We start from the raw sequence: 72,089 nt of genomic DNA, 5'->3' as shown, positions 1-72,089 counted from the left end.
CTTACTTTTTAAAGTATCTCGCTCAAAAAGTTACTCAAGCGAGAGAGCTCTCCTTTCCAACATCAGGACCTGGACTCGAACCCACGACCTGCATCATGAGAGGCCCCGGCCAAGCCAGGATCGCCACAGTCCTACTTCCTGTAAACATTGCTTGTGGCGTATTTGACTCTTACTTTTTAAAATAACTCACTAAAAAAGTCTATCTTGCGCAAGAGCATTCTTTTCCAACGGCAGGAGCGGTACTCGACCCAGCGGCTGCCGCATCAGAGAACCTTGCCAAATGCTCCTCCCCATAGTGCCACTTATTATATGCATTGCTTGTGGCGTATTTGACTTTTACTTTTTAAAGTATCTCGCTCAAAAAGTTACTCAAGCGAGAGAGCTCACCTTTCAAACGGCAGGACCTGGACTCGAACCCAGGACCTGCATCATGAGAGGCCCCGGCCAAGCGCGGATCGCCACAGCCTTACTTACTTTAAAATTTGTCGTGGCATATTACTTTTTGAAGAAACTCACTCGAAAAGTCTCTCTTGCACTCTGTTCCAAAGGCAGGACCGGTACTCATACCCAGGCACTACTGCAACACATGACGTAGCCAAACGCAACTCACCACAGTCCCTCTGTCTATACATATTGCTCGTGGTTATTTGACTCTTTTTTTTTTTAAAAGTAACTTACTCAAAAATGTACTCTTGCGCAAGAGCTCTCCTTTCCAACAGCAGGACCCGTACTCAAACCCTGGCACTGCCGCATCAGGTCAAACGCGCCTCGCCACAGTCCTACTTAGTATAAACATTGCTCGTGGGGTATTTGACTCTTAATTTTTAAAGTAACTCACTCAAAAATTTCTATTGAACGAGAGCTGTCATTTCCAACGGCAGGACCTGACCCCAGGACCTGCATCATGACAGGCCCCAGCCAAACGCACCTCGCCACAGTCATACTTATGACAAATATTGCTCATGGCGTATTTGACTCTTACTTTTTAATGTTACGCACTCAAAATGTCAATCTCACGCAAAAGTGCACCACTCCAACGGCAGGACCGGTACTCGACCCCAAGCAATACCACACCAGGGGACCAGGTCAATCCCATCTCGCCACAGTCCTACTTACTACAAGCATTGCTTGTGGCATATTTGACTCTTAATTTTTAAAGTAACTCACTCAAAATGATACTCAAGCACAAGAGCTCTCCTTTCCAACAGCAGGACCTGGACTCGACCCCAGGACCTGCATCATGACAGGCCCCAGCCAAACGCACCTCGCCACAGTCATACTTACTACAAACATTGCTCATGGCGTATTTGACTCTTACTTTTAAATGTTACTCACTCAAAATGTCAATCTTACGCAACAGTGCTCCACTCCAACGGCAGGACCGGTACTCTACCCCAAGCAATACCACACCAGGGGACCAGGTGAAACCCACCTCGCCACAGTCCTACTTACTACAAAAATTGCTTGTGGCGTATTTGACTCTTACTTTTTAAAGTATCTCGCTCAAAAAGTTACTCAAGCGAGAGAGCTCACCTTTCAAACGGCAGGACCTGGACTCGAACCCAGGACCTGCATCATGAGAGGCCCCGGCCAAGCGCGGATCGCCACAGTCTTACTGACTTTAAAATTTGTCGTGGCATATTTGACTTTTACTTTTTGAAGAAACTCACTCAAAAAGTCTCTCTTGCGCTCTGTTCCAAAGGCAGGACTGGTACTCATACCCAGGCACTACTACAACACATGACGTAGCAAAACGCAACTCACCACAGTACCTCTGTCTATACATATTGCTCGTGGTTATTTGACTCTTTTTTTTTTAAAAGTAACTTACTCAAAAATGTACTCTTGCGGAAGAGCTCTCCTTTCCAACAGCAGGACCCGTACTCAAACCCTGGCACTGCCGCATCAGGTCAAACGCGCCTCGCCACAGTCCTACTTAGTATAAACATTGCTAGTGGGGTATTTGACTCTTAATTTTTAAAGTAACTCACTCAAAAATTTCTATTGAACGAGAGCTGTCATTTCCAACGGCAGGACCTGGACTTGAACCCAGGACCTGCATCATGACAGGCCCCAGCCAAACACACCTCGCCACAGTCATACTTACTACAAACATTGCTCATGGCGTATTTGACTCTTACTTTTTAAAGTAACTCACTCAAAATGATACTCAAGCACAAGAGCTCTCCTTTCCAACAGCAGGACCTGGACTCGACCCCAGGACCTGCATCATGACAGGCCCCAGCCAAACACATCTCGCCACAGTCATACTTACTACAAACATTGCTCATGGCGTATTTGACTCTTACTTTTTAATGTTACTCACTCAAAATGTCAATCTCACGCAGAAGTGGTCCACTCCAACGGCAGGACCGGTACTCAACCCCAAGCAATACCACACCAGGGGACCAGGACAAACCCATCTCGCCACAGTCCTACTTACTACAAACATTGCTTGTGGCATATTTGACTCTTAATTTTTAAAGTAACTCACTCAAAATGATACTCAAGCACAAGAGCTCTACTTTCCAACAGCAGGACCTGGACTCGACCCCAGGACCTGCATCATGACAGGCCCCAGCCAAACGCACCTTGCCACAGTCATACTTATTACAAACATTGCTCATGGCGTATTTGACTCTTACTTTTTAAAGTAACTCACTCAAAACGTCAATCTCGCACAAACCTCCAACAGCAGGACCGGGGCGTATTTGACTCTTACTTTTTAATGTTACTCACTCAAAATGTCAATCTCACGCAAAAGTGCTCCACTCCAACGGCAGGACCGGTACTCAACCCCAAGCAATACCACACCAGGGGACCAGGACAAACCCATCTCGCCACAGTCCAACTTACTACAAACATTGCTTGTGGCATATTTGACTCTTAATTTTTAAAGTAACTCACTCAAAATGATACTCAAGCACAAGAGCTCTACTTTCCAACAGCAGGACCTGGACTCGACCCCAGGACCTGCATCATGACAGGCCCCAGCCAAACGCACCTTGCCACAGTCATACTTATTACAAACATTGCTCATGGCGTATTTGACTCTTACTTTTTAAAGTAACTCACTCAAAACGTCAATCTCGCACAAACCTCCAACAGCAGGACCGGTACTCCACCACAGGAACTGCCACATCAGACAACCAGGTCAAACGCGCTTCGCCACAGTCCTACTTACTACAAAAATTGCTTGTGGCGTATTTGACTCTTACTTTTTAAAGTATCTCGCTCAAAAAGTTACTCAAGCGAGAGAGCTCACCTTTCCAACGGCAGGACCTGGACTCGAACCCAGGACCTGTATCATGAGATGCAACGGCCAAGCGTGGATCGCCACAGTCTTACTTACTTTAAAATTTGTCGTGGCATATTTGACTTTGACTTTTTGAAGAAACTCACTCAAAAAGTCTCTCTTGCACTCTGTTCCAAAGGCAGGACTGGTACTCATACCCAGGCACTACTGCAACACATGACGTAGCCAAACGCAACTCACCACAGTCCCTCTGTCTATACATATTGCTCGTGGTTATTTGACTCTTTTTTTTTTAAAAGTAACTTACTCAAAAATGTACTCTTGCGCAAGAGCTCTCCTTTCCAACAGCAGGACCCGTACTCAAACCCTGGCACTGCCGCATCAGGTCAAACGCGCCTCGCCACAGTCCTACTTAGTAGAAACATTGCTCGTGGGGTATTTGACTCTTAATTTTTATAGTAACTCACTCAAAAATTTCTATTGAACGAGAGCTGTCATTTCCAACGGCAGGACCTGGACTTGACCCCAGGACCTGCATCATGACAGGCCCCAAGCAAACGCACCTCGCCACAGTCATACTTACTACAAAAATTGCTCATGGCGTATTTGACTCTTACTTTTTAATGTTACTCACTCAAAATGTCAATCTCACGCAAAAGTGCTCCACTCCAACGGCAGGACCGGTACTAAATCCCAAGCAATACCACACCAGGGGACCAGGACAAACCCATCTCGCCACAGTCCTACTTACTACAAACATTGCTTGTGGCATATTTGACTCTTAATTTTTAAAGTAACTCACTCAAAATGATACTCAAGCACAAGAGCTCTACTTTCCAACAGCAGGACCTGGACTCGACCCCAGGACCTGAATCATGACAGGCCCCAGCCAAACGCACCTCGCCACAGTCATACTTACTACAAACATTGCTCATGGCGTATTTGACTCTTACTTTTTAAAGTAACTCACTCAAAAAGTCTATCTTGCGCAAAAGTGCTCCACTCCAACGGCAGGACCGGTACTCAACCCCAAGCAATACCACACCAGGGGACCAGGACAAACCCATCTCGCCACAGCCCTACTTACTACAAACATTGCTTGTGGCATATTTGACTCTTAATTTTTAAAGTAACTCACTCAAAATGATACTCAAGCACAAGAGCTCTACTTTCCAACAGCAGGACCTGGACTTGACCCCAGGACCTGCATCATGACAGGCCCCAGCCAAACGCACCTCGCCACAGTCATACTGACTACATACATTGCTCATGGCGTATTTGACTCTTACTTTTTAAGTAACTCACTCAACACGTCAATCTCGCACAAACCTCCAACAGCAGGACCGGTACTCCACCACGGGAACTGCCACATCAGACGACCAGGTCAAACCCACCTCGCCACAGTCCTACTTACTACAAATATTGCTCGTGGTGTATTTGACTCTTAATTTTTAAAGTAACTCACTCAAAAAGATACTCAAACGTGAGAGCTCTCCTTTCCAACAGCAGGACCTGGACTCGAACCCAGGACCTGCATCATGAGAGGCCCCGGCCAAGCACGAATCGCCACAGTCATACTTACTACAAACATTGCTCATGGCGTATTTGACTCTTACTTTTTAAAGTAACTCACTCAAAAAGATACTCAAGGACGAGAGCTCTCCTTTCCAACAGCAGGACCTGGACTCGACCCCAGGACTTGCATCATGACAGGCCCCAGCCAAACGCACCTTGCCACAGTCATACTTACTAGAATTATTGCTCATGGCGTATTTGACTCTTACTTTTTAATGTTACGCACTCAAAATGTCAATCTCACGCGAAAGTGCTCCACTCCAACGGCAGGACCGGTACTCGACACCAAGCAATACCACACCAGGGGACCAAGTCAAACCCATCTCGCCACAGTCCTACTTACTACAAGCATTGCTTGTGGCATATTTGACTCTTAATTTTTAAAGTAACTCACTCAAAATGATACTCAAGCACAAGAGCTCTCCTTTCCAACAGCAGGACCCGTACTCAAGCCCGGGCACTGCCGCATCAGAGGACCAGGTCAAATGCGCTTCGCCACAGTCCTACTTAGTATAAACATTGCTCGTGGCGTATTTGACTCTTAATTTTTAAAGTAACTCACTCAAAAATTTCTATTGAACGAGAGTTGTCATTTCCAACGGCAGGACCTGGACTCCACCCCAGGACCTGCATCATGACTGGCCCCAGCCAAACGCACCTCGCCACAGTCATAGTTACTACAAACATTGCTCATGGCGTATTTGACTCTTACTTTTTAAAGTAATTCACTCGAAATGTCAATCTCGCGCAAAAGTGCACCACTCCAACAGCAGGACTGGTACTCGACCCCGGGCACTGCTGCATCAGAGGACCAGGTCAAACGTGCCTCGCCACAGTCCTACTTACTATAAACATTGCTCGTGGCGTATTTGACTTTTAGTTTTTAAAGTAACTCACTCAAAAAGTGACTCTTGCGCAAGAGCCCTCCTTTACAATAACAGGACCTGTACTCGACACCGGGCACTGCTGCATGAGAGGCCCCAGGTAAACGCGCCTTGCCACAGTCCTACTTCCTATAAACATTGCTTGTGGCATATTTGACTCTTACTTTTTAAAGTAACTCACTCAAAAAGTCACTCTTCCGCAAGAGCACTCTTTTCCAACGGCAGGACCGGTACGCCACCAAGGCCCTGCCGCATTAGAGAACCTTGCCAAACGCGCCTCGCCATAGTGCCACTTGTTATAAACATTGCTTGTGGCATATTTGACTCTTACTTTTTAAAGTATCTCGCTCAAAAAGTTACTCAAGCAAGGGAGCTCTCTTTTCCAACGGCACGACCTGGACTCAAGCCCAGGACCTGCATCAGGAGAGGACCCAGCCAAGCACAGATCGCCAGAGTCTTACTTACTTTAAAATTTTTCGTGGCATATTTGACTTTTACTTTTTGAAGAAACTCACTCGAAAAGTCTCTCTTGCGCTCTGTTCCAAAGGTAGGACCAGTACTCATACCCAAGCACTACTGCAACACTTGACGCAGCCAAAGACAACTCACCACAGTCCCTTTGACTGTACCTATTGCTCGTTGTGTATTTGACTCTTTTTTTTTTTTAAAGTAACTTACTCAAAAATGAACTCTTGTGCAAGAGCTCTCCTTTCCAACCAGGGCACTGCCGCATCAGAGGACCAGGTCAAACGCACCTCGCCACAGTCCAACTTACTACAAATATTGCTCATGGCATATTTGACTCTTACTTTTTAATGTTACTCACTCAAAATGTCAATCTCACGCAACAGTGCGCTACTCCAACAGCAGGACCGGTACTCTACCCCAAGCAACACCTATCCAGAGGACCAGGTCAAACCCACCTCGCCACAGTCCTACTTACTACAAACATTGCTCGTGGTGTATTTGACTCTTAATTTTTAAAGTAACTCACTCAAAAAGTTACTCAAGGATGAGAGCTCTCCTTTCCAACAGCAGGACCTGGACTCAACCCCAGGACCTGCATCATGACAGACCCCAGCCAAACGCACCTCGCCACAGTCATACTTACTATAAACATTGCTCATGGCGTATTTGACTCTTACTTTTTAAAGTAACGCACTCAAAACGTCAATCTCGCGCAAACCTCCAACAGCAGGACCGGTACTCCACCACGGGAACTGCCACATCAGACGTCCAGGTCAAACGCGCTTCGCCACAGTCCTACTTACTATAAACATTGCTTTTGGCATATTTGACTCTTACTTTTTAAAGTAGCTCACTCAAAAAGTTACTCAAGCGAGAGAGCTCTCCTTTCCAACGGCAGGACCTGGACTCGAACCCAGGACCTGCATCATGAGAGGCCCCGGCCAAGCGTGGATCGCCACAGTCCTACTTCCTATAAACATTGCTTGTGGCGTATTTGACTCTTACTTTTTAAAGTAACTCACTCAAAAAGTCTCTTGCGCAAGAGGAATCTTTTCCAACAGCAGGACCAGTACTCGACCCAGGCGCTGCCGCATCAGAGAACCTTGCCAAATGCTCCTCGCCATAGTGCCACTTATTCTATACATTGCTTGTGGCGTATTTGACTCTTACTTTTTAAAGTATCTCGCTCAAAAAGTTACTCAAGCGAGAGAGCTCTCCTTTCCAACGGCAGGACCTGGACTCGACCCCAGGACCTGCATCATGACAGGACCCAGCCAAGCGCAGATCGCCACAGTCTTACTTAGTTTAAAATTTGTCGTGGCATATTTGACTTTTACTTTTTGAAGAAACTCACTCGAAAAGTCTCTCTTGCGCTCTGTTCCAAAGGCAGGACCGGTAGTCATACCCAGGAACTACTGCAACACATGACGCAGCCAAACGCAACTCACCACAGTCCCTCTGACTATACATATTGCTCGTGGTTATTTGACTCTTTTTTTTTAAAAGTAACTTACTCAAAAATTTACTCTTGCACAAGAGCTCTCCTTTCCAACAGCAGGACCCGTACTCAAACCCGGGCACTGCCACATCAGACGAACAGGTCAAACGCGCTTCGCCACAGTCCTACTTACTATAAACATTGCTTGTGGTATATTTGACTCTTATTTTTTAAAGTATCTCGCTCAAAAAGTTAGTCAGGCGAGAGAGCTCTCCTTTCCAACGGCAGGACCTGGACTTGACCCCAGGACCTGCATCATGACAGGCCCCAGCCAAACGCACCTCGCCACAGTCATACTTACTACAAACATTGCTCATGGCGTATTTGACTCTTACTTTTTAATGTTAATCACTCAAAATGTCAATCTCACGCAACAGTGCTCCACTCCAACGGCAGGACCAGTACTCGACCCAGGCACTACCGCATCAGAAAACCTTGCCAAATGCTCCTCGCCATAGTGCCACTTATTCTATACATTGCTTGTGGCGTATTTGACTCTTACTTTTTAAAGTATCTCGCTCAAAAAGTTACTCAAGCGAGAGAGCTCTCCTTTCCAACGGCAGGACCTGGACTCGACCCCAGGACCTGCTTTATGACAGGGCCCAGCCAAACGCACCTCGCCACAGTCCTACTTACTACAAATATTGCTCATGGCGTATTTGACTCTTACTTTTTAATGTTACTCACTCAAAATGTCAATCTCACGCAACAGTGCTCCACTCCAACGGCAGGACCGGTACTCGACCCCAAGCAATACCGCACCAGAGGACCAGGACAAACCCACCTCGCCACAGTCCTACTTACTATCAACATTGCTTGTGGCATATTTGACTCTTACTTTTTATAGTATCTCGCTCAAAAAGTTACTCAAGCGAGAGAGCTCTCCTTTCCAACAGCAGGACCCGGACTCAACCCCAGGACCCGCATTATGACAGGCCCCAGCCAAACACACCTCGCCACAGTCATACTTACTACAAACATTGCTCATGGCGTATTTGACTCTTACTTTTTAAAGTAACTCACTCAAAACATCAATCTCGCGCAAACGTGCAAATTTCCAACAGCAGGACCGGTACTCCACCACATCAGACGACCAGGTCAAACGTGCTTCGCCACAGTCCTACTTACTATAAACATTGCTTGTGGCATATTTGACTCTCACTTTTTAAAGTGTCTCGCTCAAAAAGTTACTCAAGCGAGAGAGCTCTCCTTTCCAACGGCAGAACCCGTACTCAAACCCGGGCACTGCCACATCAGACGACCAGGTCAAACGCGCTTCGCCACAGTTCTACTTTCTTTAAACATTGCTTGTGGCATATTTGACTCTTACTTTTTAAAGTATCTCGCTCAAAAAGCTACTCAAGCGAGAGAGCTCTCCTTTCCAACGGCAGGACCTGGACTCGAACCCAGGACCTGTATCATGAGACGCCCCGGCAAAGCACAGATCGCCACAGTCGTACTGCATATAAATATTGCTTGTGGCGTATTTGACTCTTACTTTTTAAAGTGTCTCGCTCAAAAAGTTACTCAAGCGAGAGACCTCTCCTTTCCAACAGCAGGACCCGTCCTCAAACCCGGGCACTGCCACATCAGAGGACCAGGTCGAACGCGCCTCGCCACAGTCATACTTAGTATAAACATTGCTCGTGGCGTATGTGACTCTTAATTTTTAAAGTAACTCACTCAAAAATTTCTATTGAAAGAGAGCTGTCCTTTCCAACGGCAGGACCTGGACTCGACCCCAGGACCTGCTTCATGACAGGCCCCAGCCAAACGCACCTTGCCACAGTCATACTTGCTACAAACATTGCTCATGGCGTATTTGACTCTTACTTTTAAATGTTACTCACTCGAAATGTCAATCTCACGCAACAGTGCTCCACTCCAACGGCAGGACCGGTACTCTACCCCAAGCAATACCACACCAGGGGACCAGGTCAAACCCACCTTGCCACAGTCCTACTTACTACAAAAATTGCTTGTGGCGTATTTGACTCTTACTTTTTAAAGTATCTCGCTCAAAAAGTTACTCAAGCTAGAGAGCTCACCTTTCAAACGGCAGGACCTGGACTCGAACCCAGGACCTGCATCATGAGAGGCCCCGGCCAAGCACGGATCACCACAGTCTTACTGACTTTAAAATTTGTCGTGGCATATTTGACTTTTACTTTTTGAAGAAACTCACTTGAAAAGTCTCTCTTGCGCTCTGTTCCAAAGGGAGGACTGGTACTCATACCCAGGCACTACTGCAACACATGACGTAGCCAAACGCAACTCACCACAGTCCCTCTGTCTATACATATTGCTCGTGGTTATTTGACTCTTTTTTTTTTTAAAAGTAACTTACTCAAAAATGTACTCTTGCGCAAGAGCTCTCCTTTCCAACAGCAGGACCCGTACTCAAACCCTGGCACTGCCGCATCAGGTCAAACGCGCCTCGCCACAGTCCTACTTAGTATAAACATTGCTTGTGGCATATTTGACTCTGACTTTTTAAACTATCTCGCTCAAAAAGTTACTCAAGCGAGAGAGCTCTCCTTTCCAACAGCAGGACCCGTACTCAAACCCGGGCACTGCCACATCAGACGACCAGGTCAAACACGCTTCGCCACAGTCCTACTTACTATAAACATTGCTTGTGGCATATTTGACTCTTACTTTTTAAACTATCTCGCTCAAAAAGTTACTCAAGCGAGAGAGCTCTCCTTTCCAACAGCAGGACCTGGACTCAAACCCAGCACCTGCATCATGAGAGGACCCGGCCAAGCGCGGATCGCCACAGTCCTACTTGCTATAAACAATGCTTGTGGCGTATTTGACTCTTACTTTTTAAAGTAACTCACTCAAAAAGTCTCTCTTGCGCAAGAGCATTCTTTTCCAACAGCAGGACCGGTACTCGACCCAGGGGCTGCCGCATCAGAGAACCTTGCCAAATTCCCCTCGCCATAGTGCCACTTATTATATACATTGCTTGTGGCGTATTTGACTCTTACTTTTTAAAGTATCTCGCTCAAAAAATTACTCAAGCAAGAAAGCTCTCCTTTCCAACGGCATGACCTGGCCTCGAACCCAGGACCTGCATCATGAGAGGCACCGGCCAAGCGCAGATCGCCACAGTCTTACTTAGTTTAAAATTTGTCGTGGCATATTTGACTTTTACTTTTTGAAGAAACTCACTCGAAAAGTCTCTCTTGCGCTCTGTTCCAAAGGCAGGACCGGTAGTCATACCCAGGAACTACTGCAACACATGACGCAGCCAAACGCAACTCACCACAGTCCCTCTGACTATACATATTGCTCGTGGTTATTTGACTTTTTTTTTAAAAGTAACTTACTCAAAAATGTACTCTTGCGCAAGAGCTCTCCTTTCCAACAGCAGGACCCGTACTCAAACCCGGGCACTGCCACATCAGACGACCAGGTCAAACGTGCTTCGCCACAGTCCTACTTACTATAAACATTGCTTGTGGCATATTTGACTCTTATTTTTTAAAGTATCTCGCTCAAAAAGTTACTCAGGCGAGAGAGCTCTCCTTTCCAACGGCAGGACCTGGACTCGAACCCAGGACCTGCATCATGAGAGGCCCCAGCCAAACGCACCTCTCCACAGTCATACTTACTACAAATATTGCTCGTGGCGTATTTGACTTTTAGTTTTTAAAGTAACTCACTCAAAAAGTGACACTTGCGCAAGAGCCGTCCTTTACAATAACAGGACCTGTACTCGACACCCGGCACTGCTGCATGAGAGGCCCCAGGCAAACGCGCCTTGCCACAGTCCTACTTCCTATAAACATTGCTTGTGGCATATTTGACTCTTAATTTTTAAAGTAACTCACTCAAAAAGATACTCAAGCACAAGAGATCTTTAAAAACAGCAGGACCTGGACTCGACCCCAGGACCTGCATCATGACAGGCCCCAGCCAAACGCACCTCGCCACAGTCATACTTGCTACAAAAATTGCTCATGGCGTATTTGACGCTTACTTTTTAAAGTAACTCACTCAAAACGTCAATCGCGCACAAACGTGCAAATCTCCAAAAGCAGGACCGGTACCCCACCACGGGAACTGCCACATCAGACGACCAGGTCAAACGCGCTTCGCCACAGTCCTACTTACTATAAACATTGCTTTTGGCATATTTGACTCTTACTTTTTAAAGTAGCTCGCTCAAAAAGTTACTCAAGCGAGAGAGCTCTCCTTTCCAACGGCAGGACCTGCACTCGAACCCAGGACCTGCATCATGAGAGGCCCCGGCCAAGCGCGGATCCCCACAGTCCTACTTCCTATAAACATTGCTTGTGGCGTATTTGACTCTTACTTTTTAAAGTAACTCACTCAAAAAGTCTCTTGCGCAAGAGGAATCTTTTCCAACAGCAGGACCAGTACTCGACCCAGGCGCTGCCGCATGAGAGAACCTTGCCAAATGCTCCTCGCCATAGTGCCACTTATTCTATACATTGCTTGTGGCGTATTTGACTCTTACTTTTTAAAGTATCTCGCTCAAAATGTTACTCAAGCGAGAGAGCTCTCCTTTCCAACGGCAGGACCTGGACTCGACCCCAGGACCTGCATCATGACAGGCCCCAGCCAAACACACCTTGCCACAGTCATACTTACTACAAACATTGCTCATGGCGTATTTGACTCTTACTTTTTAATGTTAATCACTCAAAATGTCAATCTCATGCAACAGTGACCCACTCCAACGGCAGGACCAGTACTCGACCCAGGCACTACCGCATCAGAAAACCTTGCCAAATGCTCCTCGCCATAGTGCCACTTATTTTATACATTGCTTGTGGCGTATTTGACTCTTACTTTTTAAAGTATCTCGCTCAAAAAGTTACTCAAGCGAGAGAGCTCTCCTTTCCAACAGGCAGGACCTGGACTCGAACCCAGGACCTGCATCATGAGAGGTCCCGGCCAAGAGCTGATCACCACAGTCCTACTTCCTATAAACATTGCTTGTGGCGTATTTGACTCTTACTTTTTAAAGTAACTCACTCAAAAAGTCTCTCTGGCGCAAGAGCATTCTTTTCCATCGGCAGGACCAGTACTCGACCCAGGGGCTGCCGCATCAGAGAACCTTGCCAAATGCTCCTCGCCATAGTGCCACTTACTATCTACATTGCTTGTGGCGTATTTGACTCTTACTTTTTAAAGAATCTCCCTCAAAAAGTTACTCAATCGAGAGAGCTCTTCTTTCCAACAGCAGGACCCGTACTCAAACCCAGGCACTGCCACATCAGACGACCAGGTCAAACGCGCTTCGCCACAGTCCTACTTACTGTAAACATTGCTTGTGGCATATTTGACTCTTACTTTTTAAAGTATCTCGCTCAAAAAGTTACTCAAGCGAGAGAGCTCTTCTTTCCAACGGCAGGACCTGGACTCGACACCAGGACCTGCATCATGACAGGCCCCAGCCAAAGGCACCTCGCCACAGTCATACTTACTACAAACATTGCTCATGGCGTATTTGACTCTTACTTTTTAATGTTACTCACTCAAAATGTCCATCTCACGCAACAGTGCTCACCTCCAACAGCAGGACCGGTACTCGACCCCAAGCAATACCGCACCAGAGGACCAGGTCAAACCCACCTCGCCACAGTACTACTTACTACAAACATTGCTCGTGGTGGATTTGACTCTTAATTTTTTAAAGTAACTCACTCAAAAAGATACTCAAACACAAGAGCTCTCCTTTCCAACAGCAGGACATGGACTCGACCCCAGGACCTGCATCATGACAGGCCCCAGCCAAACACACCTCGCCACAGTCATACTTACTACAAACATTGCTCATGGCGTATTTGACTCTTACTTTTTAAAGTAACTCACTCAAAACATCAATCTCGCGCAAACGTGCAAATCTCCAACAGCAGGACCGGTACTCCACCACATCAGACGACCAGGTCAAACGTGCTTCGCCACAGTCCTACTTACTATAAACATTGCTTGTGGCATATTTGACTCTCACTTTTTAAAGTATCTCGCTCAAAAAGTTACTCAAGCGAGAGAGCTCTCCTTTCCAACGGCAGAACCGGTACTCAAACCCGGGCACTGCCACATCAGACGACCAGGTCAAACGCGCTTCGCCACAGTTCTACTTTCTTTAAACATTGCTTGTGGCATATTTGACTCTTACTTTTTAAAGTAACTCACTCAAAAAGTCTCTCTTGCGCAAAAGTGCTCCACTCCAACGGCAGGACCGGTACTCAACCCCAAGCAATACCACACCAGGGGACCAGGACAAACCCATCTCGCCACAATCCTACTTACTACAAACATTGCTTGTGGTATATTTGACTCTTAATTTTTAAAGTAACTCACTCAAAATGATACTCAAGCACAAGGGCTCTACTTTCCAACAGCAGGACCTGGACTCAACCCCAGGACCTGCATCATGACAGGCCCCAGCCAAACGCACCTCGCCACAGTCATACTTACTACAAACATTGCTCATGGCGTATTTGACTCTTACTTTTTAAAGTAACTCACTCAAAACATCAAACTCGCACAAACCTCCAACAGCAGGACCGGTACTCCACCACGGGAACTGCCACATCAGACGACCAGATCAAACGCGCTTCGCCACAGTCCTACTTACTATAAACATTGCTTGTGGCATATTTGACTCTTAATTTTTATAGTATCTCGCTCAAGAAGTTACTCAAGCGAGAGAGCTCTCCTTTCCAACGGCAGGACCTGGACTCGAACCCAGGACCTGCATCATGAGAGGCCCTGGCCAAACGCGAATCCCCACAGTCCTAATTCCTATAAGCATTGCTTGTGGCGTATTTGACTCTTACTTTTTAAAGTAACTCACTCAAAAAGTCTCTCTTGCGCAAGAGCATTCTTTTCCAACTGCAGGACCGGTACTCGACCCAGGCGCTGCCGCATCAGAGAACCTTGCCAAATGCTCCTCGCCATAGTGCCACTTATTAGATACATTGCTTGTGGCGTATTTGACTCTTACTTTTTAAAGTATCTCGCTCAAAAAGTTACTCAAGTGAGAGAGCTCTCCTTTCCAACGTCAGGACCTGGACTCGAACACAGGACCCTCATCATGAGAGGCCCCGGCCAAGCCCGGATCGCCACAGTCCTACTTCCTGTAAACATTGCTTGTGGCGTATTTGACTCTTACTTTTTAAAATAACGCACTCAAAAAGTCTCTCTTGCGCAAGAGCATTCTTTTCCAACGGCAGGACCGGTACTCGACCCAGACGCTGCCGCATCAGAGAACCTTGCCAAATGCGCCTCGCCATAGTGCCACTTATAATATACATTGCTTGTGGCGTATTTGACTCTTACTTTTTAAAGTATCTCACTCAAAAATTTCTATTGAACGAGAGCTGTCATTTCCAACGGCAGGACCTGGACTCGACCCCAGGACCTGCATCATCACAGGCCCCAGGTAAACGCACCTCGCCACAGTCATACTTACTACAAATATTTCTCATGGCGTATTTGACTCTAACTTTTTAATGTTACTCACTCAAAATGTCAATCTCGCACAAAAGTGCTCCACTCCAACGGCAGGACTGGTACTCTACCCAAAGCAATACCACACCAGGGGACCAGGTCAAACCCACCTCGCCACAGTCCTACTTACTACAAAAATTGCTTGTGGCGTATTTGACTCTTACTTTTTAAAGTATCTCGCTCAAAAAGTTACTCAAGCGAGAGAGCTCTCCTTTCCAACGGCAGGACCTGGACTCGACCCCAGGACCTGCATCATGACAGGCCCCAGCCAAACGCACCTCGCCACAGTCATACTCACTACAAACATTGCTCATGGCGTATTTGACTCTTACTTTTTAATGTTAATCACTCAAAATGTCAATCTCACGCAACAGTGCTCCACTCCAACGGCAGGACCAGTACTCGACCCAGGCACTACCGTATCAGAAAACCTTGCCAAATGCTCCTCGCCATAGTGCCACTTATTCTATACATTGCTTGTGGCGTATTTGACTCTTACTTTTTAAAGTATCTCGCTCAAAAAGTTACTCAAGCGAGAGAGCTCTCCTTTCCAACGGCAGGACCTGGACTCGACCCCAGGACCTGCATCATGACAGGGCCCAGCCAAACGCACCTCGCCACAGTCCTACTTACTACAAACATTGCTCATGGCGTATTTGACTCTTACTTTTTAATGTTACTCACTCAAAATGTCAATCTCACGCAACAGTGCTCCACTCCAACGGCAGGACCGGTACTCGACCCCAAGCAATACCGCAGCAGAGGACCAGGTCAAACCCAACTCGCCACAGTCCTACTTACTTCAAACATTGCTCGTGGTGTATTTGACTCTTAATTTTTAAAGTAACTCACTCAAAAAGATACTCAAACGTGAGAGCTCTCCTTTCCAACAGCAGGATCTGGACTCGACCCCAGGACCTGCATCATGACAGGCCCCAGCCAAACGCACCTCGCCACAGTCATACTAACTACAAACATTGCTCATGGCGTATTTGACTCTTACTTTTTAAAGTAACTCACTCAAAACATCAATCTCACACAAACCTCCAACAGCAGGACCGGTACTCCACCACGGGAACTGCCACATCAGACGACCAGGTCAAACGCGCTTCGCCACAGTCCTACTTACTATAAACATTGCTTGTGGCATATTTGACTCTTACTTTTTATAGTATCTCGCTCAAAAAGTTACTCAAGCGAGAGAGCTCTCCTTTCCAACAGCAGGACCTGGACTCAACCCCAGGACCTGCATTATGACAGGCCCCAGCCAAACACACCTCGCCACAGTCATACTTACTCCAAACATTGCTCATGGCGTATTTGACTCTTACTTTTTAAAGTAACTCACTCAAAACATCAATCTCACGCAAACGTGCAAATTTCCAACAGCAGAACCGGTACTCCACCACATCAGACGACCAGGTCAATCGTGCTTCGCCACAGTCCTACTTACTATAAACATTGCTTGTGGCATATTTGACTCTCACTTTTTAAAGTATCTCGCTCAAAAAGTTACTCAAGCGAGAGAGCTCTCCTTTCCAACGGCAGAACCCATACTCAAACCCGGGCACTGCCACATCAGACGACCAGGTCAAACGCGCTTCGCCACAGTCCTACTTACTATAAACATTGCTTGTGGCATATTTGACTCTTACTTTTTATAGTATCTCGCTCAAAAAGTTACTCAAGCGAGAGAGCTCTCCTTTCCAACGGCACGACCTGGACTCGAACCCAGGACCTGCATCAGGAGAGGACCCAGCCAAATATTACAAAGAGGGATTTGGTCCAGAGGGGCCGCTTCTAAATTGAGCCATGTAGATTTGGAGTCATTTCTAACCCATTCCCAAAGATACCTGCCCAGGCAAGCCAGTTGTAGTATTTAATATTGGGCAAAGCCAGACCGCCATCTTCAACTCGGAGCTGTAGCTTCTGTAGTTTCAATCAAGCTCGTTTATTAAAGTTGGCTTCTGTATTATGAATCAAGTACATGTGTTGTACATTGCAATAAGGGTCCTATACCATTTATTTACATTTTTCCAAAAAATATTGATTTTTTTCAAATATTATATTACCTTTTAACTCCTGTGAGAATACAAAATAAATACTCATCAATAAATAACCCACAATTATGCAAAAATGTAAATCACAAATACAGTAAAATACAATTAAAAAGTAAATGTAAGTTGTAACATGGATTATTGAAAATGCTCCTTTTCGATTCTTTACATATCATATAAATATGTATAATAACAGCATTAATGTCAACCAATCGCAAAATCCCTTGAAGGAACAATCTGATCAGGTTTATTGATTAACTTTTAATCTTCTTAATTTAAATTATGTTTAATGTTTCACACTACAATATAGTCCACAACAACTTTATCCACATATCTTCTGATTAAATGTTTAAACGCTCTGAGCAGATGAAGCTACACAGAAACAAGTGTCGTGCACTTCACAATAAAAATCAATAATCAAAGTCCAGAGTTTCATTTTTTTTACACTACCAATAAAAATTACTCGTCAATCCATATCTACAATTTTATGACCACTAAACACAAATACATTGTCTGAGATAAAAAAACAAACAAACATGATGGACTTCAACAAAAAAGTCAAAGTACACATTTGGGTTCATTATGCTGACTTCCTCTGCTAAATGCAGTTTGAGGAACTGATTAAAATATATTTTAGAATAATTACAAATTATTGTTACTGAAAAAACTGCAACTTTGCTCAAGTACTTCCTCCTTAATATGATAATCAATATCCCCACCTGTAAAGCACGGTTAAATTCCCCAATGGTAAATTGTCCAATTGTGTCCCTGATTTACAAAATCATTACTGATATAAGTATAGTTTCACCAACTCCTCAAACAGGCATTATGTACAAACAGTCAGCATAAACACAAAAAAGAAGTTGACATCAATTTTCTATTTTTTTTTAAGTGCATTATTTCTTTTTTCTTTCTTCACTGACCCTAAAACATCTCGACATTTATTTTCTACTTTTTTTCTCTCATGTTTTTTTCTTCCGTGGCTCTAATACTCTTCCGAACGACGCTGCTCTACACAAGACACAGCCAAGTTAAACGGCCACTGGTCAAATCTGTATTTAGGACTCAGTGATGATTTACATCGTTTTTTGCCAATTCAGACGGTGTTTAATTTGCAAGGATAGGAGGGGGCGAACGGTGTACCTAATAAGAGATCCCCAAAAATATTTCCCTATACAAACACATTTCATTGCCTCACAGAGTTTAATGGCAATTTTGTCCATTTCCACATTCAACAGGAGTAGAAGATATGCTCACGCCAAGTATCCACTTTTTTTTATATAACCAATTGTGCTTTTTCACTAAAATGTCACTGTTTGTTGAAGGAACCAATATATTATTTACTGGAATATTGCACTATAATGGTGTCACTGGTAAGAAACACCTTATTTTTTATTTACAGAACTGTTGCACTAAAATACTGTCACTGTTCATACGACACTTTTTCAATCTATTGTCTTTTAAGAGATATAAAATAATTGTATTTTTTCCACTTAATTTTTTTTTAATCTTATCTCATTGATTCTAATAGATTTATTTCTGACCAATATATCCATTATTGTTCCCACCCCTATTCAATAGTACATTCCCTTTTCATTAGTCAATTCCATTAATGGACATTTTACAACACCCTCAAAAATAATGTACGGTTGTCACAAAATCACATTGTTTGAGAACCACTAACTTACACAGTCAGCGAAGGTGGAGTTATATTGTTAGAGACTTTTAAATGCTTTTAATCTATATGAATCCTTTGATTCTCATCTACCTGTTTTTTAACTTAGTCATTTACAACTGCGAGAGTCTATCCCTCTAATACAGTGTATTTCCCATCATACATAGCAAAATACTTGTGAATCAAGGTTGAAATATGGTTTGTCACAAATGTTGAAGCTTGACATTGAAAATGTACAAAAAGTGGTCTGTGCCTTCTATGTAAAATCAACATCTGAATAGTAATCTACACAGACACTTGGGTTACTTTTATAATTCATCAAAGTTAAAAAATCACTGTACATTTTAAATATTCCACTTTTCTAAAGCTATTTACTACGTGAAACCTATTAGAAAAGTTTGTTTTTTTACAAATAACTTTCTACTGATAGGTCTACATCATAACAGATCATTACATGTTGGCAGACGATGGGTATTACATCATTCTAAATTATCTTACATTACCTTATTGCCAAAAATGTGTCAACACAAACTTAAAAATGACAACATAACATAATCAATATCAACTTTATTGGTTGTTAAACACACGAGGATTTTCACTTCAGTGGACTTGACTCTCTCTGCTGGAGGGGAGGAGTTTGAAGAAGGTGTGAAGGGTCTGCAGTGATGTTTCCTGACCCTGTATAGGTCTCAGATGGGGGACGGTTCTCGTCACTTTGGTTCCACCCTCCCACTCTGGCACATAATGAAACCACCAGCTGAAAGACACAAAAAAAAGAGTTAGGAAAACAGAGTGTATTCCCCCCTCTTTTTTGACCAACTCTTTCCCACACAAATATTACATTCCCACTGACAATGAATGTTGAGTGCAGAATGAGACGATGTACAATGATGAGAGGGCCCCTCCCCTTCACACGGGTATGACTTTTCCATCTGCAGTCAGTATCCAGTTAGACTGAGAGGAGCAGATGTCTAACCTGGTTCCATCTACGCAATGTTTATCAATGCACCTCTAAAGCTCATCACTTACAGTGTTCTTCATTCATTTCTCATAGCGTGCACTAGGGATGTAACGATTAATCGTAAGGCAGTTAAAAATCGATTCATAGGTATCACGGTTCACATCGATGCTCTGAAAATTGAATCGCAGTACTTTTTTTAAACAGCAGAGGGCGCTATATATTAATCCTTCCAGAAGCGGACGTGACGGGCGGAATCTGCTACTATTTTCTTTCTGGCCGCCATTTACTGTTAAACATGCTCATAAATGATTCTTTACTCCCTTAGCACCGAAAGAATATCTGTAATATTACGTGAATATCTGTAAAAGTCAGGTTTTTCTACTAGCTCTGTCTGCTAGCATAGCTTCTCTTCTTCACTGGTGGAATAACTGCATGCCAACCGACCACTGGGTTACCAGCGCCCTCTGCTGGTCTAAACAAATATCTGCCGTAAATACAGTAAAATGACTGTTTTTTTTTTTTGTTTTTTTAAAGTCCAATTGTTAAGGCACAAAATACATTTTCAGTTGCACTTTTAAAAAGAAAAAGAACTATTACGCAGTTTTGAATTGTTTATTATAGAACCAGAATTTAAATTAATAGGCTTCTTCATTTGTATTCCTTTATTTATTTCATTCAAGATATATTTTTAGTTAAATTGCATCATTTTGAATAGTTTATCAAGGGATTCTTTTGACAATGAAAAATAAAAGGAAAATAGTATAGTATTTTCCCCAAAAAAATAAAGGAATATTTTTCAGTCATTTGTCAACATTCCCATTTTGTAAAATAAATCGTGAGAAAATCGTATCGTGAACCCAGTATCGTGAATCGAATCGTATCGGGAGTTGAGTGAATCGTTACATCCCTATGCCTTACGATTAATCGTTACATCCCTACTAGGACCCTATAAAACCAACCTCAATGGCATCACGGAATCTACTGTTGAACACAAAAATGGACAGAATCAAGTTTCAACACCATCAACCGTGAGGAAAAAGATGATTTATTTTAGATGGAAATGTCCTTCCCACTCTCACCATGGCTGCTTTAGACACCGTCTAACCTGCCAAAAAAACTACACAGACCAGTGCCCGCTTAACTTTAGCGTGTTTGTAAAGCCCAGAGCGTTTCAACAACATCTGATCAGATCGACAGAAGATCTGTGGATAAAGTAGTTGTGGATACACCATCAATACCAGGGAGTGTAGAGTTTGAAACATCATACATCAATGATACTTTTAAATATTCTAGCCCAAAGTGGTACAAAAAAAAAAACTTCTTACAAATGTGTTTTGCACACTGACTTTTGATTTAATCATTACATTCTGGAATGATGTCATCAGGATCATTTAAATTAGGTTAATTTAAAACTTATTTTACATTATTAAACTAAAACAAATGTGTCCAAAAGGAATTATGTGTTTTTTATTTATTAATATTTTCTTCCCTTACAGAAGTTTAACATTTATATTTTCCTAAAAATTACATTACAATTTCTAAAGAATACAGAATTTGGAAATACATCTACTATGCATTTCAATGTATATATATATTTTTTTTTTACAATCATAAATATATTAAAAATCACAATTGGGTTTTTTGGCTAAATCATGCAGCACAGCAGTCATGCCTCAGTCACTAAACCTAACCTATGAAGTAGGTTGTGTGCAGATGAGGAAACTCACCAAACATACAGTCTTGTAGCGCTTGTCTTTATTTCCAGCCCAGTTGAACCGACTAGCCATAGCGTTGGTCATAGCAGTTACCAACATCCGTCTCATCAGCTTCTCTGAATTGGTGCCACAAATCTAAATTACAGAGAATAACATGAACGCACTGCGTTACAAACGGCATGACATCATTTATTTTATCAACACTGAACAACAAACTTCTTTTTACACGTTATAATGCACTTATATTCCAGTCCATAGTGTTCACATGCCAGTCATTATTGTACTGGAGGCTGATGTACAGCACGAATGTATAGACTGGTAGTTACTGGTTCCCAGAGGACTAGGGATGTGTGCTGTGGTTATGGTGGCTTTCACAGAGATAATAAAAGAGTGAGCTGTGAAACAGACCCGCTACCTGTCTCTATATTAAGGGTGTAACAATATATGTATTTGTATTGAACCTTTCAAGTACAGGGTTGTGCACGGGTGAGTTCACGAAACAGAATGGAAGTTGCAAGTGTTTACGTCTTCCTGTGCATATGTGCAGCCCGTGTGCATCATGGATAACGCTATTGAGAAACCAGAGCTGGAGGACCCTCCCCTGTCGCTAAAGTCTTCGGCTTCCGGGTGAAATATGCAAAAATTCAACGAAGAAAGACCGGTGGATAAAACGAGGGCAGTGTGCCGACATTGTTCAGCTGACATCTGGTATGTTTCCGGGAACACGACAAACATGCTAACTCACTTGAAACGGCACCACCCGAGTGCAAATATCACTGCGACAAGAAAGAAAACATCTTCAGCGCAAACGCAGCTGACTTCAGCATTCAAGCAGCCTCTGACCAAAGCTATAACAACTGCCATCAGAGTCTTTATAACAGTGAATAAAAGCTGTTAACAAGCCCTGAGGAGCTTATTTTTTAAATAATATTTTATGTATTTTTGGTTTGACAATATGGGGCGCACGGTGACTTAGTGGTTAGCACGTCTGCCTCACAGCAAGAAGGTCCTGGGTTCAAGCCCTGGGGTGGACACTTGGGTCCTTTCTGTGTGGAGTTTGCATGTTCTCCCCGTGCTGCGTGGGTTTCCTCCGGGTACTCCGGCTTCCTCCCACAATCCAAAAACATGACTGTAAGGTTGATTGGAGTCTCTAAATTGCCCATAGGAGTGAATGAGAGAGTGAATGGTTGTCTGTGTCTCTGTTGCCCTGTGATGGACTGGCGCCCTGTCCAGGGTGTACCCCCGCCAAGCGCCCTATGAGAGCCGGAGATTGGCACCGGCAGACCCCCGCGACCCTGTTAAACGGGAATAAGCAGGTAAGAAAATGGATGGATGGATGGTTTGACAATATTATTATTACCAGGCAGCACTTTACAACAGTATAGTATTTGTGTTTTTACTTTATTTTCATATTCTGTATAATACTAAATACATTGTTGGTTTACTAAAGTTTCAAATAAACAACCTAATTTATGTCTTACATTTTGTTCCATACTGTACCGAAAATGAACGAAACCGTGACCTCAAAACCGAGGTACGCATCAAACCGTCATCAGCTTGATCTGGTTTAATTATAGGTAATCAGAGAAAGATTTATCAACCATAACATTATGTAACTCATTAAATATAAACTACATTTAGCAGCAATGGTTTAGATTAAACAGTATAATATGCTATATATAATATATGTATCAATGCAATTACTGAAACAGATTCTAGTGTTGCTTTCTATTTATTTTGTGTTTGTAAGGAACCTGTTTACACCAAGTTGAGAATTGTTTGATTTATTTATTGATTATTTTTATTTGTCCTAACTTGCACCAAGCCTAATTTTAAAGATTGTGGCAACATAGAGCAAATAAATGTACAATTTGTCAACTAATCGTTCCAATAATCGATGACTAGTCGACCATTACAATAGTCGTTTGTTGCAGCCCTAATAGCAGATGAGATGAGCCACTCATGAGAAACAATGTTCTGCTCCGTCCGCAGCATGAAAAAGACGGTGATGATTTAACCAACAATTGTTGACAAACTCATTTGTCGGTGACTAATTCTGTTATCAATTTTTGCCGACAATGTCCACTAATTGTTGCACCCTTAGTAGTAAATATGGTTCCTTAGTGACCAATACAATGCCATACCATTTTGTGCACGTTGTGGGACACCAGGGGGACTGTTGTACTGCCTTACGCTGTATTCCAACATCCCTGTAGAAACAGTTACAATTCATTATAGTTTAGGAGTACAAACAACAAATGTAATTATCACTAAGACGTCATGTCCCCATCTCTCAAAACATGACTGTTACTGAAAGTACAGTATCATACCACTACCTGTACTTTGTCGCTGTGGGGCCTGGAGCTGCTGGTACTGGGCACAGTGGGCAGTAGCACATCCTGGCATCTCAGCTGAAGCACACAGAGGGAAATACACAAAGCAGTGAAGTTATTAGCATCAAACCACTTCATTATCTACTAATAAAAGCAACAAAGGTCTGTGTGAGCGTGCGAACATCTCCCCGACGCAGTTCCACCTTAAACTTCGTCAACGGCTTTCAAATACCCCAAGTGTGTGTATCTGTTATTTTGGAGTAATTTGGTGTAGCAAAATGTTCATTTTAAGATCGGTAATGAGCGTGGTATTTTGTGCGCTACTTCTGGTTCGGGGTTCATGACGTCACAGTGTCGCAGTTTGTTTAGGTTAAAAAATAAAAAAAGGTCAATATTAAAAACGTTTCTGTACTGCTAAAACAAATTTAACTTAATATTTCGTGGTTATTTAAAATTATTCCCGTGATCCCAAACTTCCCTTAAATCGCGGGTCACGGACGTCACTTCGTCCTCGGTCTCCATGTCTGTGGGCGGCGGCTGTGCTGACAGTCGTTAGCTGACAATATCACAAACATTCTGCTTCTTCAGACAGAGGAATGTAACATTTTTGTGAGCGGATGGGTCCACAACACGGCTCCACTATGATTATTGTTTGTTCTGCGCAAGGGTGAGTGTTTCTTCTTATATTATTCTATGTGCTAAAAAAGATGTGAGCAGCTACAATGTAAACACACAGACACGACTGATGCACGTGCATGCACTACACCGGGTTGTAGATGCTGAACGCAGACAGAACCGTTTAGAGAGGGAGCTGCAAAACGTTTATTTTTCGTGGTACTTCCAGGTCTCTCTCTCTCTCTTTTTTTTTTTTCTCTTTCTCAACAACCTGCAGACAGATTATGTGCATGACGCACGCGTATGTGAGAGATAACGCACGGAGGTACACACACACACACAGTATTTAGAATAAAAATGTACTAAATGAGTAAAATAAAACAAAAAACTTTATATTTATAGAAAAAGTACACAAAACAACAAAAATATACAAAAAGCCTCCCAAAAACACACAAAATGACTCCAAACATACACTACAGAAAAATACACAAACAACCAAAAAACAGGTAAATGTTTAAAAAAAAATTAATAAAAAATTATTTACACACAAAATGACAACAGAAATTCATAAAACTACACATAAAAGATACAAAACCACAAAATTATTCCAGAATCACACCACAATGGCAACAAAAAATTTAATCATACAAAAAATGCACAAAAATACAACAGAAACATACAAAAACACACATCACAAATCCTAAAAACATACATGACAGAAAAATACACCAAACAAAAACAATATAAAAGAGTAAAAAAAAAAAAACCACACATTTAGCATGCGCATGTCCAATAGAATTTACCCAGGGAAAATCGCACACTATTTTATTTTGCACCCACCCAATATACCCCTTCATAACACTACAGAGTATGTACACCTCATTGTACATCCAACCTTCAAATACATACTCATTTGTCCATAATTGACAAATCTACTTAAGCTCCTCCCACTATATGAATACACACTTCCGACGGGCACTGTACTACTTATAATATTGTTATTGTGCATTATATGATACCAGCATTACCAAATGTCTAACTACAACTATAGAAGAACCAATGCAGTCTGACACTTCACAAAACGCACAACCAAACTTCACAGTCGTACTTCAGAATGGAAATTAAAGCTGATATCCAGAGTTTCTCAGATATGATTCTTTTGAAATGCTAAAAAATCCCTAACTAGTCTTTTACTATGGTCTACTGCCGGTGGTTATTCATACATTAATGTTTATAAGTCCCTCCTTCGTCCTATAGACCCCTATATAAATGGAAACGATTGCCAAGTGCACCCAACCAATACTCTTAAACTTCATGTTTTCGAGACTGTCAGTCAAAGTGAATGCGGAACTGTGCATAGAAACAAGGCCATGCATCACAACAGCAAATCGGTAAATATGATTTTGCCTCTTACCTTTCCCATATATCAATGCGACCTTGTTATGTTCCGCAATGTGCGTGCAGAAACATAAAGGCGTGGCTTCTGGTAGACTGCAGAGGCAGTGGAAGGAAGTGCAGCTGTTGAGGGCGGGACATCAAGACGTCCTCTCAGAAACTCCAAATATTACCTTTAAGCAAGAGAGCCCATTATTTCCAAATGCCTTCTCAAAACTTTGTCTAACACCCATTCCAGGTGACCACAGTTTTAATACTATTTAAGGTGGTGACAGACAATGGGCGGGGTCGTGGCTACTCTTACTTGGTAATGAATGAAAATGGTAAACAGAAGAAACAGAAATAAGGAAATAGTCCTAGAGCTGCTAAATAACTTAATGGTGACTCCTCTCAGCAAAAGGAAAACAGGTAAATATACTGTTTTGTTTTTTTTTTACTTCTAAGAAAATGCATAGTAACATATGAAGCTTTAAATCTTAATGTAACCTAGGGCCAGTCAAAAAACATTTATTTAATCAATTTATCAAATTTGTAGCTAAAAACTATTTTATTTTCTAACTTCAAATTAAAAACCACAACAACAACAAAAAAAAAACAAAACAAAAAAAAAAAAAAACAATTTCTCCCCCACCACAGCTTTTTTGTGTTCCATCCTTGTGGGTTACCATAGCGCCATGTGAGCCAGCCCCCTCTTTGTTTATCCTTTGAGTAGGCCATATGTATGCCACATGCATGTTTATAGTTTTAATCACACTATGCTGAGATTTTTTTCCCCAATTGAAATGTTATAAATTGTGTAGTTATCTGATTTCTTTATCAGAAATTTTAAGCTACTGTGAAGTTGCTGTTGCACATTTGCTTAAACCTGGTTAAAGCTTGAAAATGTTGAATGACAGAACCTCATTTACTTTTTATTTTGGGATTGTTCTATGCATTTTAACTCTTGAAGACAATCACAGCAATAAAAAAATGCACTTTATCTACAATATATCTGATATCTACAGTCATTTTTAAGCGCATTGAAAACAAAAACAAAAATAATTGAAAATCAAATCAAAATTTAAATTATCTAAATAATACGAGATTTTTTTTTGGACAAAATCGCACAGCTCTAATGTAACCTTTAAAATACATGAAAATAAACCGCGCATTCACAGGGAATTAAATTGCTAAAATAATAATAATATTGAGTTTTAGTAACAATTGACAAAATAAATAAACCATGATTAAGGTATTTTTTGTTTCTGTTTTTACAATCACCGTTTAATTCTCCCCATTGTCTGTGTGTTGTGTTTCAGAGGGTACTCACCCTGGAGCGAAGCAGCAGCCGCAACCAGACCCGGACCTTGATAATGGCGGTGGTCAGTGTAGCTCACAGGCCTTCACCGGAGCAGCAGGGCAGTTCCAACGATAAACAAACTACTTAAAGTCCGCAGTAGGATCCAAAGAGGACGTCTCTGGTCCACTGCAAATAAAGAAACCTCTACTTAGTCTTAAATAGGGATGTAACGATTCACTCAACTCCCGATACGATTTGATTCACGATACTGGGTTCACGATACGATTTTCTCACGATTTATTTTACAAAATGGGAATGTTGACAAATGACTGAAATATATTCCTTTATTTTTTTGGGGAAAATACTATCCTATTTTCCTTTTATTTTTCATTGTCAAAAGAATCCCTTGATAAACTATTCAAAATGATGCAATTCAACTAAAAATAAATCTTGAATGAAATAAATAAAGGAATAATACAAATGAAGAAGCCTATTAATTTAAATTCTGGTTCTATAATAAACAATTCAAAACTGTGTAATAGTTATTTTTCTTTTTAAAAGTGCAACTGAAAATGTATTTTGTGCCTTAACAATTGGACTTTAAAAAAAAACAGTCATTTTACTGTATTTACGTCAGATATTTGTTTAGACCAGCAGAGGGCGCTGGTAACCCAGTGGTCGGTTGGCATGCAGTTATTCCACCAGTGAAGAAGAGAAGCTATGCTAGCAGACAGAGTTAATAGAAATACCTGACTTTTACAGATATTCACGTAGTTATTACAGATATTCTTTCGGTGCTAAAGGAGTAAAGAATCATTTATGAGCATGTTTAACAGTAAATGGCGGCCAGAAAGAAAATAGTAGCAGATTCCGCCCGTCACGTCCGCTTCTGGAAGGATTAATATATAGCGCCCTCTGCTGGTTAAAAAAAGTACTGCGATTCAATTTTCAGAGCATCGATGTGAACCGTGGTACCTATGAATCGATTTTTAACTGCCTTACGATTAATCGTTACATCCCTAAAACCAACTTAACACATCCGTTCTCTCATACAGGCCGCACAAACATACTAGCATTAGCGTTAGCCGCTTTAGCGCGGTACGCCACGGTCAGCATCAAAATACACACGCGTTCCGTCTGAGCATATAATTACAACCAGTACTCACATCACAGGTGTCAACAATCCAACCCGAGCTTGTACACTCTGCATCCACTTTCATGGTTTACCGGAATTATTCACTCACATCTCGGCTTGCTTCGCTGCTAACAGACGGAACCAAGTGAACCGGTATCATGCGCTGAGATTGTATATGCGCATGCGCGCACACGCGCACTACCGAAAAATGAATTTTTGCTCAATAAATATATTTCTTTTTGGTGTATTTTTGTTTTCAAAGTGAACAGACACATGATTTATTTGTTTATTGAATTATGTAAGGGTTATAATCTCAGCACGGAGGTAAACTCAGACCGTGACACCGGAAGACTGTGTGTAGGACATACCACTCTTGCAAACAGGAGGGGGGGAGGAATGTGGACCGCTCCACTCCTTGTAGTGACTTGTACATGTTTTAGTCTCAACACATTATGCACAAACCGTAAGTAATATCAACAGAAAAATAACAAAATGTACAGAGAAAATTCCAAACCCATTGTCCTCAACATATGGTGCTTAATTTAAAACGTCATAAACCCCGCCGGTTGATCCACCATCAATCGTCGACCTTAACCAAAACTCAACCTTGTTCACCACTTTTAAAATAATAATAATAATTATTATTATTATTATTATTATTATTTATCACTATTGAATGAGCATTTTTTGCCATCTGTAATAACACTGCTTAATTCGAGCAACTTTACTCTCTCATTCTTTATGTCACAGTGGAGGCTGAACATTTCAAGCTGCATTTTGGATTAATTTTGGCAGGTCCATAATACAGCTTTCAAAAATTATATTACAGAAATGACAAATAATAATAATAAAAACAGCTAGATTGGTACATTTGTTTTCATTTCTTATTTGTGAAGCCAACTCGAGGGGTTCAATATATATATATATATATATATATTTTTTTTTTGGTTGTGATAAAGTTACAGTGAGGCCTGAACATTTCAAGCTACATTTTGCATTTGTTTTTCTAAACTTATGTCACAGAATTAAGAATAAGAATAAGAATAAAAACAGTTAGATTGGTACATTTGTTTTCATTTCCTTATTTATGAAGCGAAACTCGAGACGTTCTATATATTAAATGTATTTAATATCTCAAAGAGTCTCAAACTCCGCCTATGGCGCTATTGTCATATTTGCACTAGTTATTAGGGTTCAATGATAACCTTATTTATTTATTTTTTAATCCCTTTTTCTGCCTTATGTCCAATTATGGGTGTTAATCATGATTGTATTTTTTAAGGACTTACTATAATCTTACCTAACTAAATAGTCACCCCCATTTAAGTGTGTTTTGTCATATTTGCACTACTTTTTAGGGTCAATGATAGACTTATTTTTTGTAAATCCATTTTTTGGCCTAATCTTCAATTATGGCTTTAAATTAACTAAAGAGAAATGAACACACATTTGATTTTGGTTTATATCTCTTTCCACTTTGCTGGTTCGTCAGATTTTGGTCATTGTTTATGCATTTCTGCAGCCACACACCTGTTCCAGGGTATTTATCGTAATTACACTACTTCCTGTGGATTTCTTCTTTATTTTTAAAGTCTTGACATTTTTTCACTTACCTCCAAATTAGATGATCTGTAAACAACTACATTACGTTGTTGAAACTTTAAGATTTGAGCTGAACTGGAGATGTTGACTGTTATTCGGTCACTTTTTTGTCATTTGGAGTCACGTTTGCCTCATGGAGGGCAGAATGTCAACCAGCGCCGCTTCCCCATTCACGCATGCGCCTCCAGTGACGTCACACGCATGCTCACTGGGCCCAAGCCGGTGCGTCGTTATAAAGGCTCGCGCTCCTTCGTCTCTTTCCACCTTCAGCCATTTTAACCATGTTGGGAGCTGTGGGACGCTGCTGCACCGGGGCTCTGCAGGCTCTCAAGCCTGGGGTCCAGCCCCTAAAGGCTCTCGTTGGATCCCCGGCCGTCCTTTCGCGTGAGTCTTCGTGCACGTTGAATGTGATGCGGTGAAAAGTTAAACGGGGGTGGCTGTCAGGAGAGGGGCGGCTTTAGCTTAGGGACAGGGTGGCCTAACACCAGGCCTTGAATCCTAAACGTCAAAATGTAATGTCACCGTAGCCTGCTCCAAACTATATCATATTCAAGCGTTCTCACTGATCGTTAAAACGATTTACCTCAGTTTCCGGAAATGTCCTTGATGGTGTTTTGTCTTCTAGGTCAAATGACCTTTGTGTAATGACATGAGGTGCTGCTAGGTTAGCTTAGCACAGCTATTTGCAGCTTAGTAAGGTTACAATGCGTTGGCATTTAGCACAATGAGATTAAAGTGCACTTTTACGTTTACATTTTGTTTACCATTCAAACCACAATGTTGGTTATTTAAATGTTGTCAATGTCAACTGTTCTCTTTATTCAGTGACGTGTTGATTGAGTTAATTTTAAGACACGACTAATCGATTATAAACTAATATGCCAATCATCCTGATTGAGCTAAACTCATGACATTGAAACATAACTGAACTGTTTTAGTTTATTTAAATCAGGTGGATTGACATAGTTGGTTTAGGACTTCTCTGCACCATTCATAATGGAGTTTGCACTAAAAATGTTTTTTTTTTTTTTTTAAATCACATTATTTCTGTTTTAAATGACCCTTTCTACACCTATACAAGATTACATCTGTTATCAATTATAACTTTCCCCAAACTTAATTCTTCAGATTGTTCTATAAAATCCCCTTAATTTAACTTGAAATTAATTTATCAATATTTTTGTATCATAACTGATCAAGTACACTCGATTTAACTAGCATTCGACTGGATGTATAAAAACAGAATATACAGGAGTAGTTTCAATACATTGTGTGTAATGTATTGACATTTTAAAGATTTTACTCATAGATTTTAATGTCTAAAGTGCTTTTTTTTTTTTTTTTTCTTTTTTCTTTCAGGCAGAGACTATGTTGCTCCTGCTGCTGCCGCCGCCACAGCCAGTGGCCGCATCGTGGCTGTCATCGGTGCCGTGGTCGATGTCCAATTTGACGAAGGCCTGCCCCCCATCCTCAACGCCCTGGAAGTTGCTAATCGCGAGTCTAGGCTAGTCCTGGAGGTCGCACAGCATCTGGGTAAGAACGTCAAGAAAAAGTGAATACATTGCTGTGAGGATGGAAGTTAAGTGGGATGTGTCATTTTGTTGTTGTTTCCAGGGGAGAACACAGTGCGCACTATTGCCATGGATGGAACTGAAGGTTTAGTCCGTGGACAGCAGGTGTTGGACACTGGTGCCCCCATCAGAATCCCAGTGGGCCCTGAGACCTTGGGGAGGATTATGAATGTGATCGGAGAGCCCATTGATGAGAGGGGTCCCATCTCCACTAAACAGTGAGTGGTTAATGGTGAAGATGGATGTTTGAAGCAAGATTAATATAATTGTCACGTTTTACAGGACTGCACCTATCCACGCTGAGGCCCCTGAGTTCACAGACATGAGTGTGGAGCAGGAGATTTTGGTTACTGGCATTAAAGTGGTAGACCTGCTGGCCCCCTATGCAAAGGGAGGCAAAATCGGTAAACAGAGACCAAGACCTGGAGCGTGCGATGGCTGGCGGTGATGAAAGTAAAAAGCTAATATTTTTGTTTGGCTGCAGGTCTGTTCGGTGGTGCCGGTGTGGGTAAGACTGTGCTGATTATGGAGCTGATCAACAATGTGGCCAAGGCTCATGGTGGTTATTCGGTGTTCGCCGGCGTGGGAGAGAGAACCCGTGAGGGAAACGACTTGTACCATGAAATGATCGAGTCTGGCGTCATCAACCTGAAGGACACCACATCCAAGGTGTGTCGACGGGTGTTTTCTAGTTCAGTAACGCTGCAGATCTGTGGCACTGGGCTCAACCCTCCTGTGTTCAGGTGGCGCTGGTGTACGGACAGATGAACGAGCCCCCCGGTGCCCGTGCCAGAGTGGCTCTGACTGGATTGACGGTGGCAGAATACTTCCGTGATCAGGAGGGTCAGGATGTGCTGCTCTTCATTGACAACATCTTCCGCTTCACGCAGGCTGGCTCTGAGGTCAGTCGCACAGTAAAACCTCCTCCATCCTTAACTAAGACCTCACGACACTAACCGTTTCTCTGCTTTGCTGCTGTGTGCTAGGTGTCTGCCCTGCTGGGTCGTATCCCCTCTGCCGTGGGTTACCAGCCCACTCTGGCCACTGACATGGGTACCATGCAGGAGAGAATCACCACCACCAAGAAGGGCTCCATCACATCTGTGCAGGTACATTTCAGGCCATGCAGATTGTGTGATAACTCTTTAAAACTTGACCAACTCCCTGTGTCATCCTTTATAAGGCCATCTATGTGCCGGCTGATGACTTGACTGATCCCGCCCCTGCTACCACCTTCGCTCACTTGGATGCCACCACCGTGTTGTCCCGCGCTATCGCTGAGCTGGGTATCTACCCCGCTGTCGACCCCCTGGACTCCACCTCACGTATCATGGACCCCAACATTGTTGGAGCTGAGCATTATGACGTGGCCCGTGGCGTGCAGAAAATCCTTCAGGTTTGTGTTAAACCTTTGTGTCTGTGTAGTGTCAGCACAGAAAATATTAACTGTCCTTCTTCCTCCTTTAGGACTACAAATCCCTGCAGGACATCATTGCCATCCTGGGTATGGATGAGTTGTCAGAGGAGGACAGGCTGACTGTGGCCCGTGCAAGAAAGATCCAGCGTTTCCTGTCCCAACCCTTCCAGGTGGCTGAGGTCTTCACTGGCCACATGGGCAAACTGGTGCCCCTCAAAGAGACCATTAAAGGCTTTCAGTCCATTCTAGCTGGTTAGTATCAAAGCCCCTTAAACAGCCTTATTGAAGTCGTTACTGTGCATTCACGGTTTGTTTCTTCCAGGTGAATATGATCCCCTGCCTGAGCAGGCCTTCTACATGGTGGGCCCCATTGAAGAGGTGGTGCAGAAGGCTGAGAAGCTGGCTGAGGAGCACTCGTAAAGTCCTGGGAACTGAAAGTAGGGTGGGTCCTGTGGTTAGGAGCACTTGGTTTGTAAAACATGTCATTAAACAATTGTCCTGTATCGTCATCCTGAGCAGAAAAGTTCTATTTAATGTTTCCAATGGAAGATGGAATAAAAAGTCCTGTCTTTACACAAATATTTCAACTGTATAATTCATTAAAAAATTAATGTGTGCAAAACAGCTGTTTTACACTTTAATCACTAGGGGGAGATCTTGAACCATGTGATGCATGTCTGAGCTGTTGCAGCTGTTATACTGAAATAAAACTGGGTAATGGTTGAATGCCTGTTTAAAACTGAAGTGGGTGAGGAGGCTAAATTAAGCAGCAGATCAATATGTAATACTAGAGATGATGTGACACTAGTTCAGATCTTTAATTCTGTCATTAAGCAGCTTTCATTTTATCTGTGAATATTAGAAATAACTAAAGGCCAATGTGAAATAATTGCCTTCTCTCATAATCCTTCATGTCTGAGATGAGTGGGTAGTAACTTATGTACGGGTATTTTATTTTGTTGAAACGTTACACCCAAAGTAGTGCTGCACAACTATGGCGAAAATGATAATCACAATTATGTGAAAGTTTATTTTGCACTACTTAACGAAGCTATATATATAAAATTAACCCAATAATTTAAAAGTTGTGCATTTGCAAAATGCAACTCATTAGAAATGATTAGATAACCCACATTTAACTAAATATTGCCAATGATCAGGTTAACTTTAATGTGGCTAACCAAAATTTGATTAATTGTGCAGTCCTAAATCAGAACAGGAAGCTCTGTAGGCAGAAGTTAAAATGCTTCACGACATGTGCACTTTGAAATCTAGTGTGATTAGGATTCCTTACCAATCTGAGTCCACTAAAAGCAGTGGAAGGAACTCGCTTATCAAAGTTCTTAGACAAGGACACAGATATGTTACGGTTGTATGGTTTACTGTGAATAAAACAGTAAAATCACTGAAACTGAAGGCGATCACTGCATCTCTTTGGAGAGGGGGATTGCTTCCTTGAGCAGGATGTAGTCTATCACGCAGGTGGGCATGTACGACAGCGGTAACCAGAACAGCTTGGCATCCCAGCCTGGAGAGTAACGTGTGCGGGGTCGGACGGCGGCGATGGCGTGCTCCATGCAGCTGACCACCTTCATCAGATCTGCATCAGACATCTTAGCCACTTTGTCTGTAATCAGTGCCAGGGCTGAAAGCAAGAGAAAACAAGTTAAACCTGAACAAAGCTATGCTAACTTTATCAATAGGCCAAATGTTGGCTGAGTTAAACCTAAATGCATCTGAAAGGTCTTAGCAGCAATTTATGGAATAATATTAACTGCAACAGGTTTAAAACAGGTCGTCGACATGCGGGGAAAGAAGTTGGATATTTTGCCTGATTCCCAGTTTATTGACGCTAACTTTGCTTTTTCACCACCTATGGGGGTCTGTGTCCAACTACTGTCAGCAAAAGAAGCAGAGGTGAAAGTACTTGTACTTTTTTTGAGTGTATTTCTAAATCAGTATTTTGTTAAATTCCTACACCCAACCGTTACTGAGTAAATTGTTATTTTTGATATAAAACTATCTACAGACATTGCAAAACTACAAGAAATGACCAGACATCAATCAAATACATCACATCACAGCCGACCAATCGGATTAAACGTTACGCACGGCATCAGAACAGCATTGATTGGAGGTTATTTTCTCAGTTTTAAATTTCATAAATGTAACTATACTTAGAGCTAGGGCTGGGCAATATGAACCAATACTCATATCTCTCCTCAAAATGACGATATACAATATGGATCTGTATATATTTGTCACTCAAAGTCTGTCGAGAAAGACAATTCTGGGTTACATTTGCTGAAACAAAATGCCAGACAAGCGCACACATTTTCTCCTTTAAGGGACAGCACGTGTGAGTGAATTATGTCGTGTGGCTTATTTAGGGGGAAGACCTGGGTTTGGACGCACTCAGAAAACATCTGTTCTTTTCATGCTATTCTGAGACGTAGCTAAAGCAGTGACTCCAAAAACATGTATTTTGATACAAAAACAACAAGTAAGATATAAAAAAGTATATCTCAGAAATGTGTAAACATTGTTAAAAAAGGATACAGAATAATATTTCATACTTGTATGATGTGATTTATACAAATCAAAACAAGTTGAAAAAAATAAAGATATCTTTTGATATAGGCGATATTGTTATTTTCTCCATCGCCAAAATGAAAAAATCATTGGGTTTAGTTACTCTTTTCTAGATGAATCCTCAAAAAATTAACACAAATTTGTAAGTAACGGTAAAAAGGGCGAGTCATACGTACCCTTTTTCACATATTCACTTCCGTAGTCGTTCTTGGTCTCCTGCGGCAGTCGCTCCCACAGAGTTTGGACGTTCTTGCTCAGGATGGCAGCGTCGGTCACATTAGTCTTGAAGAAGCCCGGCTCAATGCAGAGGACTTTGACACCAAAAGGGGCCATGTTCATTCTGGGAAAAGGAAAGCCAAAGTAGTTACAGTAATTGTGAGCGTGAGACTAAATAATTCACCTGAGACTGTCATTGAACGCCTCGACGCCATATTTGGAGACGGTGTAAGGTCCCCCGGTGGCGCTGATCCTTCCGAAAACGCTGGCCACGTTTACCACCCGTCCTTTGGCCTTTTTGATCAGAGGTAGGACACTGAGGGTGACGGCGATCACTCCGGTCAAGTTCACGTCCAGCATGGATTTGTAGTCGTTGACATTCAGCCAATCACAGGGGGCCGTGGGGACAGAGACGCCCGCGTTGTTCACCACTGCCCAGAGCCCTGAACCAGGATCAAACCAGATCAATAGCTAAACTAAACCACCGTGTACTGAAACAGTCACTTTACACGAGCCATTCACTGCTCACCTCGTGCTCCCACTTTGTCCTTGATCATGGCGGCGACTTTGCTCACGCTGTCCTCAGAACGCACGTCCAGGTGTGTCGTGATCAGACTGGAGGAGCACGACTTCCTTAGGTCGTCTTCACCCTTGTCGGTGAAACAGGCAGCGATCACCCGGAAACCCTTCTTGTCCAGGTGCCGGGCCAGCAGGTTGCCAAAGCCGCTGTCGCAGCCCGTGACGTAGACGTATTTGCTCCCCTTATCCGGCACACTGGGCATCTCTTTAACCCAACGGTACAAGTAGTAGAGAACCACCAGGCCAATGAGGTACAGATACATGACTGGAATTATAGAAGTGGACACGTCAAGTATAGATAGCTGCACACATGCTAATATAGACAACACACATGCTAATCCAGAGGTCATGTAACTGCAGTTAAATGGTTTCTCTCTTAGGTATTTTGTTTTAATTGCATAAATAAACAACTATGACATCACCCTGAGATAGATTTTAGTCATGGCTTTGACGGTTATATGTTAAAATTTCATTTTTTGCCAACTGTCAGTCTTCCTCAGAGGTTATATGTTACAAAAATCTCTTGTCTGAATACATTCAACCATAACCTATTAATTCAAAAAAAGAAGACAAAATGAACTTGCTGGAGTTTTTGACAGTTTTGCAACAGTAGAATGTGACAAAAGAGACAACACGCTTTGTCCCAAAATGATGCAATAACTGCCAACTAGAACTGGGCGATATGGCCCAAGATTCATATCAAATAAATTATTCTCAAAATGGCAATATACGATATTAATCTCTATTTTTCATTCAGCTGATCAATATGTGCCACTTTTGGCTTTTTCTCTTATATGGGACAGCACGTGTGAGTGAGTTCTCTGGAGTGGCTTGTTTAGATGAAGGTCTGGGTTAGAACACACTCAGTAATCCATCTACCTGAGCTTTTAATGCTGCATTTTAATACAAAATAAGCTATGAATTATACACATTAATGTAGGCGATATTGTTATTTTCTGTATCGCCCAAATAGAAAACGTGATATATCTTGAATCTCGATGTATCGTCCAGCGCTACTGCCTACTTCTGACACTGCAAACTCATGGATTCATTCCATAGACTGTCAATACAACAAAGTTAATGTATTGATGTTCGAGCAGTTTCCAAAGATGAACAACTGTATAGTATATTATTGGGACCTCTGTATTATGTAATATAGGGCTGGAAATATTCATGTATTGGACAATACAACGGCTGGATTCAGAATTCAATACCCAAGGTTTCCTAATGTTTGGATCACAATTAAAGCATTCTAAATAAATAAAAAGGTGGTACTTTCTGCTCCAGTAAGCCATTGTGCATACTGTACCTTTAAATACAGTACAATGGTGCTGGGAGGAAACTTTGCTCGGGATAACAGGAGATCAAAGTTCTGATGTCACACCCCCAACTTTTCCTATGATAATGTTTTACAGCATTTCACAATAAAGTTAAATCACATTTAACAGATACACAACACATGATAACTCCAAGTTCCCACCACTAACAAGGCTTCACGATGACTTCAAACTTCAGTTGGAGTTTCTTTAATACGCGTTTCGTTCGTGTTTTTGGTTGTTTTTCATGAACAAACACTGCGCATTTAAAGCTGAACTGAGAATATGTCCGCTGCGCACAATATGGACACGAATCCCCACAAACGCGCACAAACTGCAGGAAAAGGCTAAACGGAGGTTAAGTGGAGCCCCTTACCTGCTGTGGTCAAGTTCAGAGAGGACCACAATAACGAACCGTTGTGTTTTATAGCAGACAGGACAAGATAAGGAGGTGAGGTGGAGATCAGTGCCAAGGTTCAGCTCAGCGGAACCAACGCGCACCAGAGCCTCCTTCCGGTCAGACCGGAAACTGCACCCACTCCCGTTAAATTGATTAAATCTCCTTTTTACAATGTCTTGAATCCCTTAAAATGTTGAAAAAAACAAACAAAAAAACTTAAACATGATTGAATAGTTTACATTGACAGAAAACCAATCTGTATTTTAAAGCCCTAATGTATGTATTATTTATTTTATTTGATATTTTTCTTCATTCTGTTCCTCTGTTCAAATTGAACTTGTGGTTTTTGATTTTAATATGCTGTCCTATCTGTTGTCAGCGGTGAAAGTAACTGATTACAAGTACTCACAACGTTACTGTAATTGAGTTGCTTACTTGTACTCTTTTTGGAGTATATTTCTAAATCACTAATTTTACTTGTACTTAAGTACGTTTTAAAAGAAGTAAAACAATTTGTTACATTTCTACACCCAACCATTACTGAGTAAATTATGTATTTTTTTTTGTTTAATAGTGATTAACGGACATTTTGAAATTACAAAAAAATAAAATGACCACACAACAATCAAATGCATCACATCATACTCGACCAATCAGATTAAATGGCGCCAAAACAGAACGGAGGTTATTTTCCTCAGTTTCAGAGTTCATAAATGTAATGAAATGAATTCATTTGTATTATTTAATTTAACAAATAATATTACCCTTTGACAAACCTTTCATTTCATTCAGATGCCTTTGTGGAAAATAAATCAAGTTCCAATTGGGCAACATTTATCTTCCTTTGAAAGTTTATAAATGATATGCAAGGGAACCGTGGCAAGAATTATTACCAACAATAAACGCGTGTGTGTGTGTGTGTGTGTGTGTGTGTGTGTGTGGGGTGTAATTACAGTATGTAGTAACTTTTACTTATTTAATTGAGCTACTTTTTACTTGTACTTGAGTATTTTATGCAGGATTTACATGTACTTGAATACAATTTCAATCATGTAACAGTACTTCTACTTAAGTAGAATATATCAGTACTCTTTACATCTTTGTCTATTATTCTATCCATCATTGTATGACATTTAAGTGCCTTGTTATATGTATATACCGTGTACTTTTTCTCAATAAAAAAAACCAAAAGGTGGATTAATTCACTTCCTGAAGGCCACTGATACATTATTTAGACTAGAATATTCCTAATATGTGTCAAGGGCAGATATGGTTAATATAACAGAGTAAAAATAATGTACAATGAAGGATGTATAATGAATAAAAAATAAAACTAAACTGAAGAATGCTGTGGAAGTTGTGTTGCAAGGTTGGGTTTGTTTCCTTTTTCTGTGGATTTTGCACAATTTCTGTGTGAAATAACCATCATCTGCAACACAGGGCAGACATTGTCGTCTTTAAGGCCTTGAAATCGTGCCAAAATCTCACACAAACACACAAAATGTGTTTTACCCACTCCCGACTATTCACACACCAACTCAATGGACGAAACGTTCACAAACTAATGCATTTTCTTTTGCAAATAAGAAACGTACCTAATGAATACAGCACGTCTTTAAGTACAAACAAAATTGCGTTTACTCGAGCCTTTTAGTCCCAACTAAAGGGTGCGCTGCGCGGCTGATGCTCCAGCCCCCGTTTTCCTGCAGGTAAACACATCACAGTCATCCATCCTCATTAGAATCACAAGGACCTGGATCCTGTTTCACCTAAGGAAGGATACACATTCAACAAGCTTCTACTTTTGTCTCCAGAGAACAGAAATGTTCCAACACTCTGAGTATTTTCTGTCCTTTTTTGTCAGTGATGAAACTCTTTGTAATCTTGCGCTAATACTCGTGGATAATCCTTTTTCTTGCCATGTATCAAAGAACACTGAACTAATCCTCCTTGTCAAAGACTCACTCACTCTCCGTGCATGCTTATATTCATTCACAATTGCACTATATGGTCTAAACATAAGGGTCAGGGGTGTCACATTGCAATAGAGCAGCAAAAAAAATCCCAAACGTTCATGTTTTTAATAGCCATCTGTAAGTTATTGTTGCTTAGAGCACAAAATGACAACAATCTGCCCATTCACAGGTAGAAAAATACAGTGCTTTTAAGTGCAGGGGTTCTAAACTGGTGGGTTGGGGTAAAAAAGATAACCACAAAGTCTTTTTTAGTGGGCTATTTGCATTGGAAATAAAGTTTGGGATTTAAAACAATAAACGCAGTGTGAGAGTGAGCGCACCAGTGTGTTCACTTTGACCCATTTGCACGTTGGAGACGTGAAGAAATTACACTTTTAGTGTTGATCCTATGCTGTAACAAGGCCCCTGTGCTTTTATTTTGAAGAGGATTTATTCACCACAGCGGTAATTACTAGTTTAATGTTCTATTAATTAAAGTTACATTTTCTGGCTGAAACTCATTTGAATATCAGTTAAACAGTAGGAGGCGGTCATTTCTAAATTATTTATTACCTTTAATTAAAACAAGAGTTTCTGCAAGACAAAAAAAAAATCAACATTGTTTCTTTTCAGCAAACGCTACAACAACTGGTTTCAGTTACTATCTCTGTGATATAAAGTGATATTGTGATAAATATAACATCAATAACTGCACCATATTTTAATTCATGCTTATTTGAAATACACGTTACCCGAGAAGTGAAACTATGCGTCCCACCGTTTCAGCATCACTCACATATAATTCTTATAAAGTGAGATAATGTTTTGGTTGTAGATGTACGACCTTTGTTTTTGTTAAATGCTGAGAAAAGTAAAGGTGCGCTGACTTTAAAACTGTTTGCATAGTTTAAAACAATATTTTTAGCTGCTGACAAACAGGATGTTAATGTTCCATGTGTTCCTCCTTCCATAGAAATTTACTGTGTGTGTGTGTGTGTGTGTGTGTGTGTGGTGTGAAACCTGCGGTTCACCCCCCGTGATGTAAACAGAGCTCCACTGCATCCAGGCCGAGGTGTTCCACAGTTTTACCAACAGATGGAAGCAGTGCCGTTTAGTTAGAGATGCCAACAAGGGTTGGTGTTCATCACTGCCTTCCCTGCCACTATAACACACACACACACACACACACACACACACACACACACTACAAAAAGGACCTGTTAACCAACGACAAACACAAGAAGTTCTACTTTTCTGCTCGTGCATTAACATTTTTATTTCTTCTTCACTTGCCTTTTATGTCTCATTGTCTTTCTGTAAATGGGTTTTTGTTATTACCCCATTATTGCATCAGAATGAAAAAATAAAATAAAATCATGTTCAAGCAATCAAGTTTTTTTTTTTTACATAACTTTTCTTTTAATTTGTTGTCTTTGTGGGATTTTCTATATTTGGCGTAGTTTGATTTTTATTTGAGAGCAATTTCAAAATGAAGTGTGGTTGTTTGTGACAACAGTCTTATGGTTTTATATACATTTTGTGCTGGCATTTTCATTTATACAGTTGTTTTGAGTGACTATTTCAAATAAAGGTGTTTGTGTGTGTATGTGTGTAATGGTTGTCTTAAACCTCCAGAGCTTTTATGTGTCAGGTTTTCTCTTTTTGTGTATTATTGTAGTTATTTCACATTTCTCTCTGAATAATAACTCACCTATTTCTGGCGTGTGTGTGTGTGTGTGTGTTTTTGCTCAGTAATAACTTTTCTGAAAGCACTTGAACGCAGCAGTGAATGACCGGCTGTGCACTGCCCACACACTTGTTTTTATGTTACAATGTGCATGTTACGAGCACAAAAAGTGACATGCACAAAGATTGATATTAAACTATTTATTGAGCCTCACGCTTCCTATTATTCTCAAATATTATAAATTTTACCCCTGGGGTCAATCTGACCCTATGGGTGTTTGCATCTTGGAAAATGATTTTCAGAAAATTGTTGACCAAGTTTTTGTGTCAAACACTTTGTGTATTTGTTGAATACATAAATAAGCCCTTGATAAATAAACCTTGACATGTTCTCTAGCGCCACCATCAGGCCTAACTTTTTAATTAGAATTAATTTATCTTGAATAGTTTTCATCCAAACCTTCACAAATTTACAGACAACATTAATGACCATTAGAGTATGAACCCTATTGGTTATGGTGATGATATGACCTTTGACCTTTCCTACAGTGCCACCATTAGGTCAAACTTTCTGTTTCAGAGGTAGTCACACACAGTTAGTTTTACACAGCTAAAACAGCTTTTGGTCAAATTGACCCCAAAGGAACACCAGTGCATGCAATATGCATATAGAAAAAATATCAGGATCATTTTATGCTTAATCAATTATATCCATTAAATTATATAAAAATCATGACATTTAAAGCAAAAAAAACAAAAAAACACAAAGTCAACTATTATTTTTTGAATGATAAACATTGAATGTGGTCAAATTAACCCATAGGGTAAAAGGAGGAGGAAAGAAGCCAGTGTACACAATAAAAGGTGCAAAGAATGTTTCCTGGTTACATGATGTTTTTAATTCAGAATTACTAAGTCCAAATTAAATTCTTCTGCTTCGTGTTTACACAGAAATAGTAATTCTGAATTGAGGTTTGCATGGAAAACAGGTTTATTCAAACAAATCACCGGTAAATAAAGCCCAGTTAAACTCTGGAAAACAATAACCAGGAATAATTTTTTGCTCCCTGGTAAAGATAGTAGCTCTAACAACAGATACAATGATAAACTTGGTGGTATTACAGTCTTTACGTGGAGTACGGGGACGCATTTACTCCATTTACGCATTTCAGTGTCACCCGTCTGGTGAAGCCTGTTCCGTCTCTCATTAAATAAATAGTCTCTAGTCTGGCGGCCATCTTGGATTATATCGTCACCGCGCATCATCGCGACTGGCCGAGCATGCGCAGAACGACCGGAATTAACTTAAAGTGGAATTAAATGTTAACAAGACAAAGGAATTATTTAATTTGGAATTAAAATCTGAATAAACCAGCCATCAACTTCGATTTAAAATGAACTCGGAATTACATTAGCATTTGGAATTAAGTATTTACAAGGTCAAGTTTATTCTGAATGAAAGAGAAATTAAAGCTCTCCTGTAAATATGGCCATTAAGTGCATCTCCTGGACTGTCTCACTTATTTCTCTCTTGCTATCGCTGAGGAATACGTGACGTTTCAGCTCATGCAGGCAGCATAAACATGTTCATGGATCCACACATCGTGCTCGTCACACAGTGCTTTAACTCCTGCAGTTAACACGGTTTGTTGAGGCCTTTCTTTCCACTCAGTGTCTTTGTGTTGAAACAGGCTGAGTTCATTGTTGTGGTCTCTACCCTGGTCGTCCTCTTTTTCTGTTCACTGACCTCAGCCTCGTCTCTGCAGCTCTAACAATACGAGGCTGCGTGAATAAACTAACTACTACAATAAATGTAGCAGCTGTAACTACCACCGAAACACGAGCCATTCAATTCACCTTGAACACAAACAGGAACAATTACACGTTTCTTTGTTGTTGAAAGTTATTTTTTAGCGAGATTTTATGTTCAAGTACTTAACCCATGTGATCCCTCCTATGGAGAGGTGAAAGTAACAGATTACAAGTACTCGCGTTACTGTAATTGAGTTGTTTTTGTGCGTACGTGTACTTTTTTGTGTATTTTTCTAAATCAGTAATCTTACTTGTACTTACGTACGTTTTAAAATAAGTAATTTGTTACAAAACAGCATTGAATGCTTGTTATTTTCTCACTTTTATAGTTTGTAAATGTCTCTATACTTTGGCCTGATCTTTTTTTTTAAATTCAATTAATTGGTGTTATTTTATTTAAAAAAAACAATTGCACATTTTGACAAACCTTTTATCTTATACAGATGCCTTTGTGGAAAATATATTAACATCCAATTGTGCAAGACTTGGTCTCTTCCTTTTTAAGTTTCTACATGAGATGTTCGCTGTATGCAGTGTATTACCAAAAATAAACATGGGGGTGGTAAAAGTAACACAAAAATAACCACAAAAACACACAAAATAAGAGAAAAATATACTGAATAACAAAAAGAAAAGACAAACAACAACCAAATATGATACCAAAACACACAAAATGACACAAATAACACACAAAATGATGATAGAAATGATCTTGATTAAAACATTGGTCCCACATCAGACGTCAGTGACCGTAAATGATAAAAACGATAGTATTTATTGCCTCCTGAATAGATTCATTTCTGTTTCATTCCACTTATTTACAAAATGAGATTCTTTAAACTGTCCATTATCACCCATTCATTCCATCATGATGCTGTATAGTTGTGTTTTTTCCACAAATAAGGGGGGTGCTTGTATTCAAAAGTAAGAAAAAGGGGGTTCTAGAGCCCAAAAAGTTAGAGAAACACTGGCCTAATTAACTCCACTTTTAGAAGATGGTAAATGATTATCTATGACATTCTTGGAAACACCTAAACTTGCGATAATCTCCACTTTCTTGGTCCAAACAGTGACGGAGCAATGATGCGTGCGAGCCAATAACAGAAAATGTTTGCTTTACGGAGTTCATCGACCGCTGGGGCCGCAGGACACTTACCTCCAAACAAACTATCCCGGCCCTGTACGGTCAATACCTGCACGTGAATTACTGCCAAGGAACACACAGCCAGTGACCCCAGTGACAAACCACCACAGCCTTCCCAGTATAGGAGCAAAACCTCCCCAAGCAGAGACTGGAGACAACAGCCAGGTGGGTTCCTGCGGTGAAAACACACTCACTGTGGATTTTCTGATTTCATCGGTTCTGCTTGGGTGAGCCAACATGCCGTCTGGGTCAGTGAAACTGCAGAGCATCAAGAAGCTGGGCCAAGAAAACCACAGTTATGAAGGGTCTGGAGAAGGTAATGCTTGGGTTCCTCATGGTCTCCATCAGGGTTGGGGTCAATTATAATTATAATCCTGTTTGACTTGAATTGTAATTGTAAAAATCTGTTCCTGTCATAATTGTAAATAAATTTAGATAATTGTCTTTGTAATTGTCATGAAAACTCAATAAAAAATCGTCAATTATAATTTAACGCTAAACTGAAGAATAATGTTACAGTTCTATGTACAATTAAACCTATGTCGATAACAATTATTAAAATATGTTTCATATCAAGCTTTCCTACATTTTACCATTTAAAAAAATACGATTGAGGGGTATAATGAGTGAAAAAATGATCAGATTCCCACGTCAAAAACCGTAATTCTTATATTTTCATTGATTATTTAGCCTAATAAGGAAACCAATAGATAACAAATAAATTAGATGAAAGATTATTGTTTTTAGTGTATTTTACAGCTGATTTATGACCCATTATCATCAAAGATGCTAACAGGAAGCTAACACAGAGGAAGGTGAACTTTTATTCGGTAATTTATTTCAGGCTCAGTAATTATGATTAATTGTAATTTAACTTTGATAATTGAGAACATTATTGTAATTGATTTTCTAGGGATAAAAAGTGTCAGTCGCAGTAATCATAACTTAATTGTAATTGAACATGGGTAATTGAAAATGTAATTATGACTGAAAAATGTAAATAACCCCAACACTGGTTAACATCAATACACTGTGACACATATTATCTTGTGAAAGAGCTGATTGTTCTTCTTTTCCGTTGTCTTGCAGAACCTGTTGGCTCCTACATGTAAGTGAAGTCCTTTGATATAGAGCCTAGGTTTCCAACGTGGGGTACGGGTATCCCCAGCGGTAAGCAAGTGATCATAGGGGGTACATGAATAAATAATAAAAATGAGTAACTAGAATATAAATATACCAGCAGTCGGGAGCCTCCGTGCATTGTCACAAATTATACATTAGCTGATGAAAGTGTAACCATGGTGACAGAGAAACAATCTCATCAAAAAAAAAAGCACAAATATGACAAGAGCTACATTGATTTAAAGATTTACATTCCTTACAGATTATTAGGATTATTTTTTAATTATTACTAATTATTTATCAACAGGATAGAGACAAATTTTACTGTTAGGCTACTATGTATGCTATGTATGTACAGTATACTATGGTTCCCAACCTTTTTTGGGTCGTGACTCACATTTTCTAGAATTAGCTTTTGATAATGTTTGTTGTTGCCAGGATTAATGCACAAAGTGACAATATGCATTTTATTTAAACTACATTTATATTTCAGAAAGTGAAAGTTGTATGTGTGGTGTTATAATTTGAAAACGAATAATAATTAAAACATTTAAAAAATATATATTTTGAATCAGTATTTTTTATTATTACCATAAATTACTAGACATTTCAGGGGACCGCATTTGAATTCCAGGCCACACCACATGGGGTCACGACCTCAAGGTTGAAAAAAGCTGTGATACATTACGTTTTTTACGTTTGCAGATGTAGGGGGTACATGGCTTCAGGGTAAATGTTTGAAGGGGTACGGGACTGTGGAAAGTTTGGGAAATTCTGATATGGAGTGAAATGGACGAGGCATATCCAACATGGTCTTTACCTGTGGAGATTATTAAATGTATTATTATTAAATGTATTATTATTCCTGTATCATATTATATTATCACTTGCAGTCTATCAACCATAGATATTAGCGTGGAATGGGATTACTGGTTATAAAGTTGGGTTATTCCACCCAAAGTCTCAGAATTTAATTATGTCATTCCATTTTTCTATCATCCATCCTAAAAACGACTAATTCTGTTTAAGGTAAAGATAAAATATTAAACACGACATCTCCTACAATCCTGTTAACCCAGAGACTTTAGAGGAAAACATGCAAATCCATCCACAAAAGTCACTTCCTTCCAGAAATAGGAGCTAAAAAGAACACCTCTCACCCACTGAGCAGCCAACAGTCAAAATAACACATCATATTGATATAGTATATTGTTTTAAATAGTGCTGTTTTCACTGTACATCTGTATATATTATATTAAATCGTGAAAAAAAAAATGTATATTATTGGTAATAATAAATGATGGACAATGACTCGACCTCCATGTCCTATTTATGATAGTGTGTTAACATTTCAATACATAAATTCTTAGAATCTGTCAAATTTCTCCCAAAAACAAACAATTTGACATGAAACACTGAGCGCACGAAGCAATGTGACTGATAGTGTAAAATACTTTGCAAACACTTTGGTTGTAATTATAATAATATTTAACTCATGTCTAATAGAGTAGATATTTTAAAAGGACAATGAATGAATGAAATCATGAATGTTTGTTTTCCACGTAGGTCGATGACTACCACCAAACATGGTGAAAAGTGAGTAACACACAACAGTAGATTGACAAGCATGTTATTGGAATCATAATTATATTCAATGATGTATCGAGCAAATGTTATTTTTATTTTTAACCAATGCCTGCATTTGTTGTCTTAGTTAAATTGGTTGATATTAAGTAAATTTTTCTATCGTACATCTGAATTTGAAGCTTTAATCAAACAAAAAGCCTCTTTCTCTGTTAAATTGATTAATCGATGGAATAATCGATATATTATTCGATTACAAAAACATTTGATCACTGCCTTTAAAAAAAAAACAAAAACTGTCACCTTCTGATGAACATTGAATAAATGGGGGATGATTGAAAAATAAATTAAAGTCAACAAGATGCTGTGACCATTGTGACTAAAATAATGGTCCCCAACTACTGCTTAGTAGGGCTGCACAATTAATCTAATTTGAATTGTGATCACCATTTTGGTTGTCACAATTCGATTTTTTTTGTATAATTCTTGTTTAAAACTTAATTTTGCACTGTAAACTATTCACATTGTTTAACATGATAAATAATTGTGATTATAATCGCGATTAATATATTTATCAAAAAATAATCAGAATTATAATTTTGGCCATATTTGTGCAGCCCTAATGCTTCATGGTACTCCAAGTTACATCACAGAATTTTATTTTTCAACAGGAAGTATGCTCCTGGCAACTTCCTGTCATGCCATGTCTAAAAACTGGACAAATCTGAGAAGCAAATAAGCCAACTAAGACTTTACCACAACCCTACTTCTGGTTGGACGTTTCGAGCCTTCTATATCTGTGTCTTCTAGTCTAATAAGAGCTATGATCACAGGAGTTAGAACCAATTGCTATCAAATTCTTACAATCTGAAAAGAAATAGAACAAAAATGAAGTTCCTTTTCTTATTTTAAATGCATTTTTTTAACTTTTTTGAAGGCCTCTAAGAGCTTTAAGATCTTGTGTGTACGTTTTGTGCAAAATTGTGTCTAAATGTAGCCCAACTTTGAATTTTGTTTCAAACAGAGCCCAAGAAAAAGAAGAACAACCAGCGATTAGAGTTGGCTTCTTTCAGCTGGTAAAATTACCGCCAGTATTTGTTTAAATATGAAGACCTTCCCAGCACTCAGAACTTGTTCCTTTTCCTTCAGTTTCGTTTTGCCACGTGCAAAGACAAGCTGATGATGGTGGTGGGTGGCATATGCGCGGTGCTGCATGGCTCAGCCCAACCCCTTATGTTGCTGGTGTTCGGTCTGCTCACCGACACCTTCATCGACTATGACATCGAGCTCAATGAGCTCAGCGATGACCACAAAGAGTGTGTGAACAACACCATCCAGTGGAAAAGGAACTACACTGATGCCTTGGCCTCGACGAACCAGACAGGCTGGGGACTCATCAACAATTCAACGTGGGAGATGCTCACACCACTGAAGCCAAGGTCATGTGGGTAAGTGGGTTGTTAGAAATGCATGAGGAAGGCTTTTTTCCAACATCAAATGTGATGTCAGGTGTGCTTTTAACAGGTCTTACATGTTTGCTTGACTATGTGTGTGGCTTTGAAGCTTTTGAATGATTTATTTGCTGCATTTATGCTGATTTTCAGGATTCTCAACATCGAGTATGAAATGACCCTATTTGCTTTCTACTATGTTGGAATCGGACTCGGGGTTTTCTTGTTGGGATACTTGCAAGTAAGCCTTCAAATAACCTTATCCTGCCGCTTAAAGGTTTCGCTTTACGCTGAAAACAATAAAAGACGAGTTAGACAAAATATCAGTCTAGGGCAGTGATTCCCAAACAAAAAATGATCGGGAAATGGTCCTCGTTCCTTCTATTTTTCGTCTATTTTTTTTTTTTTTTGACAATTTCACCACAAACTTGCAGTACTATTGCTCAATAACATACTATGTTTTCTTGTAATTTTTTTTAAACAAGATTATTTTATGTCATAGAGGCCATTTAATCACTCTTCTGACAATAGTTGACACCAATGAGCTACAAAGGACACTGTATTTACCTACTATTGAAGTAATCACATAAAAGTTGTAGTTTAACTAAATTCCACTGAAAGCCCACTGTTCCACAAATGAAAAAGCATATTCAATTATTGAGATGGTACTTGTGATATGAAGAGGGGGTACAAATGATTTGACAAAAATGCAAAGCGCATACACGGGACAAAAAAGATTGGGAACCACTGGTCTAGGGTTTACCACAAAGAACTAGGAGTTCAGGAGATCCGTCTTTACGTTCAACTATTAGCCAACTTCTCTTTTAAATCCCACAGATCTCCTTTTGGGTGACTGCAGCTGCCAAGCAGATTCAACTCATCAGGAGAATGTACTTCAGCAAAGTGATGAGGATGGAGATCGGCTGGTTCGACTGCACCTCTGTAGGGGAGCTCAACACACGCATGTCAGAGTAAGTGGGACCCCGTTTCTGGACTTTTGGAGTACTTCTGTGGGTATGTCTGTATCACAGTGGTTTGTATCTGCTTCACAGTGACATAAACAAGATCAATGACGCCATCGCAGACCAGGTTTCTATATTTGTGCAACGCTTCACCACCTTCGTGTGTGGTTTCTGCATTGGGTTTGTGAAAGGATGGAAATTAACGCTAGTCATCGTCGCAGCAAGTCCGCTGATTGGTATTGGAGCAGGTTTGATGGCTTGGGTGAGATTACAAGTTATCCTGACTTTTTTTTTCAACACTTCCTGTGAAATGCTTGGAAAAACCGCTTGGTAGTTTATTTACTTTCAGACTTAATTGCTTAACTTTTCATCTTAACTTCTGAACAAAAAAGCCAGTTTGTATTACCTTGATTTCTTGTCTTACCAATTTGATTTTCTACTTGAATTGTAAAGTTGCCTTGACCACTCTAAAAATAGTTTTTCTCCATTGCTTTTCAATTTTTTTTTGACTTTGCATGTGAAACGCTCCCATATTAACTGAATTTAAACACTGTTTGGTTGACTTGGCATTGGTATTATAACTTTAAAACCCTTTACTATAATTTGCTACTTTGGTTTCTTGAATCTTTACTTATTGACACAAGTTACCTTTGACTTAATCTGAATCTCCATTGACTTGATAACCTTTTCCTACATGAATTTCTGTACCTTCCGTTTCTTGATTTAACTTAATTACGTCATGTTAACGTAATGTGAAGTTGCGTCTAAACAATTTGACATTACTTTTGCTGACTTGAGTAATACTTGCTTCGTTGACAAAATTCATGTATATTAATACAACACTTCCAGACTCAAGTCATCTTTCTGATAGCAACAAGTAATCTGGAAATTCCAGCTTGACTTGACTTGCTAGGTTAACCACAAACATGATTGGCTTTACTAGATTTATTTACATTTTAAAGGGACATCTACTTTCCTCACCATTTCTTTTGTATCTCTCCTTATTTATACTAGTTCGTTGCCAAATTGACAGGCATGGAATTGCAGGCATATGCTAAAGCTGGGGCCGTGGCCGATGAGGTCCTCTCCTCCATCCGGACTGTAGCAGCTTTCGGAGGAGAGCAAAAGGAAGTGCAAAGGTAACTTGTTTGATATTAAAGGATTTTCTGCATATCATATAAGGTAAAATGAAATCTATAACGCACATGTGAAACTCAAAGCTCAGGGGCCAAATCTAGCCCTTTAGAGCATGCAAGGTAAAGTAAAAATGTTCAACTAATTCAGTTGGAGATATCTCAATCCCTCAAAATACACAAATTCAATGAAACTTCACAACATTTGCCAGCACTCACAGTATTGCCATGCTTATATCACATGATAGCAGTCATTTTTCATCTCAAATTATTCGCAAACTCCCAATTTGTCCACAGTTTTGCAATTTTCCACAAACCATTCCACAAAATTTTTCCAAATTAAATAAAAAATTGGTCACAAAATCAAGGAAACTTAATCAACTATCCTGTCAGGACTGAGATCTGTCACTCATTGCTTGGATTTAGTCGCTGTCTTACATTTATCGTGTATACATTGAAGTGTAAACTAGCGGAAATTAATGTTGAAATGTCTAATTTTCCTGACTATAATATACAGCCCACTTGAGTTCAAACTAGTTGGTTTTTGGTCCCTGAACTAAAAAGAGTTTGACACCCCTGTCCTAAATCTATTTGTGGGATTAGCCTTGCCCTATCTAACACTTACACTTCCTCTAAAAGGTATGATCAGAATTTGGTCTCTGCCCAGCGCTGGGGCATCAGGAAAGGTCTGATCATGGGATTTTTTACTGGGTATATGTGGCTCATCATCTTCCTGTGCTATGGTTTGGCCTTCTGGTACGGCTCCTCACTTGTGGTGGACACTAAAGAGTACACACCTGGGACACTGCTGCAGGTATTATGCTAAGGTTTAGAGTTGTGGTAGAACGCACAATCCAAGAAAACAAGTCTATACTATAAACGTCTGATTCTTCTTTTGTTCTTTTTCTAGGTTTTCTTTGGGGTTTTGATTGCAGCCATGAATTTGGGGCAAGCTTCTCCGTGCTTGGAGGCATTTGCATCTGGTCGTGGAGCTGCTACCATTATCTTTGAGACAATTGACAGAGTGAGAAAGTTTATCAATCATTCTTAAAAGATTAAACATGAATATGCATTGGAATTATCAGCTGTCTGTTGAAGGGAGTCATATCTAATGTTTCCCTACCAGGACCCAGAGATCGATTGTTTATCTGAAGCTGGTTATAAGCTTGATCGAGTCAAAGGAGATATTGAGTTTCACAACGTGACCTTCCACTACCCATCAAGACCTGAAGTTAAGGTATGGACTATGATTTAGATTACTTAGCCATTTGATAGTGATGTCTATTTTAATGTCTTGTGCACAGATATTGGATCAACTCAGTGTTCTGGTGAAGTCAGGGGAAACCACTGCCTTTGTGGGACCGAGTGGAGCAGGAAAGAGCACTGCAGTCCAACTTATTCAGCGCTTTTATGACCCTAGAGAAGGCATGGTAGGCATGAAGTGATATAAAAAGCACTACTTAACCATCTACTGTAAGTAAGAAACCTGGACATTTAAATTCTTATGGTTTAGAATTATCTATGCTACGCTGTAAAAAAAAAAAAAAAAAAAAGCTGCAGAGCTTGATTGGGTCAGTCTGCAAACACTAAAAACACCACATGGGACTTTTGAGCTTGAGCGGAGACATCAAGAGTCCCATTAGTCTGTATCATACACTGCACAGTAAAAAATAAAGACAAAGAAGGGCCGTCTACACCACGGGTGTCAAACTCATCTTCCTTCAGGGGCCATAAAAAGGACAATCTTATCTTAAAGGGGACATACTGTATCATGCTAAATCCACTTTTTTAGCCCTTAAATGCATTTTGTTGTATATTTAGAGTGCTTAGAAGTACAGAAAAAATCAAATTAGTCTCTTCAGGTGCTCCGTAGATATCTTTATATTCTGTTTTGCTCATATTTTTCAATCTGTTTCGATTTTTCTATTCTCTATTACGTTTTTTGAACTATTACATCACAGTATTTGCAGCGGAACTGCCAAATTAGTACATCAACTCCAGGTCCAACACTTCGAGCAATCCGCCATTTTTGTTTCTCGCTTTTATTTTGTAGTCCAAGCTCAAGGATGCCGAAGTTACGAGAGGATAAGTCAAAATGTTCGGTTGTTGGATGTCGTAACCCACACGCTTCATTACACCGTCTCCCAGCATCAGAACCTTTTCAAAGTGCCTGGTTGAGTTTTATTTTTCACGGAAATGTACCCACATCTGTGGGTAAGGTCATTTTTGTGTGCGCAAAGCACTTCAAGGATGACTGCTTCATCAACCTCCACCAGTATAAAGAAGGATTTGCCGAAAGACTTTGTCTGATTGAGGGTTCAATTCCTTCTATCTTTGGAGACGACAAACAGAGCACTTCGGTAAGCTGTAAATAACGCTACAAAGTGTGATGATAAGACGTCCCTGTCATTGTTTTGTTAGCATTAGCAGTTGCACCGTCTTCAGACTTCATATGTTAGCGTTGTGTACTCGTTTTAGATCCTTGATGATATGGCCTACGTGATTTAATTTAAGTCTAAAGTTTTCATTAGTCATTTCATTTTGCCGTTTTTGTGTTTGAAAAGACTATTAAAATGCATTTCGTGACGTTAGCTTGGCGCTAGCGTTAGCTCGGTGCTTGTGTTAGCTCACTTGTTAGGGTTCTGCAGGGTCATCATCTTCATTTTCATCTCGCTCCGCCGGGTCCGACTCTGGCTCGAACATGTAAGGCTGGATGGACAAGTCTTCCGTTGTTGACATTTTGTAAATAACCTCTGAATAAAAAGTTTATGCGCCGCTACATAGCCGTATCTCTTCTATCAAACTACAAAAATGGCCGAGCAGGGTGGAGTTGAACCGAGTGTCACCTGAAGAGGGGGCGGGGTATGGAGTGTCTCATTTGCATTTAAAGAGACCGCACCAAAACGAGTTGCTCTCAGAAGCACATCAGAAAAGGGGGAGAAAAGGGGCCTGTGGAGCTATAATAATGAGGAATTCAAACCCAAGCATTGCAGTTCCGCTTTATATAGACCATAACTGTATGATTTATATGTAAAAAGGAAGGATTTAAAACCATGATATGTCCCCTTTAAGTGGGCCAAACCCTTAAAATAAGGATCTATAACTAAAAATAACTCTACATTTATGTTTTAGTTTCAGTGTATAGAAGTATTGATACATTATAATCAGATTTCAATGTATTCAGCTATTCTTTTACAACACAAATTAGAAAAAAACCATACAACTTTAATAAAATAACTCAATTTTAACAATATTATGCCTCAGCTTATTTAGACATGCACATTAAAATTGATCGACCACAGATAATTTGCTCTTGATTTCTATAACCAGGCAAGAAAAGTGAATTAAGTTTATTATTATGAACTAATTCTTATTTACAACAAAATCAGACTGGTAGGTAATTTTAATGCTTCTAATACAGGAACATGTTGGTGATTATAATAAATTAGGGACGATTAAACATAGAATTAAATAGGAAAACATAAACTATACACAAGGGTGGATATGTATGTTAAGGGGTTTAACAGAAATTGTAGCACTACTCTATGTGTGCAGAAACATAAAGCTAAAAGGGCTAATAAAACTAAAACAGCCAAAACAACGAGAACGAATGGCAAAAACACCAAGTTACTTGATACGCAGACATAAAAATAAAAACATCAAAGCTCAAGAGAATAAATCCAAGACCTACACGCTGCACGGTTAAAGGGCAGATGTTCTCACTGAATGTCCTGCAAAGATTAATTCTGTGCAGGACTTTAACAAAAGGTTTTAAGCGACAAATCCTAGGACTGAAGCTTTCCTCAACACACTGTCTCTTTAACCTCATTCTTTTCAGGCTTTTACAGTTTTAAAAATAATCATCCCCTCAGGGTGATAGAAGTGCGTGATAATCTTATTGAGCTTAGGCTTTTAACGGCCTCATTTTTTCCCTCACATTTTCTGGGACAAAAGCTGTGCATCGTTCTTTTTTTTGCTTTTAATGAAATAAATTGCAAGTAATCCTGCAATAAATGTTACCCATAAGACCGGCAACTTTATCCTTTGAAGGGGGGGAGGAGAAAAATAGAGGGAAAAAAGAGGAGAAAAAAAGTATTGTCCATCAACTTGATCAAATCACCTCTGTCCTTCATTTTAGGTGACTCTGGATGGTCATGACATCAGAGGACTCAACATCCAATGGCTGCGCTCACTGATTGGCATCGTGGAGCAGGAACCTGTCTTGTTCGCCACCACCATTGCTGAAAACATCCGCTATGGGCGTCCGGGGGTCTCGATGGAGGACATCATTACCTCAGCTAAGGAGGCCAATGCATACAACTTCATTATGGATCTGCCTCAGGTAAAATGACGGGGGTGGGGGTGGGGGTGGGGGGGGGGTAAGAGATTCAAACAAGCATGAGGAAACACTGACAGTTTCCCCTGATGATTGAAAAATTCAACAGAAGTTTGACACATTGGTGGGGGAGGGTGGAGGACAGATGAGTGGCGGGCAGAAGCAGAGGATCGCCATCGCTCGTGCATTGGTCAGAAACCCTCGGATTCTGCTGCTGGACATGGCAACCTCTGCTCTCGACAATGAAAGTGAGGCTGTGGTGCAGGAAGCGTTGGATAAAGTACGATATTGTCCTTTACAACACTCAAGCTTCACATATATCTGATGTCGAAGCCCAGTTCAGTTCTAAACTTTCTCACAGGTTCGCATGGGGCGCACCACCATCTCTATTGCCCACCGTTTGTCCACCATCAAGAACGCAGATGTAATTGTTGGCTTTGAGCATGGCCGGGCTGCGGAGAGAGGAAAACACGCAGAACTGTTGGAGAGGAAGGGTGTCTACTTCACTCTAGTCACTCTACAAAGCCAAGGAGACAAAGCTCTCAATGAGAAGGCCCGGCAAAGTAGGTCCCAGGGTGTGCAATGTTTCATCCAACTTAAGCAACCTTCCATTATCACTTGAAATGAAACCACAAGCTGAAGAAGAGTAATTAAATGTTTCTAAAGTCCAGTTAATTATCCTTTCTTGAATTTCTTCCATTAGTGGCCGACCAAGGAGACGCAGAACCAGGGAAGCTAAATCTATCCAGAGCGGGTAGTTATCGTGCCAGTCTAAGGTATTACACCCACACATTTCCCATCACCTCCTGCAATTCACCAGCTGGTCATTTGTCAATAAATGATGTGTTTATTGACAGTCCGTGCATCTAAACAACAATATTAAAGCCTTCCCTTCCACATGCAATTGACTTGTGGTAGAAGCAAGCACTTTAATTTATATAATTGTCCTTCCACTGTTACCTTGAAGCATGCTTGAAGCATTCAGAATCAGCTCAAGTGAAATGAAACAACAATAGTGCAGAACCAAGGCATATATATCAGCACTGTGACAACTGACCACTTTACAAGATGCCAGCAACACTGTTGAGAAGCTGGTACAGAAATCCGCCCAATATTCTAATGCTTTTGCAGAGCTTCTATTCGGCAGCGCTCCCGATCCCAGCTGTCCAACCTGATTCCTGATTCCTCCGCTTCCATAGCTGGAGAGCTCAGCCCCAGGGCCTATTCTGTGTCTCAAGCAGACAAGTCTAAAGTATGTAATTTCAACCGTGGGAAGTACAAGTTTATTTATTTATCCTCAGAATGCAAACAATTTGACTGGAAATGCTTGCACATTTGTGTGTTTCCTGTGATCAGAAGGACCTCTCAGACGAGGAGGAGGAAGAATCCGTGGAGCCCGCTCCAGTAGCCAGGATTCTTAAGTACAATGCACCCGAGTGGCCCTACATGGTATTTGGGTCCCTAGGTGCAGCGATAAATGGGGGCGTGAATCCAGTTTATTCTCTGCTGTTCAGTCAAATTCTGGCGGTGAGGTTTGACTCCATTTTAAACAAACTGACAAACAAAAAACAAGTCCATCTAGATTGTATATATTTAGTTGGTGTTGCCAGATAAAGTAGAAGATTCAGAGTGAAGAAGTGTTTAAATGCCTGTTAAAAATCATTACCGAATAAACATAAGTTCCCCTATTACATTTCGGCGGGTGCCCAATCAGGCATCACTATTTCACTTGTCTCTCCTGCATATCAGCAAATCCAAGTCTACGTAACATTGGAAAGCAGGAAAGCTAAAACGTCAAAAGCTATGCAAAATAAGAAATAACATATTGAACCAGGCCTGAAAAAGTTCAAGTTGTGTGAAGTGAAATTTAAAATAGCAGTTTTTTATTGGAGCTTGCATTCCTAGAATGCTACTAGCTAGCTTAGAGCAAAACAGCAAAGCTAGTTTAAGAAACTAGAATGTTTATGTGCACAGAAACATGCAACTTAGTTTGTTTGTATCAACAGGGTTTGCTCCACCGTTCATATAATCCAAGTACTTTAGCTACTCTCTGTATTAGCACGCTCCATGTGAACCAACATGTGCTAAAAAACAGAAGAAACAATCAGAACAAGCACAAATTCCAAAGCGAAATGTGTTAAAAAAGTAACCCAAGTATTCTAGATTTATACTACCTATGCAATAAATTACTGCTTGACCTAATCAAAACAATTACATTGTCAGCAACATAAACTTTGCGCAAGGTAGCAAAAAAACAGATGTTTCAGTAGAAAGTGAGGAATGCCCTCATCCATGATGACCCACTTTATTTGCAGACTGATGAGCTGACAACTGTTCAAATGTGATTGTATGATGGAATTACAGGATTGCTTCTCTAACAGCTATGGGATTATTTTTTTAAAGCTTTCACTTTAACTAACTTCTATCATTAAAGATATAGGACCCAGTCAGACTAATTTAAAAACATGTTCTCGCAATAAATGTGTCACAAATTGCTTTTAACCATCTTTGTGTTACTTTGCTCCAAGCTCATTTATCAAGGTCAAACTAATCCTAGCTTATGGTTTTATTCAGTTACTGCAAAGCTGTGTTTCCGGACTTGACTATTCTTCAATAATTTTTGCATAGACTTTCTCTGTGACTGAAGCTGCTGCTCAGAGACGGGAGATTGATAGTATCTGCCTGTTTTTCGTCATGATCGGGGTCATCTCCTTCTTTACTCAGATGCTGCAGGTAGAGTCACGCTGAGTTCTCATCTTATTCATGATCAAGTTCTAAAGAAAGTCCCAGAATTACCACCTTGTAAAGGTAAAGCAAACATCCCTGCGATGCTCTATGTCCAGGGCTATGCTTTCTCCAAGTCTGGAGAGCTGCTGACCCGCAGGTTACGGAGGCTGGGGTTCAAAGCCATGCTGGGACAGGAGGTTGGCTGGTTTGATGACCACAGAAACAGTCCCGGGGCTCTGACCACACGCCTGGCCACTGATGCTTCACAAGTACAGGGGGTGAGCTACAACAAAATAGCTCCACGAGAAAGCATGAATACCAAATACCATGATGTACTAATACCTTTCTACTCAGGCTACGGGTTCTCAGATCGGCATGATCGTCAACTCCCTGACCAACATCGGCGTGGCTGTCATCATGTCTTTTTACTTCAGTTGGAAGCTGACAATGCTCATCTTGTGCTTTCTGCCCTTCATCGCGCTGTCGGGGGGCTTCCAGGCCAAGATGCTCACAGGTTTTGCCAAACAGGACAAGCAAGCCATGGAATCAGCAGGACGGGTCAGATACAGTAAAACCTTTTTGCCACTTTTGTTTCAAGCACAACAATGATGCTTTTAATGAGAAGTTAAAGCTTCATTTCAGTGATCACCATTAACTCTCAGGCGAGGGAGACATCAGCAACTGACAGCTGATTCCAAACTCTTTAAACACTGCTTTTTTTAAGCTTTTTATCTACTTTAAAAGTATGGCTTCACAGCATCAGAGCTACACTCACATCTGGTTACATTAGTGACTGTAATTAGGCATTAAAAACTGTCAAGCTCTTCCCTACTACTCATGCTTGAAATACAGAGGAGTAAAGAACAGTGAATAAAATTCAATGTGAGAATCAGGCAAAAAATAATCATAAACTTGTGCTTAACCCGACTTACCTAAGCCTTCATTTGCTAGGTTTCCATTACAGATTTTCGAAAAATAAAAGCTATATCTCTAAATGTCGACAAAGTATAATTGCGCTTTGAATGTGTTTCCATTGAAGGCTGTTTTATAGCCTCGTAGCTCACGTGAAATCTCATCCCACGAGACTTCGCTGCAGAAAGACGGACGATCAAAATCTCCTTATAACTCTCTGCATTAATTTGTTGTTTCATGTCTAATGTAGCACTAATAATTTTAAACTATAATGCTAGTAATCCCGTCCTGTGACCATGTACATCACGTTCTGTGACGTATATATTTACGGAAAAAGTATTTTCATAGCGCTTTTGCGAAACACATTTCAATATTGAAATGCCTGAAATTCCTCCTCATGAAAGCGTAAAACCTTATTAGCGATATCTGAGTGTTTTTACCAAATCCAGGTGTTTCCATTACCAGTTTTGACTGAGCTATTTCAATTTTGCACATTTCCAAGGGTAATGGAAATGCTCAATGCGTCTTGTATGTCTTGGGTCTGCAGATCTCAGGCGAGGCCCTGAACAACATCCGCACGATTGCCGGCTTGGGGAAGGAGAAGGTCTTCGTAGACATGTACGACGCCCAGCTCGACGCTCCATATCAGGCGGCCCTAAAGAAAGCCAACGTTTATGGCGCCTGCTATGGCTTCTCCCAATGTGTAATTTTCCTGACCAACTCGGCCTCCTACAGGTTCGGAGGATACTTGGTACGACAAGAGGGGCTCCATTTCAGTCTGGTGTTTAGGTAAGGCAAAACCTGCTTTTTCCTTACGCTTCCACATTTTCTTTGTGAAACTGTTCAATTTCTGTTAGATGTCTTTAAATTTGGTTGATGGGATGTTATGACAGTGATCAGAAGATTATTTTCAAGATAGCAAACATTCTCATTAAAGGGTTAGCGTATCTGTTTCTGATCTCTTAGATAAACCTAGCAGCTGTCTACCTTATCTGTAATTACTCTACTCTTGTATTTATCCCCCGCTCCCATTTCACACTGCTCTACTCGGTCACTTTGTCCTTACTATTGTAAAATTAAACAACAAATATAACAAGTATGAGATCTTAATCTAACAGTTTTGAAGATAATCTCAAAGTCTCGAGTTAAAATATGAAAAAATTAAAATGTTTCTTTCTAATCCAAGAAATTATCTTGTCTCCAAAATGTTCATGGACATTCTTTAAATGTTGGATTAAAGTCAAAATATCAAGACAAAAAAGAGCTAAAAATATCAGAATGATAAATGAAGAATGAATGTACATAAATACAAAACTTTGAACGGTTCCGACGAAAAAAAGTTAAGTCAAACTAAACTGTCAAGATCAAAGTTGGAACATTGAGGGTAGGGTTAAATGTTGAGGATCAATCCATAAAACTAATAGTAAAGTCAAGAATTTAAAGAATTTAAGACAAGTTGTTCACATATCTCAAAGAAATCAAACAAGCTGAAGATTGGAGCTTTGAAGACATAAGTAATCTTACACTACAAACAAGAAAGAAATCCACAGTAGCTTTATTACCATAGCGATGTGCTGTGTCATTTAAATTCATCCAATCTTTTTCAGCAAATGCCTTGAAGGAATATCTATATACTTGCCTGGTGCTTGTGCTGACTCATGATTCATAAAAATGACATTGCAGTTGCGATTATATTAGTACTATAATATATATTAGTAAATATCTATCCATCTATTGTATGTAACAATATATGATTGATTTACCTCAGCCATACAATAAAGTAGAATTAAATCAAAGTTAGTTCCATAACTTGGCTGTATAGTAGCGCCCCCTACATGAGGAAACAGTACCGCCTGCCGAACTTTGTGCCTTTTCAAGGTCGTTTTTACGATTGATCAGCGCAACTTAACAAGTTGCACACAAATTATATACAACAGTATATATAATTTTATTATGTAATGGCACAGTTTGTAAGAGATTATGCAATTCAAGGGTGACGACAAATGTCATCCTTGGTTTCTTTTCTTACCACGATAAGAGGTGAAGCTCTGCTTGTTTCTAATAGATACGTTGTATCACCAAGGCAACATCTCTGGCATAGGTAGAGGAAAATGTCCTCAAAGGAAAAGCTGAATTCATTGGAGGTCGCTCAGTTTGACACCAGAATACATTATCCTCAGGAGGAGGAAAAAAAGCCAAACTGTCACATTTAGCTGTCATGTCAGATGAATGTAAACTGTCAGCTATGGAGAGGAGTCAGCAAGTTTTTCCCTGTTTTCGGCAGGGTCATCTCAGCCATCGTCACCAGTGGCACGGCTTTGGGCAGAGCTTCCTCCTACACCCCTGATTATGCCAAGGCCAAGATATCGGCCGCCCGTTTCTTTCAGCTGCTGGACCGCGTGCCTCAGATCAGCGTCTACAGCGACAAAGGAGATAAATGGGTACGAGGCAGGAAGGTGTCGAGTGATAGCCTGACAAATAACACACAGCTGCGAATAAAAGATTTGCTCCGACTGGGTGATTCAGTGACAGATTCAGCAGAATATACAGGTGAAAGTCATTGCCAGCGATGCTCAAGGTGGTTTTCTGAATACGATATGAACCAAAAAGTGAATGCGGTACATTTATTCTTGTAGAAAATAGAATATAAAAATGAAAAACGTGACTAATGAAAAAACCTTCCTAAGACAATATTGCATATCTTTTCACTCTGCCATTCCCAATGAGTACAGGTCCACTGGTGACATACTTTAGATTATTTTACCATCAAAATACTAATGTTATTAGTATTTTTTATAAAACAGCATGGCAGTTACCTGCATTCACAATTAAATACTGACTATTTCTGTGTTACAGTTCCGTCTGAAATATGGAAATGGGACTATAACTGACCAAGACTCTTGCAGAAGCTGCCCACAAAACATCCCAATTGAACTATTTCTCTGCTTTTCAGGAGAACTTCCAGGGGAACCTTGAGTTTATTGACTGTAAGTTCACTTACCCAACCAGGCCAGACATTCAGGTTCTGAATGGGCTGAACGTGTCAGTGAAGCCTGGTCAGACACTAGCCTTTGTGGGCAGCAGCGGCTGTGGGAAGAGTACCAGCATCCAGCTGCTGGAGCGGTTCTATGACCCGGATCATGGCCGAGTGGTAAGCAAGACGCATACTGTAGCTAAGCAAACGAGTGTAGCAACTACAGCTGAGTAAAAAAAATATTAAATCGATCTTCTATCGATGTCATTGAAATTTTCAAAAATTGATTCATGTGTGCTGAAATCGATTTAAAAAATAAAATAAAAATCTAACCCCAGTACTCTTGCGCTATAGTCTGGCGTTAGCAAAGTCGACTACTACCTGCTCAACGCGAGAGTGCATTCAATTCAGTGCAAACATGGCAGATATCAGCGATATATTGCAATATTTCACTGCGTGATTATTGTATCAATCCAAAAAAATGTCCAAATCAATCATTTTTTTTCATGTTTTTTAACGCAAAAAAAACACCATTAAATTGCACTAACATATGCATAGCACATAAACACCCAGTTACTGTGTGTCAGTGAATGCACCATTAGACTTTATTAAACTACCTCACTCCTCAATTCATTTTAGCAGGAAGTTGATTGCACTTTATTTTCATAAAACAGACACTTTGATAGATGTATGTGGTTACTTTAAAAAAAAAAAAAAAAAAAATTAAGAACTCAACAGAATCAGAATCTGTTAAGTTTGACTGATAAACATACCACTTGTTTTTGATATTTGTACATGAATTACAGTTAGTTACCATTTACTTGTTCTCACAAGTTTAAAATGAAGTGAAATAAATTGTATTTCATCACATTTTCTATTTGTAAAGGAGAAATAAAGTGTTTCATGTTGAAACCTTAACATTTCCTTTAATATTATATGATCTCATTTATTCAGACAATGGTTTTTCAGGAAATTTACTTTGATCTCCTGACATGTTTTGACTGTCAACTGCCAGTCTTCTTCAGAGGGGTCTGCTGATCGCTTTGATGTGAAAAAAAGTAACCTGAATAAATTAAACTTTAACATATTATTCAAAGAGACAAAAAAAAAAACTTGCTGGAGTTACTATGTATACGTCAAGAAAACATCAAAGCGATTAGGAAGACTGGCAGTTGACAGTCAAAACATGTCAGGAGATCAAAGTAAATTTCCTGAAAAACAGTTTTCTGAATAAATGAAACCTTAACATTAAAATATTAAACAAAAATAAGTCACAAAGAACTTGCTGGAATTATTTCCTACCTTTTTAAGTTACTGCTAGCCTTCAGTTTGTTCTTCCCCTTGGTTCTTAATTATTATAATAGCCTATAGCCTACATCTTAATAATTGATCTGAGTTAACTTTATTATTACAATAAGCCATTTACTTGCCAAAAACTTAGCTTAGTTATTTGAAGGACTTCAGCTTTTGCTAAGCTAGCTAGCATCTCTGATTAAACTTTAGGTTTTGTAGGTTTTTGTAATTTAATTACAACTAACCTGTTTTTTTTTTTTTTAAAGATTAGCTTAAAATTTTACATAATCTAAGTAATTGCTCAAGTTTATTTTCTATAATACCATCTCAAACATTTCTACGTTTACCGACGTGTTGCTTGATATTTTTGTTTTTCACTTTTGCCTGAAAAGATATTATGAATTTAGTTACTCTGCCAACGTGCAACATCGTTATAATTTCTTCTCCGGTATTAAAAAAAAAAGGTCAAGTTTTTGCAATTACCATAATTATAATAATGGGTTTTGTATGTGGTGCAATTATAGTTGTTTATGGCATGCATAAGGAGACATTAATGATCCTTGTTGAAGGTGAAAACAGAATTTTGATTACTCCCTACACTTGCAGTCATAGTGTGGGGTTTATCACTCCCAGAAAATACTGCAGACTTTTTTTTTTTTTTTAACCACACACAAAGTATCTCGCTATATGACAGCAAGCAAACATTATATTGTCGCAGCTGATGCTGACCTTTCAAAAATGTCAAATATCTCGTTTCAAAATGATTAAGTTGGATGTAAAAACGGCTCTGAGGCTTAGTTATTCCATGAGCGTTTGCTGTTAAAGTGGAACCTGTAATTTATGGGAGTCAAAAAGAATAGTCACTGGACATTCAGCGCATGCAGTGATGGAGGTATTTCACGTCACTTTAATCCATCAATCAGTCAGCTGTTTCTGCTGACTCTGGGCTGTGTTCTATCAAAAGGGCACACTCTGTTGGACGTTGGCCTGCCTCCGTGCCAGTAAAACGTTCCTGCCAGGATTCAAATGCCTCTAATTGAGTTGGAAGTGGTTTGGAAGCCTCTCCTGCTGATTCTCTGTCAGACATTCAAAATAGACACGTATACCTCTGCATAATTAGGACAGGGATTACACCAGACACAGTAGAATGATAGCACCACTCTGATTATAATACTGCATACGACTAATAGCAAAATCGATTGCTCCCTACAGCTGATTGATGGCCACCTCTCCTCGAATGTCAACGTGCCCTTCCTGCGTTCCAAGATCGGCATCGTGTCCCAGGAGCCAATCCTGTTCGACTGTAGCATTGCTGAGAATATCAAGTACGGGGACAACTCGCGGGAAATCGGCATGAACGAGGTCATCTCCGCTGCTAAGAAGGCCCAGCTCCACGACTTCGTCATGTCACTCCCCGAGGTGAGATTCATGTGGGTTGTTTGTGGCAGTGGCTCAAAAGCGAAGGAAGGCGGATGTGATAAAGTCACAGCACATGTTCACGGGGCAGGGAGGCGGTCAGCTAACAGAAAGAGACAGCAGGAAGCTGGTAAACAAGTGCACACATGATAGGAATGAATAGTCCCACAACACCATGTGACCAAAAAAGTAACAATGAGGTGAGTTGGCTGGTAAATATTAACAAGTTTAGTCAGAATTACACATATGTGCGGAACATGATCAAACACAAACTCCTATGAATCAATTTTCTGGCTCAACATTAAAAAAAATGGAATAATCATTCCACTTATTTACAAATAGAGATTCTTTCAAATGTGTGTTATCACTCGTTCATTCCATATTTATGCTCTATAGTTGTTTTTAAATAGTTTTCTTCAAGCAAAATGTTGTAGTCGGACAAAGGGGCTACTTGAGCCAAAAAAGTTTGAGAACCACTGCTTTAGACCATCTAATCTGGCCCACAGGAGAAAGTTAAAAAGACAGAAAAAACTAATTATTGTCTAAATTACCAAATAATTCAGTTTTAGATATGAATAAAACTCCACAATATTTGGAGGATCACAATTTTCTTATGCTTTTACCACATGACTGTAGTCATTTAAAATCCCAAACTGTTGCTTTTTCTCACCCATCTTCATTTGTTCCCCAAAAACATAGTATTTGAGGTTTAGCCTGTGAAAAGTCACTTTCTGAGGAACTCAAAACAAACAGGTTGATTTGCGTCCTACTTATGCATATTCATGAGTGGGCGTGTCTATAAACGGGACAATGACTTCCTCCTCCCCGCACGGTGACGTAGGGCCAGAGGACGCCCCGCCCTCCTCCCACCCACTCCGTGGCCGAGCTCATGCGTGGGGGTGGGGCGTTCACCTGTACATACATAGACTGTAGAAAATACATACATAGCACTGTGCGATGGGCGCGTCTGTTTACATGTCAATCGCGGCAGAGAGCTTCCTGGAGGCGCGGCTTCTCCAGCTCAGTATCGCGTCAAATTTGTCATCAAAGTGGGAACACGTCATGAAATTGTAGCGAGGTGTTTGGCCTCACCCTGCAGTAAGAAAGGAGCAAATCACCCTCTAACTAACGATTGAGGAAATCAATAAAAAAACACTTTGGGCATGTGTATGAAGCCCTAATAGCACTTTATGTTTAAAGCACAGAAAAGTCCATTTAGCATAACATGGGCCCTTTAAGCTCAAACTACTTCATATTCAGCCCTTGAACTGAAAAGAGTTGGATACCCCGATCTAGACTTTTAGTTAAGTTGATCCAATTTAATCTTAATGGTCCAAAAAATCCTTAAATTAGTTTTTATAACTTATTTAGGCGACTGTAATTTCCATGATCATGGAAAACAGATGGAAATCATGGTAATAGGACATTTCATAAAATGTATCTAAACAAAATCAAGCTGAAATGGCAATATTACGCATTTCCGCCATAATTTTTTCTGTAAAACATGGTTTAATGTGAAGCAAATCATTTGGATTAACTTGAAAAAAAGTAAATCACCAACTAAACAGCCTATAAACATATGGGTCCATGTAAATATTAACACGTTTAGGCCAATATTTACTCATCGTTGTGATTTCAGTGCAAGGATTAATTCTTGTATTCAAAATTTCCAGATGAAAACCGTTGCATCGTGATTCGTAATTGATTGTGTAAACCTTAACAACGATTACTCATTCTGCGTATGCCATCAGTAAAATAACTCAACGATGAATATTTTGTTGGGGACATTTCATAGAGAAAAACAGACTTTTTTTTTCTTTACAGTGCTGAGTTTTTGTATTGGTACCCACAGGAAAGTCTACTTCAATGTTTGATTGCTCCTATTGCTGTGAAGCTTGTTGCCATGGATACATACAAAGCGTTTGTGGTAGATATTCAAGTGCGATAACTTGTTGTATAACAGTGAATGTTTAAATCTCAGCTGATGAATCCTGGGCTAAATGTACCACCCACCACACACAGAAAAACCTGACTTAGCCGATGCTACGACGCTATAAAAAAAGACATCAAAGTACTGCCACCTTCCAAAATTTACTGTCAACAGAAAATGTCAGGTGAAAGAAACAGTGAGCAGTGAAAGTGAAAGTAGAAAAGCAAAGTGAAACCTTAGAAGGACTTCAAAAATACCCAGTAGAAGAATGTCAGCACATACAGTTCCTCTCTGCAGTGGGAACACACAAATAGACTTTCTCCACAGAATGACCTTTTATTGTTCTCAAGTGAGCAATGACGTGCTATTGCCTTCATCATGGAACGCATCTTATGAAAAGATCAACTTTCTGTTTAGACCACTTGATTAAGTTAAATGCAATATTAATGAAAGTTATACTATTTAGTTTGAGGTTCAAAGATTTAAGCTGAAGTTTGAACAAGAAAACACTCGTTTTAAGGAACCAGAAGAAATCAGACATTTAAAAAAAAAAATGCTGTTTACCAACCAATGCTTACATGAATTAGCTGAGGTGCTAACTGCTATACTTAAATGAATCAGTTAAGATACATTTCCTGGTATTTTATAGCTCCTTCACCTTGTTTACTTTATCAAGTCAAGGGCTAATCTTTGGCTAGTTTTATCTAAATCAGTGTTTCTCAAATGGGGGTATGCGCACCCCTAGGGATACGCGATGGCACTACAGGGGGTACTTGAGAGGGAGAGAGAGGGGAAAAAAATTAACAAATGAAAGCATTAAAATATGGGGTTTTAAATTGATAATCATACTAAATATTACCAGCAACTCACAAAACGACAACAAAAACACAGAAAATAAGACAAAAATATACTGATTAATAAAAAGAACAAACAACATTACACAAAATGACACCAAAAACACACACTCTGAGAGAAAAATACATACTATTACCAGCAACACACAAAAACGACAACAAAGACACACAAAATGGGAGAAAAACACACAAGATCACGACAAAATACACAAAAATAACAGAGAAACAACCAAACAACACCAAAAAAACACACACACACAGAGAATAATTTAAATAATACCAACACACAAAAACGACAATAAAAACACACACTAAATAAGAGAAAAATATACTGAATGATAATAAAGGTACAGGCAAACAACAACAAAATACACAAAATAACATCAAAAACACAACATAACACACAAAATGATCTTGATTAGAACAAGGGTCAGTCTTGGTGATGGCGATGACCATAAATAAATCTATTCACGAGGCACTAAATACTGTTTCATTCCACTTATTTCCAAAATGAGATTCTTTAAAATGTGTGTTATCGCTCATTCATTCCATCATTATTCTCTATCGTTGTTTTTTTTAGATTCAGAAATAAGAGAAAGGGGGTGCATGAACAAAAAAAGTTTGAGAACCCCCTGATCTAAATTACACAATTAGCTTTAGCACGTTTAGCTTAAAGGCTAAAGCTCTTCGGTTATATTAAAAATCTTATTAGCCATTCCCAAAAAGTTTTGTCTTTTGCCATTTTTCTTTCTTTCTTAAACAGTAGTTTTAAATTTGTTTGTGTACCATGTACATTTTAAATGGTAAACTGGTGTTTTCCTTCAACAGGCGTACAACACCAACGTGGGAGCCCAGGGCTCCCAGCTTTCTCGGGGTCAGAAACAACGGATTGCAATTGCAAGAGCAATAATCCGTGACCCAAAGATCCTGCTTCTGGACGAGGCCACCTCGGCTCTGGACACAGAGAGCGAGAAGGTACACGACTACCATTTCACAGCTGGGTGATTTATAACCTTCTGGACATTAGGAGAGTTATTTATTAATATGACCACTAATATTATTATCTATCAATACTGTAGCTTCAGTTTTGTGTGTGAAGACGTCCAACAAAAAAAGATCCCTGAACCACAACAAGGTTATTATAGACATATTATAAAAACAAACAAATGGAAGTAAACAAAAAAATGTTTTTGTTTTAAAAACCAATAGCTATCTGAAATTGTATTGTGTGTTTACAAAACAAACTGGAACAAACCTAAATTATAGTAACAACGTTCTTCCAAACCCTAACGCAATTTACAAAAAAAAACCTCAAACTAACAACAACTAGCAATTCTGCTCTAAAAATTAGTAGAAACTAACTAAATTTAAAAAGAAAAAGTCAAAATATACTCCAAAACTGTAATAATATTGAACCACACTGAGTATCTAGATGGCCTCCACAGCGCGCTGAAGCACTGGAACATACTAATGTCTGCAATCAGCGGATGATTGTGAAATTACTGTAATTGTGCCGCTTGTGCGTTTGCCCAGGAGTGGAACAACTGATGATGGCAGCTGCCTGTGGCGCGTGCCAGTCTAACAACATTCCCTCAAACTTCGGTTTTTTTTTCCCCTCAGACGGTCCAGGACGCTTTGGACAAAGCCCGAAAAGGACGGACGTGCATCGTCATCGCACATCGTCTCTCAACCATCCAGAACTCTAACATCATCGCCGTCATGTCCAGGGGCATCATGATCGAGAAAGGGACGCACGAGCAGCTCATGGCCCTGAATGGAGCTTATTACAAGCTGGTCACTACAGGAGCACCAATCAGCTAGTGCTGTTAGCATTCAGCGGGCCCTTCTCTTTAACCAGTGGTTCCCAAACTGGGGTATGGGTACCCCCAGGGGTTAGCAAATGGTCATAAGGGCTACATAAATAAAAAATAAAAATGGGGAATCACAATATACTGTAAATCAACCAGCAGTCAGGAGCCTCCATGCATTGACACAAATTACACATTAGTAACCATGGTGACAGAGAAATAACCTCATTAAAAAAGCACAAATATGACAAGAGCGACATTGCTTTACCGATTTACATTCCTTAGAGATGATTAAACTTTTTTTTTGTATTATTATTATTATTATTCATCATTCCTCAACAGGGTAGGTACAATTCAGAAACTAATTTTACTGTAGGGCGACATTGTACGTGACAGTACATCAACGGTTTCCCAACCTTTTTTTTGGGTCGTGACCTCATTTTAATATTAATGTCACACATTTTTGGCATCTTTAGAGACATTTTTTTTAATTTCTAGAATTAGCTTTTGATAATGTTTGTTGTTGCCAGGATGAGTGCACAACGTGACAAGATGCATTTCATTTTTACTAGAGTTATATTTAAGAAAGTGAAAGTATAGAATACAGATATTTAAGATTGTTCTGTGTGTGTGTGGTGTTATAATTTGAAAAAGATACAATTTTAATCAGTATTTTTTTCATTATTATAAATTACTAGACATTTCAGGGGACCTCATTTGAATTCCAGGCCACCCCACATGGGGTCACGACCCCAAGGTTGAAAAACACTGTATTACGTCACTATGTTTTTTAAGTTTGCAGGAGTAGGTGGTAATATGGCTTCAGGTTTTTTTTTTTTTGAAACTTAAAAAAAGTTGCTTACAACTGTAAACTGTGTTTACAAGTATGAACATCAACACTTATATACTGTATGTGTGTATAAACCCTTTAATCAAGCTATTCCATTAAAAATATCCAAATACATGCTTATTTAAATGATGTTAAATATACTTTGGGGTGAATGCATTGTGTTACATAACACCATTATTTCAAAATCTACAGAATCTACAAGCCAAACATATTTCTTAATGCATTTGTGTTCAGAATATTCAAAGAGTGCACAGCAAATCAAAGGTTTTCAGTTCAGGAATAGAAGGATTCATTATGTTTATATATTTACTGTGAAGTATGTGTACATGTGAAATTAATACAAATAAAATTGTTTGCATAACAATTAAAAGGGAGCCTGGCCCTTTGTGTAGAGCACGGATGGGTTTATTTGGGATTTACAGACAAAAAATCTTTTCAGTCAATACATATAAAAAATGGTGGTACAAATTCAATTTCTGATTATTTCAGGAATAATGTTGTGAAATGATACTTTATAGTAAGTTTTGTAAAATTGTTGTGTTTTACTAATTTGAAAGTCAGTCAAAAGCTATAAATGTATTTGTTATTATATCAAAATGTTTGAATTTTCACTGTAAACCTTTAAAATGTGATGGAAATAATCCATATCTTGTTAAGTTATTGTGAATCTGAGCTCTTTTCTGTATTGTTTTGAAAGGCAATAAGGTTTTTTTTGGCAAATTGACCAGCTTATACAAAGTTATAGAAAATATTAAAGCCTCAAAATGCCGCAAAATCAGGTATTTTAAGCCGCAACAATCACAGAAATTGGCCGCAAAATCCTGGAGGGCCTGATTACTTTACACGTCAACGCAAATATTTGTAGTCAACATATTAATTATGCTACTAGTCATTTTTGCATCATTGTATATGTCACACACATTGTGGTATATATTTAATTTAGTTTTTACTTTGTTGTTCTTCTTGTTGTGTACACTAGTTAAAATCACTACTCCTCTGTTATGTGAACAAATCAGGCTGAAATGCGGTAGCTATAATCTATGGACGTGTACACATTGACGCTCTGAGCCCGATTTTTGATTTGGGGCCCAGGGGGAGCCCAAGGGGCCCCAAAAGAAAGAAAAAACTAAAGTTGATTTATGGTTTATTTGCCAGTCAAATATTATGACGGTTAGTGGTACCAAATCATTGGCACATACCAATATATGAATGGGGCCTATTACCCCGTATGTGTCACGGGGGCGCCAGGGGGACCCCAGGGGCCCCATTTTTTAAATGATTACTCCTCCGTTAGGTGTCACTAGATCAGAATGCAGTTTGGTATGAATACTCTATAAATGAATATGATAAGACGCTCGGAGCCCTTTCTTTGAAATGGGGCCCGGGGGCCCATCCCCCATTTCCTGTAATTTCCAAATTTATGGGAACATAGTCGTGTGATATATCGTTTCAAAGGTAATTCAACGTAGATTACGATTATGCCTCACACAATTCGATTAGGGGCCCGAGGGGCCTTTTTTGGCCATCAAAGTTATTTTCTCATTTATTTGTGAGTCAAAGATTGGTACAGTTGGTGGTACCAAATCATTGACACATACCAATATATGAATGGGGCCCATTACTCCGTATGTGCCACGGGGGCGCCAAGGGGGCCCATTTTTCAAATGACTACTCCTCCGATAATGCTCGTTGAATGTGGAATTTGACATGAATATTCTGAGAAACCTTTTTTTACTCGGTGGAACCGAGACATTTCACTGAATTCTCGAGAGCGTGGTAAGTGCTATTAGGCGCGGAGACCTTCCGCGGGCCCAGCTGTAGTTCATCTGAACTTGTTTCTTTTGCCCCCATTGGCAAGAATCTCCAACTCCGCCAAGGGAAAACCTTATTTTACACTCTTTTCCCAAGAGAGACAACAAATACTTGGATGGCATTTACCTGCTGTCCACGTCTGGAGATGTTGAGATTAAAGGCTCAATTTCCCAGAGTCACCGTGTGGCGTGATTCAATATTACCAGTTACTGATGGAGTGGCTCTGACATCCGCACTTTTACGGTGCTGCTGTGGAGGAATCCTTGGCTCTGTGGGATGAAATAATTATGTCAGG

General features: G+C 40.0%; 3 protein-coding genes and 1 long non-coding RNA gene across 6 annotated transcripts; 2 read left to right on the top strand and 2 right to left on the bottom strand.

Annotated features, from left to right (window-relative positions):
• Positions 1–19,457: 19,457 nt before the first annotated feature.
• On the bottom strand, positions 19,458–28,508 carry LOC114478880 (uncharacterized). 3 transcript variants are annotated; one of them, XR_003675917.1, is made up of 7 exons: positions 28,372–28,508; positions 27,236–27,391; positions 25,946–26,099; positions 23,914–23,994; positions 23,728–23,793; positions 21,596–21,718; positions 19,458–19,664 (listed from the first exon to the last, which is right to left on the bottom strand). It is a non-coding gene; the product is annotated as an uncharacterized LOC114478880 (long non-coding RNA). The 3 variants fall into 3 exon arrangements; XR_003675916.1 differs by having other exon boundaries at positions 23,917–23,994; XR_003675915.1 differs by having other exon boundaries at positions 23,920–23,994.
• A 1,643-nt stretch (positions 28,509–30,151) lies between these two features.
• atp5f1b (ATP synthase F1 subunit beta) lies at positions 30,152–33,554 on the top strand. Its single transcript, XM_028472123.1, has 10 exons — positions 30,152–30,326; positions 31,302–31,475; positions 31,557–31,731; positions 31,796–31,917; positions 31,998–32,182; positions 32,257–32,415; positions 32,500–32,622; positions 32,697–32,909; positions 32,981–33,182; positions 33,253–33,554. The coding sequence occupies exons 1-10, from the start codon at positions 30,224–30,226 to the stop codon at positions 33,348–33,350; spliced, it is 1,554 nt and encodes a 517-aa protein (XP_028327924.1). The 5' UTR covers positions 30,152–30,223; the 3' UTR covers positions 33,351–33,554.
• A 738-nt stretch (positions 33,555–34,292) lies between these two features.
• Positions 34,293–38,166, bottom strand: LOC114478855 (retinol dehydrogenase 7-like). Its single transcript, XM_028472158.1, has 5 exons — positions 38,010–38,166; positions 36,268–36,582; positions 35,923–36,181; positions 35,699–35,862; positions 34,293–34,575 (listed from the first exon to the last, which is right to left on the bottom strand). The coding sequence occupies exons 2-5, from the start codon at positions 36,578–36,580 to the stop codon at positions 34,352–34,354; spliced, it is 960 nt and encodes a 319-aa protein (XP_028327959.1). The 5' UTR covers positions 36,581–36,582; positions 38,010–38,166; the 3' UTR covers positions 34,293–34,351.
• A 6,701-nt stretch (positions 38,167–44,867) lies between these two features.
• abcb11b (ATP-binding cassette, sub-family B (MDR/TAP), member 11b) lies at positions 44,868–69,330 on the top strand. The gene is made up of 28 exons (XM_028472072.1): positions 44,868–44,946; positions 45,720–45,738; positions 47,319–47,348; positions 48,361–48,412; positions 48,486–48,784; positions 48,941–49,028; positions 49,625–49,758; positions 49,840–50,011; positions 50,764–50,888; positions 51,522–51,696; positions 51,793–51,906; positions 52,009–52,119; positions 52,187–52,312; positions 55,021–55,224; positions 55,328–55,498; positions 55,580–55,781; positions 55,922–55,994; positions 56,350–56,470; positions 56,575–56,745; positions 57,847–57,951; positions 58,062–58,223; positions 58,300–58,503; positions 59,405–59,646; positions 61,142–61,298; positions 61,811–62,008; positions 64,337–64,543; positions 68,153–68,299; positions 68,945–69,330. Exons 1-28 carry the CDS (start codon positions 44,868–44,870, stop codon positions 69,143–69,145), a joined length of 4,089 nt encoding a protein of 1,362 aa, XP_028327873.1. The 3' UTR covers positions 69,146–69,330.
• Positions 69,331–72,089: the final 2,759 nt, after the last annotated feature.

The sequence above is a fragment of the Gouania willdenowi genome, chromosome 2, assembly GCF_900634775.1.
Source record: "Gouania willdenowi chromosome 2, fGouWil2.1, whole genome shotgun sequence".
Lineage (NCBI taxonomy): Eukaryota > Metazoa > Chordata > Actinopteri > Blenniiformes > Gobiesocidae > Gouania > Gouania willdenowi.
Note: the sequence above shows the minus strand (reverse complement) of the source record. Positions and strands in the feature narration are given on the sequence as shown.

Bases quoted from the DNA above. Each gene is read 5' to 3' on its own strand.
- atp5f1b (XM_028472123.1), top strand. From the start codon at position 30,224: ATGTTGGGAGCTGTGGGACGCTGCTGCACCGGGGCTCTGCAGGCTCTC. The intron at 31,918-31,997 runs GTAAACAGAGAC...GTTTGGCTGCAG, and splicing joins TGCAAAGGGAGGCAAAATCG to GTCTGTTCGGTGGTGCCGGT. The intron at 32,623-32,696 runs GTACATTTCAGG...ATCCTTTATAAG, and splicing joins GCTCCATCACATCTGTGCAG to GCCATCTATGTGCCGGCTGA.
- LOC114478855 (XM_028472158.1), bottom strand. From the start codon at position 36,580: ATGTATCTGTACCTCATTGGCCTGGTGGTTCTCTACTACTTGTACCGT. The intron at 35,863-35,922 runs GTGAATTATTTA...TCCTTTTCCCAG, and splicing joins GCGTTCAATGACAGTCTCAG to AATGAACATGGCCCCTTTTG. The intron at 34,576-35,698 runs GTACGTATGACT...TCTTGCTTTCAG, and splicing joins AAGTGAATATGTGAAAAAGG to CCCTGGCACTGATTACAGAC.
- abcb11b (XM_028472072.1), top strand. From the start codon at position 44,868: ATGCCGTCTGGGTCAGTGAAACTGCAGAGCATCAAGAAGCTGGGCCAA. The intron at 50,889-51,521 runs GTAACTTGTTTG...TTCCTCTAAAAG, and splicing joins GAGCAAAAGGAAGTGCAAAG to GTATGATCAGAATTTGGTCT. The intron at 56,471-56,574 runs GTATGTAATTTC...TCCTGTGATCAG, and splicing joins CTCAAGCAGACAAGTCTAAA to AAGGACCTCTCAGACGAGGA.